Source organism: Martes martes (genome assembly GCF_963455335.1).
Source record: "Martes martes genome assembly, chromosome: 4".
Lineage (NCBI taxonomy): Eukaryota > Metazoa > Chordata > Mammalia > Carnivora > Mustelidae > Martes > Martes martes.
In genome coordinates, this window is record NC_137891.1 from 62188709 (window position 1) to 62260797 (window position 72089).

The 72089-nt window shown below is 44.7% G+C and overlaps 1 protein-coding gene across 1 annotated transcript; it reads left to right on the forward strand.

Moving 5' to 3' along the window:
• Positions 1–7873: 7873 nt before the first annotated feature.
• On the forward strand, positions 7874–25712 carry PRDM14 (PR/SET domain 14; the record flags this gene model as incomplete). Its single annotated transcript, XM_080802265.1, has 7 exons — positions 7874–8573; positions 9134–9187; positions 9271–9428; positions 10567–10837; positions 15590–15792; positions 21565–21666; positions 25485–25712. The coding sequence occupies 7 exons, from the start codon at positions 7874–7876 to the stop codon at positions 25710–25712; spliced, it is 1716 nt and encodes a 571-aa protein (XP_080658391.1).
• Between the last annotated feature and the right edge of the window lie 46377 nt (positions 25713–72089).

A 72089-nucleotide genomic window follows, 5' to 3' on the forward strand; every position in this document is an offset into this window, starting at 1 on the left:
AGCCCATGCTAAAAGGAATAATAGACATAGGAGTCATTTCACCTTGCACTAGTCCTTGTAACACTATCCTGAATATTAAGTAACTGGGTGTACAGATTTATTCACTATCTCAGGGTTAGCATTAATAAAATTACATCTCACATTCTACGGTGCTAATACCATACTACTCTTACCCTAACCCTACGCAAACCCATCAGGTTTAGGGTTGTGCGTCTATGATCTGGCTTCTTCAGAGCCTGTTCTCATACATTCAAATTAACACCTACTTACCTGTCTTTTGAAGAACCCACAGTATACCTGCATTGTCATGCCCCAGAGATTCACAAGTTCTTAATCAGGACCTCAAAGTTTCACTGTAGGATGAGCTTTCACCAAGCTTTAAAGCTTAGAGAAAGCATGAAAATAAATTCTATCGACTTTCTTGACTTTTAGCACAAAAGGACAAAAAAATTGCAATTTTCTCCAGCAAAAGGGTCATTACCTGGGCCATGGTTTGTCTCAGGCAAGTTGCTTATCTCCAATTGACTGACGACAGGCTGTGTAGAACTCGCCAAGACTCACTTCTTAAAAATTGTTCTAGGTCTCACAAGATATGGTAGACAGAGTTCCCAGCTTCCCTGAGGTTGCTTCTTCTCTAGGACCAGACTAAATCCTTGGTGACGGAGCCCCTCTCCTGGAAACGCAAGCATGAATATACTTTTTGCTGACTGGAGCCAGCTCTTCAACCATCCTCTGTCCTTGGTCAGTCTAATTTACCTGAAGTTCTAGAATCTTCCTTGAACCTAATCATCCCCCAAGCTGTACAAACTTTGTTACTTACTGAAATATACTATGATCCTAGCCGAGACACTTTATACCCTCTGCAATACCATTGCTTATCTCTATTCAGTACTGTCAGCCTTTGAACCTTGCTATGCTCCTTCCAGTCCCGAAGTAGGGAAAATGCATTTTCCTGGGCATTTTGTACAAGCATCATTCATACCCCATTGCAGACTTACTGGAAATGCTTTTGGACAGTCCACGTTCGACCCGGATAGTTGATGGGTCATAGCCACAGGCAGAAATGGTAAATGATCAGGCTGACTATACCATAAAGATCTCAAAATCATTTTTTAAAAAGATTTTATTTATTTGAGAGAGAAAGAGTGCAAGTGAGAGAGAAGCAGAAGGAGCAGCAGAGGCAGAGGCAGTGGGACAGAGGGCTCAATCCCAGGACCCCCAGATCATGACCCAAGTGGAAATCAAGAGTCGGACACCCAACCAACTGAGCCACGCAGGCGCTCCAGACACTGGTCCTCATTCTAAACTGTGAGGCTGTTGCTGGGAACTTCTCATCTGCCAATGATACACTCTAGGCAAAAGCAAACCATGAGAGGCAGGGCATGGACACGAGTCCAAACCTCAAGACCCATCTGAAGTCTTCTAAATGAGCTGCAGATAATCACTGCCTGCAGGGGAGCCTGAATGTGTTCTTGTTGCTTATGCTTTTTTCCAGGGTGCATCAAAACATTTCATGGTCACCAGATGGCCAACAGACACATGAAAAAATGCTCCACATCACTCGGCATCAGGGAAATACAAATCAAAACCACAATGAGATACCACCTCACACCAGTCAGAATGGCTAAAATTAACAAGTCAAGAAATGACAGATGCTGGCGAGGATGCGGAGAGAGGGGAACCCTCCTACACTGTTGGTGGGAATGCAAGCTGGTGCAACCACTCTGGAAAACAGTGTGGAGGTTCCTCAAAAAACTGAAAATAGAGCTACCCTACGACCCAGCAATTGCACTCCTGGGTATATATCCTAAAGATACAAACGTGGTGCTCCGAAGGGGCACGTGCACCCGAATGTTTATAGCAGCAATGTCCACAATAGCCAAACTGTGGAAAGCGCCTAGATGTCCATCAACAGATGAATGGATAATGAAGATGTGGTATATATACACAATGGAATACTATGCAGCCATCAAAAGACATGAAATCTTGCCATTTGCGACGACGTGGATGGAACTAGAGGGTATCATGCTTAGCGAAATAAGTCAATCGGAGAAATATAACTATCATATGATCTCTTTGATATGAGGAAGTGGAGATGCAAGGTGGGGGGGGTTTGGGGAGAGGTAGGAAAAGAAAAAATGAAAAGATGGGATTGGGAGGGAGACAAACCATAAAAGACTCAATCTCAAGAAACAGACTGAGGGTTGCGGGGCGGAAGGGGGACGGGAGAGGGTGGTGGGGAAATGGACATTGGGGTGGGTATGGGCTATGATGAGTGCTGTGAAATGTGTAAACCAGACGATTCACAGACCTGTACCCCTGGGGATAAAAATACATTATATGTTTATTAAAATAAAAAAATTAAAAAAAAAACAACAACAAAAAAAAACAAAACAAAACAAAAAAACATTTCATGGTCAGAGTGAAGGCTCTGAGAGTACACGGAACAACACATTCTATATGATTCCATTTATATGATGTTATAGAACAGACAAAACTTATCCGTGGGGAAAAGAAAGCTCAGAACAATTGTCTCTGGGGTAGTTAAATACAGGGATTACCAGGGAAGGGACCTGAATGGGTGATGCATTCCTCTTTTTTTTTTTTTTTTGAGAGAGAGATTGAGAGTACACTTGCATGTGGGAGCGCCGGGGCTGGGGATAGCAGAGGGGGAGGGAATCTGAAGCAGACTCTGCTGAGGTGGAACCAGACATGGGACTCGATCTCACCACCAGGAGGGAGATGGTGACCTGAACCAAAACCAAGAGTTGGATGTTCAACCGACTGAGCTCTCCAGGCACCCTGCATTCCATATTTTGAGAGGGACTAGGAATGCACTGATTTATGCAGCTGCCAAAACTCATGGTACACTGAAGATGTGTGCATTTTGTCACATGTAAATTTTACTTTAAAAACAAAGAACCATAGGGCGCCTGGATGGCTCAGTTGGTTAAGCATCTGCCTTCCACTCAGGTCATGATCTTAGGGTCCTGGGACAGAGCCCGCGTCGGGCTTCCTGCTTGCGGGACAGGGAGTCTCCTTCTTCCTCTCCTTCAGTCTGTCTCCCACGCTTGTGCTCTCTTTCTCTCTGAAATAAATAAAATCTTTAAACAGACACACACAAAGAACAACATATATTGAACTTCGGTTAATGATATTTATGCTGAAATTATTTAGGCATGAAGTGTACTGATAGCTGCAATAGCTTCCTACCCCTTTTATTTTATTTATTTATTTTTTAAAAGATTTTATTTATTTGACAGAGATCACAAGTACACAGAGAGGCAGGTGGGGGGCAGGGGGGGAAGCAGGTTCCCTGCTGAGCAGAGAGCAGAGTGAGGGGCTTGATCTCAGGACCCTGAGGTTGTGACCTGAGCCGAAGGCAGAGGCTTAACCCACTGAGGACCAAGGCACCCCTTCCTACCCCTTTTAAAGACTGCCTATTACTCCTTCAATAAACACTTGCAAGTAAGGAAGTAAGGACACTTACCAGTGTCCCTTGAAAGACCTGGCCTCAGCTGTCTCCACCATGCCAGGAGCCCTTCAGTCCTGTGAAGCAGCTGTGCTCCCTCCAGGCCTCAGGGCCTTGGCCCCAAGCGTGCCCTTGATATGGAAAACCACCTGCTCTCATCATCTAGTTAACTTCTGCATATCTTGCCAGTCTCATAGGGTAGGAACCTTTCCTGTTCTCCCTGCCTAGGTCAGGACATGCTCCTCTTCCCCTTCCCCTATATTTTCTTCTCTGGGCCCATCACAGTTCATAGCTGCACATCCATCAAGTAATCACACAAACACTTATCTTCCTCATAAGACTGTTACAGGGACCAAAGCTGGACGGGGCTGCTTTGCTCACAATTGTATTCCCCAGGTCAGGCTTGGTGCCCAGCACATCAATAGCTAAGACATTTGGGAAGCTTAATGGATAGATGATTAAAACCAAATTAAAATAAAATAACACTTTTCACATGCAAGATAGCTTTAAAGGATTGGCAATATTCAGTATTAGGTGAGGGTGTGGAGAAGCAAGGCACTTGGCCCTTGGTGGAGGTATAAATCGGCATGGTTTGAAGTCCTATCAAAATGTTCAACGTTAGGGCATGTGGGTGGCTCAGTCATTAAGCATCTGCCTTTGGGTCAGGTCGTGGTCCCAGTGTCCTGGGATCCAGCCCCACATTGGGCGCCTTGCTCAGCAGGAAGCCTGCTTCTCCCTCTCCCACTCCCCCTGCTTATGTTCCCTCTCTGCCCTGTCTCTCTCTGTCAAATAAATAAAATCTTAAAAAAAAAAAAAAAAGTCAATGTTGGTACCTGTGAAGCCAGCAGTTTCACACCTAGGTACTTATCCAGTAGGCACGGTAGTATAACAATGTTCCCAGAAGTTGCTTGAAGTGTTGAAAAACTGGCAACAACTTAAATACCTTTCCAGAAGAGGCTAAAAAACTAAGCCACACCCATAAAAATAATTTCTGTACTCTACAGCCATTATAAGGAATACAGTTAATCCTTCTGCAGTGATAGGAGCAATGATTAATAGTGAGAAAAAGCTGCACACAAGTATAATCCCATTTTGTGAAAAAAAAATCCCACATACATAAACGCAGTTTAAAAGTATGGTATTTTTTAAAAAGGCATGCGGGTAGGACTAAACCAAATAAACCAATGGGGGTAGGAATAAACCAAGCTATTAATCAGTATTGCCTCCGGAGAGTAGGGAGAGGAGGCAGTCAGCGACTTCTACTTTTACTTTATGATTATTCTAAGCCAGCAAGTCTTATAATTAATTTTTTAAAAATATCTGAAACTCTATTTCCATAACAAGGCTTGAAGATAAGGTTCCCGTTGCTTTTGTTAAAATAAAGCTACAACCAGTGAGTGACCGCTCTAGAAAATGGCTCCTAAGGACCTGACTGCCACAGACCACCCAAGTGTCAGCGCATGTCTTCAAATCCTACAGGTGAGGTCTGGGAGGAAGGAGGACAGAGTAATGGAAGTGGGTAGTGGAGTCCGAGGGTGGGCGTACCTCCTGGATAAGCCGGCAGCAGGACTTAACTGGGCTTTTCCAAGGAGAAGACCCTTTCTAGAGCTGCTGTGCCTTGAGAAAAGATTCGTCGGGAACTCTTTAGACTATTAGCCAAGTTCTCGTAAGCACTGGGTAGAGATCTAACACACGGAGAGAAAGAAACCCTGAGCTCCTTGTCACCCCATCCGGGATGAGCAAATAACGCTCTCATCTCACATGCTCGGTGCTGCTGGGAAACCGGTCTGCACGCGAGCAGCGCTGGCCCAGCGGACGGAGGCCGGGCGCGGTGACCTGGCCCCGCACGTGCGAGCGGGAGGCGGCCAGGCGCGCACTCCCGGGGCCCTCGAAGACCGCGGGCCCCCACGCCTTCCTTCCCTGCTCCCGCATCGCCGCGCCCGTGGCCTGGGCGCCCGCCCGGCTGCGGCGGCTCGCGAAGGTCGGTGCGGTCACGGAGGAAGCTGCGCCGGACCAAGGGTCTCTCTCCTCCGCCAGCTTTGGGACCTTTGCCCGCGTCTCTTAGTGGTCTGGATGCTTCCTCCTTTTCCCGCCCTCCTCCTTTAGTAACCAGCCAAGGTCAGGCCTGGCGTGAGGGTTTACGCCCCACTTTGCAAAGCAGCAGCGGCTGGGGTGGCAAGGAACCTAGCCAAGGTCACCCGGGATTACAAGGGTTTCTCCCCCACCCTAGATGCTTGCATGTGAATGTGAATGGCCCTAAGTGCTCCTTTCTTTCCCTCAATGGCCGGTACACAGAATAAAAATGCAGTCTTTGAGCGCCGAGTATGGGTCCGAACCTTGCTTTTCTGAGTCCCGCGCGTCCGGGGTCTGGCGCCTTCCCCGGGGGCAGCCGTGCGGCGCAAGAGTCGGGAGCTCTGACTTCGAAAGCGACTTGAGAAAACGTCCCGGGAAGGGCTAAACGACCCCCAGGAAACCTCGGAAGCGTTCCGGACGCCGAGCCCACCGCGTCCAGGTGCCCCCACCCGCGACCCGCGAGGCCCTACTTCCCAGCCCAAGGGGCGGTCGATGCCAGCCTCCCCTCGAGGTATCAGGGACAAACATCCACCCGGTCCTTGGGGCTTGACGCCGCCTTCGGCCAGGCTTGATTCTTGGGAACTCCAAGCCGAGAGGCAGGGGCGAGACCCCAGGACGCAAGTCCCAGCCTTACCCGGCGGGTTCGGGGTCGATGCATGAGCACCGGGCCTTATCCGGGACCCTTGGCAACTCGTGTCAGGCTTTCAAACCTGGAGGGGCAACAGTGCCAGCCGCAGAAGGCGGACGGCGAGCGCTCTCGGCAGGGTCCCGGGGAGGGGTTGGAGACCTGAGGAGTTAAGTGCACGACCCCCTGGGGACTGGAGGGCTAAAGGGAGCGTCGGCCAATGGCTGCGGTGGGCGGGGAGGAGACGGACTGAGGACCTGCGTGGGCCGCATCCCTTCCCCACCCTAGCCCTCTCTATGCCCCGCGGCCCCGCCCGCGCGCTGCCCTCTTAAACCCCCCGCTCGACCCTCCCCGCCCGCCCAAAGCCTGCCGGTGTGGAGCCCGCGCCACCGTCAGGGTCCTGGAGGCGCTCGCCCAGTGGCGGCGCTCTAGAAGGTGGGTGCCGGGCTGGGGCGCCGCGGTGGCCCGGGGCCGTCGTCCGCCTGGGCGGAGGGGGAGCGCAGGAAGCAGGCGCTGGCGGAGTTCGTCCTGGGTGGCCGTTTTGCCCGGTTGGGGCTTTCACTCCCTAAGTGGCTTGCAAGCCCCAAGTGGCATATCTTTGCGGTCAGGGGAGGGCAGGAGTCGAGTGCCTTTGGGGGCTCAGGAGGAGACGCAGATGCCTTCGTCGTGGCTGACCTCTTCTCCTGACCCCGTGTTCTTTAATTTCTGAGTCACGACCCCGCTGGGTTTCCTTATTGGGCTCATTGATTTTGCCCTCGAGACCCGCCGGCCCTGAAGGGGCTCCCTTCCTCGGCCTTAGTGAACTTGTGTCTATTAAAACGCTATCCTTTCGGGGTGGGGGCGGTGGCCGCCGAGGCTTCTCTCCCACCTGGCCTGAGGCTCGTCCTTGTCTGCGACCCCAGGCTCCCTAACCCCCCAGGTGGGGTGACCAGGGTTCCCGGAGGGACTTGGGGAATGTGGCGGGACTCGGCCCACGTGGCAAACCCGGCGCGGGCTGCGGAGCTCTGAGGAGAGCCCAAGGTGGCGCCCTCCTCGTCGCTGCAGCGGGGACCGTGGGTCCGCGGGGTCAAACCCTGCGCTCGAGGAGGGGCGGCGGCCTTCCGGACCTGCCCTTGGCTCCAGGAGCGCGTCCCTTTCTGCGCGAACCGCCCGGGGGTTCTTGGCCCTTCCCTCGCCTCTGGGTACCCAGGAGCTCCGGTAGCAGCCGCCTGCCCCAAAGCCCAGTAAGGCCTCGCGCTCGGCTCCAGTGCCCTGGAGTGGGAGGGCCCGGGGGCTCCGACCCACCCTGTAAAAGAGTTTTGTTGAGCAGAGGAGCGGGCGGAAGAGGGAACTTGAAAAGGATTTTGCAGGAGCCGGGTTTGGGTTCGGTAGTAGAGAATGGGTTGTTGGAAACCAGTTGTGCTTGGTCAAGGTGTGCTTGGGAAGGGAAGGCAAAAGCGACACTTACTGGGAACTTGGAGTCAAGCAAGATCCCGGAAGGTTTTTCGTTTGGGGTTTTGTGTGTTTGTTTGCATTGCAGTTTTGCTTTGCCTTGTTTGTGGGGGTAGGGCTTGCGGGATCGAATTGGGAGCTTTAGGCGATTCCCTTGGACCCGGGGCTAGCTTGGATGGTGGAGGGTGGGCAAGTGGCAGCGGGGCCGCCGCGCCCCGCGCCCCTCAGCTGCGCTTGCTTTCCCGCAGACGCGCGGCGCGCTGTTGCCGGGGATGGCTCTGCGGCCACCAGGTGAAGCTGGACCCCAGGACAAGGTGTGCTACGCGCCCGAGAGGCTCCAGCGCACCCCTCAACACCTGGACGCCTATTACATGCCTTTCCCGCCCTACGGCCACTATGGGAACATGCTAACCGCTGCGGAGGAAGACTTCCAACCTTTTCCGCAGCTGGAGGCCGCAGTGTCTGCACCCCACGCTTTGCCTGCCTTCGCCTTCCGGCCGGCGCCTCCCTTGCTGGGCTCCAGCCTGGCCCTGCAGAGGGAGCCGCTCTACGATCTGCCCTGGTACAGCAAGCTGCCTCCGTGGTACCCAGTCCCCCACCTCCCCAGAGAGGTGCCTCGCTTCAACAGCAGCCACGAGTATACAGGCGCCACCAGTGAAGACTTGGGACACATTGGTGGCCGAAGCGACAGCGGCCAGTGTTGTGGACCTGAGATTTTAATTCCACCGTCGGCTGCAAATGCTTCCTTGTTATCCGAGGGGCTGAAGACGCCCCAGTTATTACCTTGCTCCCCCAGCAAGCGGTCTGAGGAGGGTTCCAAACTCCCAAGCCAACAAGGAAAGTCGTCTCACCGTTACCACTTCACCCAGGAGGACCTGCACTTAGTTCTGTTCGGGGTCATTCCCAGCGTGGAGCACTCCGCCCCGCTGCACCATGCAATTTCTGGCTTCCTGGTCCCCACAGACAGCTCTGGTAAAGGTGGTCGTATTGGGAGGGAGTCAAATTGGCTGGGAATAGAGGTGGGAACAGGAGTGGAAAAGGGGGGCATCAGGGTGGATCTGAGACTGTCCCAAGTCTGGTGGCGAAGTGTATATATTTCCCATCAGAGTATGGAGCTTGGGGACGCTCGGCTCACTTCTGAGGCTCTACTTGCCTAAATGCATGATTCCTAAGATTGGTTTTAGCAGAAGCTGAGGGTCAGGAGACACATGGTTCACACAGTGGACTTGTCATTTGGGATCAGATTCTACCAGGATGTACCGGGAATCTCTTTGAGAGCCTCATGCAATTCCTGCTTGGAGTCCCAGCCTCACCATCTAGCTTGACCTTAGTCCCAGCATTATCTCTGATTCTCAAGTTATTTAAATTTGCAGAATGGGGTTAATTACATAACTTTGCAAGGGTTCTTCTCAGTCTCAAAGGAGAAATTTTATATGTAAAAGGAGCGGGAAAAATATAAAGGATAATGGTTACCTCCAAGAAGTAGGGAGGGAAACACCTTAAGAAAAATAAAATTTAACCCTTTTTTCTAGGATCCGATTCTCTCTGTCAAACTCTGGATAAAGACTCCCTTCAGCTACCAGAAGGTAGGCAGGGCTTCTTGCCTGGATTTCTGTCCCTGAAGGAATACAGTTTCCTCACTGGCTTTCCTACCTTGGCTTTCCGCTAGGTCTCTGCCTCAAGCAGACGACTTTCGGTGACCTGCGGCATTTTGGCGTGTTCTGCAGCAGCCTCATTGCTAAAGGAGTCAGGTTTGGGCCCTTTCAAGGTAAAGTGGTCAACGCCAGTGAAGTCAAGACGTATGGAGACAATTCTCTGATGTGGGAGGTAAATGAAATTATGTTTCTGGTGGGTCGACAAATTGGGAACTGACACTGGTGGGGAACAGTGTTGGCTTCTGGCACTCTGGGAGAATCCTAGCCTAGGAGAGGGCACACTCTTGCTGTCCAAGCTGTCCCAGCTGTCCATTTTACAAGATGAAGAGAAGGAAAGGCAGGTGCTCATTCCACCAAGATGACACCTCTGCACGCATTCTTGGTGTTTTGTTAAAGAGTAGCAATGGAATATACATTGAAAGAATTTGTCTATATTTATAGGCAACACCAGATGCTTTAGAGGTTATACACAGTGTGCTGAGAATAGGCCAAAGAGAATAAAAACACATTTTAAAATTTGTGATATCATTTGCCTATGAAATTAGCTGTGGATTTTGAAAAACTGATACTCTTGATTCTGTTTGGGACATGCTAGTAGGACTCCAGTTTGTCAATATACCCGATCCCTCCCCTTGACCTTGATTTTCTACTTCTAGGAATATGGTTTATTAAGGTAATCTGAAATTTGGGGTATGTGGAAGATGTTAATCACAAAGTTGCTTATAATAACAAAACACTGGAGCTGGTGTAATTGCCCACAGCAGAGAAAGAATTAAAATATGGCTCTGCTAATATGCATGACAACTAGGTGGGGGTAAAGCGCAAAACTAATTGGTTGTCTTTAAGTTGGGAATTAAATGCAACCTTCTCTTGTTCCCCTTTTCTCTGCTTATGGAATTAACATACTCGCTATAGAAGTTTGGAAATTAAGCAAGTGATGAGAGTAAGAATCTTTTAAAAATGCCACAGCAGGGGCGCCTGGGTGGCTCAGTCGTTAGGCGTCTGCCTTCCGCTCAGGTCATGATTCCAGGTGGCAGGAAGCCTGCTTCTCCCTCTCCCGCTTCCCCTGCTTGTGTTCCCTGTCTCGCTGTGTCTCTCTATCAAATAAGTAAAATCTTAAAAAAAAAAAAAAAGTCACAGCACCTATAGAGATATTTTTAAGCTAATAATTCTATTTGGGCTTAATGCTGATAAATAATAAATATACTCAGTGGACTCATGCACGAGATTTGAACTATAAATTTTTAGTAAGTAATTTTACTTTATAGATTGGGGGGAATACATTTTAAACTTTGTTTTATTTTATTTAGATCTTTGAAGATGGTCATTTGAGCCACTTTATAGATGGCAAAGGAGGTGCAGGGAACTGGATGTCCTATGTCAACTGTGCCCGTTTCCCCAAGGAGCAGAACCTAGTTGCAGTGCAATGTCAAGGGCAGATCTTTTATGAGAGCTGCAAGGAGATCTGCCCGAACCAAGAGCTCCTTGTGTGGTATGGAGACTGCTATGAAAAGTTTCTGGACATTCCTGTGAGCCTTCAACTCACAGAACAGGGGAAGCAGGCGCCTGGGCCCTCTGAAGGTGAGTGCACACCTTTGCCTTTCCCAGTGAGGCTCTTCTGGTAGAAGGACTTGGCTCTTTTCTGAACATGAAACACCACCCCCCACCCCACCCCACCCCACCCCCAACAGCATGTCTGCTAACCTGTAGAGCTCCTTCCCATCAGAGGCTAATGCTGCCCCGGGAGACTTAAGGGAGGGTGTCTCTAACCTGGGGGCACTACCCGACTGGAGGAAAATGCCTTCATCTTTCCAAAGCTGCTGAAGCTACTTCTGTTCACAAGGATACCTTTTCTTTTTCCCCCTTCACCTCCTTCCGTAGAAAAAGTAGAAGCAAAATAAATGGATGCAACCTCTTGCCTACGTGAGCCAGTTTCTGGTTCGTTTCTGCTCAGACTGATACAGCCGATGACTCCATCAAAGCTCTGTCCAGAGCAGGGCTTTCCAAATGGGGGTTGCAGTATCTTAATGTGGTGGGAAATCAATTTAGTGTTTTAGACCATCTTTAAAGGAAAAAAAAATAACGGAATTAGAATAAAGTAGAATAGAAATTGTCGATGAGAATCTGAAGTATGAGCAAGCATTGTTTTGGTGAAGTTTTTGTTTCAAATGGAGATGTGTGTGTGCTGAGTCTCAAATAGAAAATGTTTTTCTTACTGTGGATCTTAGTCGCCTTTGGGAAGCATTGAGCTACATTCTTGCTCTCAAATTTTAATGTGGATGTGAGAATCTGGGGATCTTGGAAAGATGCAGATTATCAGTCAGGGCTGGCACCTGAGATATCCTGCATTTCTATCAAGTTTCCAGGGGAGGCTGATGCGGTTCGCTCCTGGACCACACGTGAGCAGCACGAAGCTAGAGGACCAGAAACCCACTCCCTGGGAGTGAGCCTCTGGAATTTGCATTTTTTTTTTTTTGGAATTTGCATTTTTAAAACACTCTCTGACTGATTTTTGCATCCAAAAACCTGAACCCCTGATCTAGTAGGTTGTATGAGATAAATGCAAATTACTATATGTGTGTAATACTATGGAAGCCCACCTTATGTTATAATAAATGCACTAAGTAACAAGTTAAAAAGGAAAAGTGAATTGCTTTCGTCACACACTATGTGATTGTATGCATGCAAATCTCCCTTGTAAACCGAGACCCTTCAGAGCAGGAAATAATTCTAAATATCTTAATATCCCCGTCTCCTGGATCCCAATGTATATTGAATGAAAGCAGAAGACATCAGGACCAACACGGGAAAAGCTGCTTAGGGATGAGATGGTGTTGGGCTGGGAGAGGGAAGGCAACCCAAGTTTGGGGAATAGTGAAGCCAAAGAAAAGACATGCTCACAGGGATTAGGAAGTGAATGATGAACAGCCTCTTGTTTCAAGAGTCCAAATAATGAGGGCCTGACAGAATTGTTTTGGTAAACTATCTTCCTGCTACCCTCAACATATGAATGGCATGGGGATAAAGTCAGGGGGTGGTGCTGAGAGTGTAGGACTCTCTGAAGTCTGTGGACCTCACAGTTGTTTCTTACTTAGCACCAAACCAAGTAACCTTTTTGGTCACTTCCAAAGTGTACTGTTTTTGAAACAAAAGTGAAAAATGGATTTGAGAAAAATCCATGCTTGATAACTCACAAACTACAGTCAGCGATTACAATGATCATGACTTTTGATTTCTCAAGAATACTCTTCCCGAAATTTGTCTTCAGAAAATAGTCCAGAAGGGAAATCTTTTGTCCGTGAGGATTTTTATTACGGGACCATCCCTATTAGTGAAAAATAACAAACAACCTAAATGCTCAGTAGCGGAATAATTCTTATGCAAATGATGATATATGAACATATAGACTAATATGCAGAAATCAGAAATCCCCATCTGGTAACAAGGAACAGGGATGAAGGCTTAGGATAGTAAATGGAGTTGAATAATACGTATTTGGGACAACATGTGGAAGGAACTTGGTAAACAATTTAATTCGTTGGAAAGAATTATGGATGAATTCATTTGTTTTCTATTGTGAAGTGGTTTGGAATAAGTTTAAAAAGGAAAGAAAAATGAAAATTCCTCTCTCCTCTCAAAAGAACTGTTTTCCTCAAAGGCTTTTGGCGAGGATTGGTGGGAACTTCACCTTTTCAGGTCTTGAGTGGAAGGGAAGAGTCTGGACCCTATGTGGGCGGGTTATTTGAGTATGCAGGCCTGCAGAGTGTGTGTTTTGGGGGATGGAGGTGTGGAATGTGAAGAGGGCTCTTAATTGTTACGAAACTCTGAACTGTGTGTGGTGGGGCAGGAAGCATCATTGTCAATATTGGGAAACCCCTCAGCTAAAAAGAGTAGTTGACCAAGGTGGGGGACATGGGGCAGGGAGGGAGAGAAAGAAGAAAAGGGAACAGGATAAAAGCATTAGGTTAAGTTAAATTTCCAAAGACCTGAGCAGAAAATGTAGGCAGCGGAACCCTAATTAGTAAGGGTGGCTTGTCCTTTTTTTGCCTAAGCGGTTCTTCTGCATGCTCAATATTGAACCATGATTCTGAATTTTGCTGTGCTTTAGTGCTTTGAATTGTAATATTACTGATCCCTGTCTTGTAGACCCTCTCTTCCTACTGCTGGAACAGGAAGGCCCGGTATTTTTGACCAATGAAAATGCTAGCTCTGATCTAAAACCATCCCAGCAAGGGAATTCTGAGCGGATTAGCACCTCAATGAAAGTGATAGACATCCCAGGCAATGGATAGTCCTGGGGTTGGCAGTTGCCTTCCTGGTTATTTACTTAATGAATGGTTTATTTCCTTAGCCACCTGTTAAACGTGCCTGGGATGTAGTTATCAACTAACAAAGCCCCTGATGGATAGCTTCCCTGCAGTCCTGGTGCTAAGAAGATTTCCATCTACAGACTCCTGCATACACTTACTGCTGGCTCTTCTCTCCCGCCCTGGGGCCAGACAATGGGGTCTCAGTGATGCATTCACAGTCAAAGCCACTTGATCCTCCGGAATCCAGAGTGTCCTCAGCAGGGATGCTTTTGTAGGTGGCCCCAGTCCTCTCCCCTCCCCCAACAATAGACACCCCTGGACCTGGGGCCTCCCTGGCTAGAGTCGGCTGAACCCTCTCTAACCTCTCTCCCCCTCCCTCCTCCATTGATAAAAACAGATTTACCTTTCTGGGTCTTAAGTCTATCACTCAGCGATAGTATCACTCATATTGGTAAGAGCTCAATAAGTGATAGGATTAAATTAATCACCATGATAACCCTCTGAATACAAGGGAAGACAAGATAATGGTCATCCTTACTCCCTGCATTTTGGTTCTAGCTCTGGAATCCTTTCCAGAAGTTCAGGGAGGTAAACGGCAAGCTAAACAGGTACCTAAGACTTTGTGAATGGGGCCAATGGGAACAGCCTTTGTGAAGTCTAGGAAGTAAGCTGTTGGTGTCCATCATTGTCTGGTCGCCATTGACCAAGGTGAACTGCTCTGAACTTAGAGCTTAGCCTGATCAGAAAGGGACACAGTACGTATGTTTGGTATGTTAACCTAACCTCCCAACACGTGCCAGTCCAGTCAAGAGTGTGTTTAAGAACTGTAGGGTTGATGGGGTGCCTGGGTGGCTCAGTCGTTAAGCATCTGCCTTGAGCTCAGGTCATGATCCCAGAGTTCTGGGATTGAGCCCTGCATTATGCTCCCTGCTCAGTGGGAAGCCTGCTTCTCCCTCTCCCACTCTCCCTGCTTATGTTCCTTCTTTCTCTGCCAAATAAATAAAATATTTAAAAAAAAAGAAGAAGAAGAAGAAGAAGAACTGTAGGGTTGGGTGGGGCACCTGGGTGGCTCAGTCCATTAAGTGGGTTAAGTGTCTGCCTTCTAAGCATCTGCTCAGGTCATCTCAGGGTCCTGGGATTGCGCCAGCTTCATTGGGCTCCCTGCTTAGCAGGGGAATCTGCTTCTCCCTCTCCCCCTGCTTATGCTCTTGCTCTCTCTCGCTCACTCTCTCCTCTCAAATAAATAAATCTTAAAAAAAGAAAAAAAAGGAACTGTAAGGTTGAAGTGCTCTTAAATAGGGCTGGAGGCAGGGCTTCAGCAGATACATTTCAGGGAACAAAAGGGAAGGAGAACCTACATATTAAGAGATTGAACAAACATAGCAAACCATAGACAACAAAAAGACTTTGAATCCAAAATTGAACTGATTGGAAAATAATTAAACTTATGTGTACACATGTATTTCTTTAAGGAATAAGAGTTAATTGCTTAGGTATGACAACATGGTTACTACTTTTTTTAAAAGTATTATCTTTAAAAGATTGCAGTTTGAGGTACTTATGAACCAAAATGATTATTAGTGTTGAAATAGTCATGGAGGCAAGTGATAGAAATGAAAGCAAAATTAGCTCTGAGTTGGTCATTGTGAAAGCTTGGTGTTGAGCCCATGAGGGTTTATTATTCCATTATTTTGACTTTAGCGTATGTTTAAAATTGTCTGTCATGAAAGTTTTGTTTTTGTTTTTAAGATTTTATTTATTTATTTGACAGAGAGAGATCACAAGCAGGCAGAGAGTCAGGCAGAGAGAGAGGGGAAGCAGGCTCCCCACCGAGCAGAGAGCCCGATGTGGGGCTCGATCCCAGGACCCTGAGATCATGACCTGAGCCAAAGGCAGACGCTTAAACCACTGAGCCATCCAGGCGCCCTGTCATGAAAGTTTTTAAAAATCCTTTTGGAGGAAGTTAAGAATGAGGGACGGGAACTGACTAAGCCACGGGCCCTTATTCCCCTGTGTTTGACAGAGGCTGCAGAAGGCTACAGATGTGAAAGATGTGGAAAAGTATTTACCTACAAATATTACAGAGATAAGCATCTGAAGTACACCCCCTGTGTGGACAAGGGTGACAGGAAATTCCCCTGCAATCTCTGCAAACGATCCTTTGAGAAGCGGGACCGGCTCCGGATCCATGTCCTTCACGTCCATGAGAAGCACCGGCCTCACAAGGTAAGAAGGAGGGCGGGGAATGACAGGCGGCGCATGACTCCCTTGGCTTCCGTGCTCCTTCCTCAAACCCCTGAGTCCACACCGAGGGTCCCCTAGGTCTGAGCTGCTAGGACACAGTGCCTGATGACACAGGGTCTGTGAGGGAACAGTGCCCTGAAGGACAGACGTGAGCTAGTGCCGTGACAGAGTGCTGGGACAGATACACATGTAGAGAGGGGCACAGAGGAAGGGGGTGGTCTTGAGCTGAGTCTAGAAGGACAGCAGGTGTCTGATTTATATCCCAAGGCAGGGTTGGTTGGGGATGGGAGAGGGTTGAGGCATTCCAGGTGGGAAGGAGCCTATAAATGCTTTTAGGTAACTGCATTTTGTTCCATTATTTATGCAGGCATATTGACAATTATAGACAAACATGAAGCAAGGGCATGGCCCAGGGAATGGAAGGCCTTTTTGGCACGCCGAGGATTTTGTCAGGAAGAAAAGCAACAATGGCAATAGGGAGCCATCTTCTGCCATTCCAGATAGCTGGTCACGCTGCCAGGCTTGGTGCAAAAAAAGTACAAGTGACTGTTGGGCTTATCTGGAAGAAAGGATGGGACCTGGGTGCAGACAGATGTGGGTTTGACTCCCAGCCCTGTCAGGTCTAGCTGATGAGGCTACCACCTGAGTGACTCCAGAGTCCCAGTCTTGTTCTTTAGAAAACAGAGAGCGGTTTTCATAAAATTGCCCTTTTGCACCCCTACCATTCACAGCTACGCTTCCAGAAGAATCCCAAACAATCATGGCATTATTTATTCCTGTAAAGTTTGAGTATTTTTACAATAATCTAAGAATTCCTTTTTGCTCATTAAAAGACATGTAATACAATTAGTTTTATTTTTTTTAAGAGTTTATTTATTTATTTGACAGATCACAAGTAGGCAGAGAGGCAGGCAGAGAGAGATAGGGGGAAGCAGGCTCCCTGCTGAGCAGATGTGGGGCTCGATCCCAGGACCCTGAGATCATGACCTGAGCTATAGGAAGAGGCTTAACCCACTGAGCCACCCAGGTGCCTCTACAATTAGTTTTTAACAGCCCCGTGGTGGTCTAGATCTAGGAAGATATCCACGCCACCCCGGAACCCTCCAAATCCCACTTCCCACAGAAAAACACATACTTTTTTTTTTTTAAAGATTTTATTTATTTATTTGACAGACAGCGATCACAAGTAGGCAGAGAGGCAGGCAGAGAGAGAGGGGGAAGCAGGCTCCCTGCTGAGCAGAGAGCCCGACTCGGGGCTCGATCCCAGGACCCCGAGATCATGACCCGAGCCGAAGGCAGAGGCCTTAACCCACTGAGCCACCCAGGTGCCCCGAAAAACACATACTTAACCAGAATTCTGTGAACATTTGAAGTATTAAGACAGTGAAATTATTTCTCACCCATTGATAGGAAAAAGTTACACTCCAGTATTCTGACAGTAAAAAGTGAGATACCGTGTGTTCATCAATACAAATGGTTGTATAAATTATGGTTTGCTTATTAAGCCAAAACAAGTTGCAGAATATGTATATAGGGTGATACCATTTGAAATGGTTTATTATGGAGGCCACGCATGATGCTCACACACAAATGGAAAAACACCATGTAATGCCTCCAACCGCTGTCATTTTGGGAGTATGATTAAGAACAAAGTCAAGAGGGCACCTGGGTGGCTCAGAGGATTAAGTCTCTGCCTTCAGCTCGGGTCATGGTCTCAGGGTCTTGGGATTGAGTCCTGCATCGGCTCTCTGCTCAGCAGGGTACGTGCTTCCCCCTATCTCTCTCTGCCTGCCTCTCTGCCTACTTGTGATCATCTCTCTCTGTGTGTCAAATAAATAAATAAAATCTTAAAAAAAAAAAAAAAAAGAACAAAGTCAAGAGCAATTTTCACTTTCACTCAGTCAACGCTTAGTTTTTTATTTCCAGTTTTTGCTTTTTAACATGAGAAGAGAATGTATGCTTGGTAAATAGAATTTGGAGAGAACCCAGCAAGCCACCTGATAGGCCATGCCCCACATGAAGACATTTAAAGTGTAATTTTTTTTCCATGTGTTTATGTGAACATGCACGTATTTTTAATACACTTGGGGTTACGATGAGGCTCCTTTTCTGACTTAACACTACACCATGAGTAATTTATAAACTTAGGAATGACTGCATCAGTGTGTGACATAGATGGGCCTTCACTTATGTAACCAATCGCCGGATGTGCGGATTTCCCCCCAGTGTGTCTGCAGTGAACGATATTCCATAGAAATCATCACAGTTTTCCACGTTTGATAACTTCCTTGGGATAGATTCCTAGAAGTGGAAAAACTGGGTCATGGGCTGTGTATAATTTGAAGGCTCGGAATGGAGAGCTGAACAGCTTTCTGGGGAAGATGTGGGTTTATAATGCAGACAGTGAGCCTTGCCATGAAGGAGGCAACACGGGGTCTCCTACCGACTGTTGTCCTTCCGTGCCGCCATTTTGGTAGCTGAAATGGTATCTTGCTTTAATGTGCATCTTAATTAATAACGTGGATTAAACGTTTGAACTATATTTTATCGGCTCTCTGTATTTGTCCTGTGATCTGTCCACATGTGTCCTTGAAAAATAGGTCTATTGCTATGTGCTTTTGTAATACTATTTTACAAGCCATAGTTAATCAGTTCTAGGTTTTTATGTTTCTGAAGCGTATGTTTTCGGAAACCGAATGTGTTTAACAAGGGGTGGTATGCCATAATTTTCATTGGTAGCATTTTCCTTTCCAGTTAGCACAGCAAGTGATCCTAACCTGAGGGGATGTGCACCGCTGGGATATTTGTCAGACTTTCTACGGCTAGATCAAAGGGTGTTGGTTAGGAAAGTAGAAGCTGAAGGGCTTCTTGAAGCTCATCAGAGCTCCATCAAGATATTTCTGCTAAAATGTTGGCTGGGTCCTTCGCTTAAACTCCGGAGACAGTGGTGGTCTCGGGTCGGGGTTTGAGGGGAGAAGCTGTACTCAGCTGCTGCCATCTTTGAAACTGGGGGACCATAGACCAGACTGTCCGTACATGACAGGGATGACCAGGAAGGCGTGGAAGTTGGGAAGAGTGAAGCAAGGAGCCAGTTTTATGGTAGGGTGGGGGAATAATCATTTGTTTTTGTTTTTTTGTTTTTTTTTTAAGGGTTTGTTTTGTTTTGTTTTGACAGAGAGAGAGACAGCAAGAGAGTGAACACAAGCAGGGGGAGTGGGAGAGGGAGAAACAGGTTTTCTTCCTCTTTTTTTTTTTTTAAGATTTTATTTATTTATTTGACAGAGATCACAAGTAGGCAGAGAGGTGGGGGGGGCAGGCTCCCCGCTGAGCAGAGAGCCCAATGTGGGGCTCGATCCCAGGACCCTGAGATCACGACCTGAGCCAAAGGCAGAGGCTTAACCCACTGAGACACCCAGGTGCCCTGAAACAGGTTTTCTTCTAAGCAGAGAGCCCAATGCAGGGCTCAGGCCCAGGACTACGGGATCATGACCTGAGCCAGAGACAGATGCTTAATTACTGAGCCACCCAGGTGCCCCAGGAATTATCATTTTAAACTGGCAATACAAGAGGATGAGTCCCGTGTCCTTCGTGTTCCTTCGTGTTCTGGAGAGTTCTTAGTGATCTTCTCTTTGCAAACTCTCTCTGAGTGGTCTTGTCTTTTATCATGACTCGGCGGGAGGTGGCATTTGGGGGGTGGGGGGTGTTGGTTAGACATCTAGGTGGCTTGGTTGCTCAGGTGTCATGATCTCAGGGTCCTGGGATGGAGCCTCACATCGGGCTCCCTGGTTAGCGGGGAGTCTGCTTCTCCCTTTGACTCTCCCTCTGTTCTCTCTCTGTCTCAAATAAATAAATAAAACCTTTAAAATATATATATATCATGACTATAAATAGCATTTCACATGGGTATGGACCTCTATCCAAGAATTTCTGTCCTGAGCTCACGTAGCGTATGTCTAGTTGCATTCTGAGCATCTCAAGTGGAGTTTCTCACAGCGCTTCTGTTTCTTATTTTTACTGCCAAACACTTTTTATGCTCTTTTAGTTTTCTTCATTTTACACTAAGTTTGGTACTTAGCTTTTAAGGTGGTGAAATGTATTTAATTTGCAGAAGCTCGAAACAAAACATTTAACTTGAAAAAAAGGTTGGGGGGAAGTTTCCAGTGAAGCAGACATGCAGAAACTAAGATAAATCATTAAACAAAAAACAAAAACATTCAGTTTCTTCATGAAAGAGAAAAGGATCGATTGACAAAAATGTCAGAAGATGGTGGATGCATAACCAGCAGTGGAAAGCCCTGTATCATCACCCCTGTTTCCAGCATTTAAAACCTAAATGTACCTGCCTCCTTTTCAGATGACTGGTCAAGCAAAATTAACAAAGACCACAAAAATGTCAGAGGAAATCCCTGTAGTTCATAACAACGAGTCCCAAAAGTTTATCCAGGAATTTAGAAATGTCAGTCCTCTCCAACCTGAAATTCCTGACCAGTGGAGAGAAGCTTGTTTTTCCAAAAATCATTGTTTCTTATATTCCATCAATTGCTTAAAATATGCCAGACTTTTAACTTTCTTTGTATTTTGGTTTTGACTTCTAAGCTTTTTGTTTTTTCTAGGATTTCTAATTCCAAGTGGAAAATGTAGTTTCTTAATTGTGCAATGATACTGACATTCTCGTTGAAAGCGTTCTGCAGGGAAACTTACATTTGAACCTGTTGCCTTCTAGGCCTGTGAACTGCCAACTTTGGACAGCTATCATCACCTTCCTAAGTTAGTTCCACTGGTTTTTTTTTTAATCCACTCTTCCTCTTTCTTGATTTCCTTTTTGTAATACTGGGGTATATCTTCAAATAATTGTTTTTAAAGGTACATAGTGAGAAAATTTTGAGTCTCTTTTTTCTTTTCCGTGGGCTGCGTGCTCAGCATGGAGCTCAGTTCAGGACTTGAACTCAAAACCCTGAGATCAAGACCTGAGCTGAAATTAAGAGTCGGAAGTTTAACTTACTCAGCCACACAGACGCCCCTTCTTTGAGGACATTTTACTTGCATATGTTTTTGATAGTTTGACTAGATACAAAGTTTTAGGTAGAAAACTTTTCAAAAACCTTCAAGGCATCTTTCTGTTTTCTCTTATCATTTGATGGCAATTTGTTTCTTATCTGTTTATAAGTAACTGGTTTTCTTCTTTGTGGAAATTGTTCTTTATCTTTGGAATTCTGAAGTTTTAACAGAACATGTCAGGTTGGATGTCTTTTCCTTTTTTTCCTGTTTTGTAATCAGTGAAGTACAAAGTACTGTTTCCTTTTGAAGGCACAAGTCCTAAACTGACAGGAATTTTCTTGTTCATTCTTTGGTTATTATCTGTCTTCTAGATCTCTGTTCTCTCCTGGAACTCCTTTTGGCCAGATAATGAGGTTGAATCTACCTCCCTGTGCTTAACCTTTAATTTTTTTTGTCCTCGTTCTCAGAGTCAGTCCCCTAATCTTATTTTTCAAATCATGTATTTAGACTTGAGATTTGATCTGTTCTTTTTGCAGTATTAACTAAAGCATCTGAGCAGAACCCATACTTCCAGAATCGTCAGCGTAGCCCTGGGTAGTCTTTCTGCTACCCTAATTAGACCCGTCAGCCTGAGTTCTATAACCTCTGCCTACAGCCATACACTGGATAAATACAATATTTCACCTCTTACTCTCAGATAAACATAATGGCAAAACAAAGACGTGATTTTAACTGTATGTTTCTTTTACACCTTAGTGTTCTACGTGTGGGAAATGTTTCTCTCAGTCTTCCAGCCTGAACAAACATACGAGAGTCCACTCTGGAGACAGACCATACCAGTGTGTGTATTGTACAAAGGTAAATGGAACCTCCTTCCAAGGGATCTGCCTTGAGCCCTGTTTGGATGTTCATGGATTAGAACTTGAAGCATAAAGCCTGACTTATAAGGAGTTCTTGGTTAGTCCATTATCAGTCCCATCCCCATTTCTACCCCTAAAAAATGCTCCAGTTTGCTTAAGATGGTCAGATATGACCTCCTGTTACCAAATTGGCATTTAAGACGTGTCATGAAATACACCCCCGAGGTCGCTGGGATGGCTCAGTTGGTAGAGCCAACTCTGAGACTCAGTCTGAGTCGGGAAGTTCAAGCCCCACATTGGATGTAGAGAGTACTTAAATAAACAAACAAACCAAATTTTATTTTATTTTTTTTAAGATTTTATTTATTTATTTGACAGACAGAGATCACAAGTAGGGAGTGAAGGAGGCAGAGAGAGAGGAGGAAACAGGCTCCCTGCTGAGCAGAGAGCCCAATGCGGGACTCGATCCCAGGATGCTGGGATCATGACCTGAGCTAAAGGCAGAGGCTTTAACCCACTGAGCCACCCAGGCACCCCTATTTTTTTTTTAAGATTTTATTTATTTACTTTGAAAGAGACTACAAGAGGGAGAGAGAACACAGAAGGAGAAGGAGAAGCAAGCTCCCCACTGAGCAGGGAGCCCGATGCGGGGCTAAATCCCTGGACCCTGAGATCATGACCTGAGCCGAAGGTAGATGCTTAACGACTGAGCCACCCAGGTGCCCTGAACAAAATTAAAAAAAAAAAAAAAAAATACTCCCCTAATTTATAGGGAGATTTGATGATGGCAGACATGATTACATAGTATGTCAGAGCACAGGCTCTCAACGTTCTAGACCAACATTGCCCAAGTGGAATCTAATGTACATTATACAGAATACTGAGTGATAAAAATGAAGAGACAATTATGTGGTTAGGGGTTTCTGGAATAGAATTGTAGTTTGACCATGCTTTAGAAATCTTACCAAAATACCTCAAGTCTTTTTTTTTTTCCCTTTATTTATTTATTTGACACAGAGAGAGAGATCACAAGTAGGCAGAGAGGCAGGCAGAGAGAGAGGAGGAAACAGGCTCTCTGCCAAGGAGAGAGCCCAACGTGGGGCTTGATCCCAGGACCCTGAGACCGTGACCTGAGCTGAAGGCAGAGGCTTAACCCTCTGAGCCACCCAGGCGCCCCACTTCATGTCTTATTTTGAGGATAAGCATCTGAACTGTCCAGTGCTTAGTTAGCCATTAACCATATGTGGCTATTTAATAGGAATGAAATGAAATGGATAATTCTGTAGTTTGGTTTCATGCTCCACATGTGGCTAGTGACCACCAAGCTGGGTAGCATGGACATAGAATGTTTCCATCCCTGCAGAAAGCCCCTGTTTGACAGCACTGGAATAGACTGATCCTATCGTCAAGTTACTTAAATTTTTTATGATAAAGCCATAAAAGAAATGCAGGCCATGTTAGGGGGACATCTAAGCCTCCCAAAGAAGCATAAAACATTGAGTGTAACAGGCTTAGGGAAACAATACTGCTGAAGAAATTGCATGTCAATAGAATGGAAATAATCAACAGAGAAAAATGAGGCTGAGACACGAATAGACAAGATGGAACCAGCAGAGTGAAGGAGGTGACCGTGAATTAGTGTGAAAAAGGCAGGCTATCCTGGGGGATACATTCCGTTTAGCAGTATATTCAGAGCAAGGTCAAAATAGCCCCACAACACATCCTGTTTCTGGAGTTCTTACTCTGATCCCCACCTTGGACTTGTAGCTCAGCTGGGGTCGAGAGATGCTCTGAAGGGGAACTAAATCCACTTAGAACATGAACGAGTTATTTGGCATCCCGGGTTAGCCTCCAGTTACTTAAGCTGATGAAGACTGACATGTTCCAAACAAGGGTGGCTTGTGCCCTTCCTAGGTAGTGACCCGAGTCCAGACCCCTCAGGGTGTGCTGCTTCTCTCCCAGCCCCCCAAATCTGAAGCCACCAGTTCCACCTGGTGTTTTCTGTCAGTGGACCCCCAAACAGAGTCATTATATCTCTAATATACTGCGTGAAGGTGACAAAGGTCAAAGCATACTACTGAAATGAATGAGAAGAAAGGTTATAAATCGGGGAAAGAACAGAAGTGGCCAAGAAAAGATGTAAAAACAGCAAAGTACTAGTGTTTCAGCCATTCTGGAAAAGTTTGGCAGTTGCACTAAAAATGAAACTTCTTAACTGCCATACAACCCAGCCGTTGTCTTCCTGGGCAATTACCTCAGAAGTGAAGGCTTTACCTGTACACAAATGCTTGTTACAGCTTTATTCTTGAGAACCCAGACCAGAAACAACCCAGACGTCCTTCAAGGGGTAAGTGATTGAACAGACTGAGGCCCACCCTCACCAGGGAGTACTACTCAGCAATTAAACAGGCTCCCTGGGAGTGGAGTGCCTGGGGGGCTCAGTCAGTTAAGCCTCTGCCTTTGGCTCTGGTCATGATGCCAGGGTCCTGGTATCGAACCCCGCATTGGGCTCCCTGCTCAGCAGGAAGCCTGCTTCTTCCTCTCCCAGTCTCCCCGCTCATTCTTGCTCTCTCTCACTCTCCCTCTCAAATAAATAAATAAAACCTTTATAAAAGGGGAGGGGAGACTTGGATCCATGGAGACCTTCATGGATCTCCGGAGAATTATGCTGAGTGAGAAGAGTCAATCCCAAACGTAATATTCTTGAAGGGGTAAAACAGTAGAAATGGAGAACAAATAAGTGATGGCCACAGCTTAAGAAAAATGTGGGAGGTGGGTGGGGGGACATCAGTATGTAGCCTCTAAAAGGGCAACCTTAGGGTGCCTGGTGGCTCAGTAGGTTAAGCCATTGCCTTCAGCTGGGATCATGATCTCAGGGTCCTGGGATTGAGCCCCACATCGGGCTCTCTGCTCAGCAGGGAGCCTGCTTCCCCCTCTCTCTCTCTGCCTGCCTCTCTGCCTGCTTGTGATCTCTGTCTGTCAAATACATAAATAAAATCTTTAAAAAATAATAATAAAATTTAAAAAAATAAAAGGGCAACCTGAGGCATTGACAAATGGCCCACATCCCCGTGTCCTGGCTATGACACTGTACTATAGTCGTGTAAGAGGCAAACACTCAGGGACACTCCGTAAAGGGTACACAGAATCTCCAATAATAAAGTTTCAAGCTTTTGCTTGTTTTTTAGGGAGCCAGCACGTGTGAGCTAGGTGGAGGGGTGGATTGAAGAGGAACAGAGAACCCCAAGCAGGCTCCACGCCCAGTGCGGAGCCTGACATGGGGCTCGCTCCTACGATCCTGAGATCGTGACCTGAGCCAAAATCAAGAGTCGGATGCTTCACCAACTGAGCCACCCAGGTGCCCCTCAGAAAGTTTAAGTTAAAAAAAGAGGCGGGGGGGGGGAAGGAACCGGAGCTCCTGGCTGGCTCAGTCAGTGGAGCGTGCAACTCTTGATCTTGGAGTTGTAAGTTCAGGCCTTGTATAGGGTAGAAAGATTTACCTAAAAATAAAATCGTAGAAAAGAAAAAAATCAGTAAGATGCTGATTGATGCAGAGACGTTGGCCAAGAGTAGCTACTCCCCTAACACAAGTTCTCTTGGGCTGTGGTCCTAGATCCACCTACGCTGGGATTTCTGGTTGAAATGGAGGCTCCTGAGCCTCCTGTCAGTCAAACCCTTTTTTATGAAGGTGACTACTGTTGACCAGATTCATCCATCAGAGAACTAAGGCTCGGTAACGGTGAACTTAAGCCCTTGGTCTAGTTGGCTGTGCCGGTGAAGGAAGTTTACCTTTCTTCTGCTTTTCATTCTCTGCAGAGGTTCACAGCCTCCAGCATCCTCCGCACGCACATCAGGCAGCACTCCGGGGAAAAGCCCTTCAAGTGCAAGTACTGTGGTAAATCCTTTGCATCCCACGCTGCCCATGACAGCCATGTGCGACGCTCGCACAAGGAGGATGAGGGCTGGTCTTGCAGCATCTGTGGAAAAACCTTCCCAGATCAAGAAGCATTCTACTCCCACGTGAAGCTCCATGAAGGCTACTAGCCCTCAGAGTACGGGGACCACGGAAAACCAAAGGCTAGGATCCGGTCTGGGTTTTCCTTGCTTTTGGGGTGTGTCGTAGGGGCAGAGGGTAATTACACAGAAACGAGAAACAGAAAAGTGTTAACAGCCAATAAACTGAATTTATCAGATTGATTTTTGCCAGCTTGCACAGAAATGTGTTTCACAGGAATGGAGTTTTGGTGAATTTATCTAGAAATAGTGTGAGCTGGCTATTAATATTGAGCTTCCGGGTCTGGAAACTCAAGACAAATCCTGAGAGAGGGACTATATTTTACTTTGGGGACTGGGAGTAGAGTTTGATTTTGTGATGAAAAAGACCTTTTCTCTACTAGTTGCCTTAGGTCCCCAACTGTAATATGGCTATGGCTGTTACCTGGTCTATTCTTCATAAAATAAATTCTTTAAAAATTCGTTCAACCCTGAGCTTCATTAGTCTTGTAACTAAGTGTTCAGACATAAATTAATCTCCCATCTTTTTTGGATTGATTTTCAACCCCCTAGTACCCACTCCTCCCCCATCATGTGACAGAGGCCTGATAATTTGTTTAGCACTGTACAGAATTACTCCTAGGACACAGAAGCTACTTACTCACCTCATCTTGAGCTTTGTAATTGGGGAAGAAAAATTATTATTACCAAACTAAGAAAGACTTAAAAATTGCAGTCGACTAAAAAATAAATGTGTTTTTGTATTGCTCTAGTTTCAAACCCAACTTCATTGGGAGAGATAAGTGGAATCTTTTCAGGTCTGATTAGCCCGTTCATACTAGTATATAGAATGTCAAAAAAGGAGGCCCACTGAAGAGGAAAATGTGCCAAATCCATTATCAGGGGGCTGATGCAAACCTTGGGGGGATATCTGTGCTAACATGCGAGAGAGAAACTCATCTCATGTGCCTAACAGTAGCCAATGTTTGTAAATGAGCATGAGCCCTATGAGATGGTACCCTTGCTCTTGCCATCTGCAGAGATGGAAATCAAAGCTTAAGAGTCAGGAAGTGGTGCAGCCTTCACCTCCAAGGGACAAAGCCAGGTCTGCCCACTCTAGCGACCGACTTCCTAACAGAACAAACCAGTATGCTCAACTATGAATCCTGGTAAGGACATTGCCCTTTTCTGTAAGTTATCCCGATATCAAAGCAAACAATGACCTACTTTTAAATATTCACATGGGACATTTAAGACCAGAATGGGTGTTCCATGGTGACCCTAACTTCTAAGCTGTTATGTCCCATGCCTAGCCATGGTGATATTGACTGCTTAGGAGTTTTCTTCACCCTTTATCCATGGTCCATGGCTTTCAAAGTGGAGCAAATTCAATATGGAACAGATGCCCCATCCAGAGGGAGGCTCCCAGCTGTAGCAGAGTCCTTTGAGAAAGAGCCATAGTGCAGGTGGAAAGGCAGTGACAGATTTTCCTCTGGGGACTCCTCTGCTGGGTTGACCGGGGCTGAGTAATTTATCCTAATGGGAATGTGCCCTGTTGTTTTAGGACTGTTTTAGTTCATGTTAATTAAGTCAGAACAATGGTCTTTTGAAAAAATCCGGGCTCATCCTGTAATTAGGCAGCCTTTCTTTGACTGCTAGTTCATTCTACAATCAAACAGGAAAGCAAGACATCAGGAACTCTGTAATGCCGATTTTTTCACTAGTTGAATCCTTCAAAATAAGTACTTTGTTCTTCCAACTAACATAGTAGCAAAGGAAGGTAATAATGGTTTGGTTTTGTTTGGGGGCTTTTTTGTTTTTGTTTTTGGGGTTTTTTTTGCCCTTTTCGGACAGTCACTCCAAAATGCCCGCATGCCAGATAGCACTTAACGTGGACCAAGCAGGCCGCAAGGTTTGGATCATCCTAATCAGGTTCCAGAGCTCAATTTTTGGTTTGGAAAATGGAATCAATTTACAACATCCTTCTTTAGTAATTCCCTTAAGCTCTCTTGTATTTATTGAAAACATGTATCTCATCTATTTTTTTTTTTAAGTAAGCTTTACATCTAATATGATGCTTGAACTCAAGACCGGAAGATCAAGAATCACATGCTCCGGGGCACCTGAGTAGCTCGGTGGGTTAAAGCCTCTGCCTTCGGCTGAGGCCATGATCCCAGGGTCCTGGAATCGAGCCCCGAATCGGGCTCTCTGCTCAGGGGGGAGCCTGCTTCCACCTCTCTCTCTGCCTACCTTTCTGCCTACTTGTGATCTCTGCCCGTCAAATAAATAAATAAAATCTTAAAAAAAAAAAAAAATCACATGCTCTACCAACTGAGCCAGTCAGATGCCTCTTAAATATGTATTTTAAATATTCTTAAAGATAATTTGAGTCGCTTATAACAATAATTTTAAAAAGACTAAGGCAGGGGCGCCTGGGTGGCTCAGTGGATTAAGCCTCTGCCTTCGGCTCAGGTCATGATCCCAGGGTCCTGGGATCGAGCCCCGCATCGGGCTCTCTGCTCCGTGGAGAGCCTGCTTTCTCTTCTCTCTCTGCCTGCCTCTCTGCCTGCTTGTGATCTCTGTCTGTCAAATAAATAAATAAAATCTTTAAAAAAAAAAATTTAAAAAAAAGTAGGATGAAATTAAAGCTCTGGGCTGATACAATTACACTGGCTGGACATTGCTTGAACATAACACCTATAATACAGATTTTGGAGTTGGACAAACTTGTTTTGTCTGCCATTTCCTCATTTGCATAATGTCGGGCAAGTCATTTCATGTCTAAGATTTAACATTCTCATCCGTGAAATAATGTCATAATTATGTTGTAGGGTGTGATGAGGATTAAATAAAATGAGATGACTTCCATTCTGGGTGATACTTACAAAAGCCATTTCCTTTCTCTTGTCAGTCAGGCAAAGGGAGACAGAATTATGTTGGGTTTTATTGTTGCTATCTATCCTTTCAAGGTTCTCAAGAAGTGTGATTCCTGTATCAGCAGTGTCAATATCACCTGGGGACTTGTTAGGAAGGCGACTTCTCCAGCCCTACCCAGTATCTCCTGAATTAGAGATTCTGGGGGGAGGGGCCCCACGATCCATATTAAAGTTTGAGAAATGTGGCTGTATTGGATTTCTCTAACTAGGCCCTACAGCGTAGCAATAGGTGAAACTGAGTAAGTAGCTGGGTGACTGGGCAAAATCCCAAAAGCTGTCCGTTAGAAGGAACCATTAGAATGCTGACTACAGGCACACTAGAGCTCTTCCTTGGAACAGTGGATATCAACAGAACCCAGTTTTGTCATTTTACAGAACTCCTTCTGCAGCTCGTACTGGATGGATGGAATTTAGAAGCCTTCTATGAGTTAGTTCCTCTGGTTATATTTCTTTTCCCAATCTGAGTCTAAGTCTGATGATAAATATCATCTGTTCAATCATTAGAGGTTTTTAAGTTGTTTTTTGTTTTGTTTTCTTCGGTTTTAATGTATAAATAGGGACATCTGAACCCTGGAAAAATAACTAGGCTCAAAGTAAAGTGGTCTTCCTGATATTGATGGAGCTCTTAATGGGCCCTCGGGGCGTCCTTCTAGGACTGGGGGAAGTTGCTATTTGTAATGAACAAAGCTATCAAAGCAGACAGATGCTCGGGACTTATATGACGCTTGCACTGGGTTCAGCCTCAGGGCCATAAAGTCATGGTACTCTTTGTACCCGAGCAGTGCAGGGCAGGGTAGGCCTGGGAGGAGCTGCCTTCACTACGTGATAGAGATAAGGTCACAAACACTGTCCTAGACCACCGATTATCTGCGAACCTCATTTGGACATCATGGGTTATATAGTATTTCTTTCAAAGATTTTAAGTACTTTGAGAGTTATTTATGACTTCTTAGGGGCAGTAATTATACCCAACTGTGATTTCTTGAACCCTATCCAAAGTTCAGAAGAACAAATTTCTATACTGAATTCTTTCCATAGAACCAGTTAACTAGAACATAGTATCACAGCACTTTTTTTGTTGACTGACATACGTCAAAAGGGAATAACCAAAACCTTTAAGGAAGAAGAGTGTTAAAATAGAGATAAACTACCTCATCGAAAGTCTCTTCATAGAGTATGGCAATCTCATAGAAAACGATAGCTTTCTGGATTACCCTAAGAAGTTATACAAAAGATACAAAGGACATGAAGCTTTCCATTATTGTTGCAAAGAATTCTTTATTTTTTTGCTGACTTAAAGTAACACTGCAGTATTTTGAAATGACATATTTAGCTCTAATCGCAGCAAAAGTAGAGAAGGTGGGATGCGTGGGTGGCTCAGTGGGTTAAAGCCTCTGCCTTCAGCTCAGGTCATGATCCCAGGGTCCTGGGATCGAGCCCTTCATCGGGCTCTCTGTTCAGCAAGGAGCCTGCTTCCCCCTGTCTCTCTGCCTGCTTCTCTGCCTACTTGTGACCTCTGTCTGTCAAATAAATAGATTAAATCTTAAAAAAAAAATAAAGAAGGCTCAGGGAGATTATGTAGTTTTATGTTTCCATACGTTCTCGGGATGAAGTATGCTTTCACTGTCACTTTTTTGTCTTACCTATCTCAAGATTTTTGTAATCTCATATATTAAAAAGTGGGATAAATTGTGTATATCTTCATGTATAAATTCTATCTATACACTCGTGAAATTTTATTTGGATTCATTTCTAGCACGGTACTTTGGGTTGAAAGCAGTTTGCTATCAAGAAAATATGTATCAGGGGCACCTGGGTGGCTCAGTGGGTTAAAGCCTCTGCCTTCAGCTCAGGTCATGATCTCAGGGTCCTGGGATCGAGCCCTGCATCGGGCTTTCTGCTCAGCAAGGAGCCTGCTTCTCCCTCTCTTTCTGCCTGCCTCTCTGCCTACTTATGATCACTCTCTCTCTCTCTCTCTCTCTGTCAAATAAATAAATAAATAAATCTTTAAAAAAAAAAAAAAGAAAAAGAAAATATATATCAGGGACGCCTGGGTGGCTCAGTCCATTAATCAGCTGCCTTCCGCTTGGGTCGTGGTCCTAGGGTTCTGGGATTGAGTCCCACATCGGGCTCCCTGCTAAGTTGGGAGTCTATTTCTCCCTTTGCCCCTCTCTCTTTCTCTCTCATGAATAAATAAATAAAATCTTAAAATATATATATGTAGATATATATCAAAAGCATTGAAATGCCATTCTTGATTTTTACAAATGGTTTAAGAATGCCACGTGCTGGGACGCCTGGGTGGCTCAGTTGGTTAAGCGGCTGCCTTCGGCTCAGGTCATGATCCTGGCGTCCTGGGATCGAGTCCCACATCGGGCTCCTTGCTCCGCAGGGAACCTGCTTCTCCCTCTGCCACTCTGTCTGCCTGTGCTCACTCTCTCTCTCTCTCTCTCTCTCTGACAAATAAATAAATAAAATCTTTAAAAAAAAAAAAAAAGAATGCCACGTGCTCTTGCACTCACTCTCACAGTAGGTCCTAGTCTACATATATCTACAGGCATTCTTTGTAAAATGCTAATAAAAATAACAGGTAAGATTTTAGAACCAAGTATGTGCTCTTTCCTCATTGTTAACCAGTTAGACGCAGCAAGACAACTAAGAAGGCAACACAGTCCACCCACATCCCTTTGAGCTTGTTTTCGACAATAGCAGCATTTTTCCTTGGCAAATCTTTTCTCAACCTCTGACTCTGGAAGACTGGGAGTACCTGAATGAGGGAAGGGGGGCAGGAGACCTCTTGGTGAATTCCACTCTTGTGGATTATCTGATTTAAAGGTGACAGAGCCAAATTCTTCAATTTGATTTTGAAACTCTTCCACTAAAAATGGGCAAGGTGGGGCAGGGAGTCTGCTTCTCCCTCTTCCTCTCCCCACCTGCCACTCTTGCTCTCTCTCTCTTTCTCTCAAATAAATAAGGAAATCTTAAAAGGAAAAGGTGGGGGGGGAGGGGCAAGGTAGCTCCTAAAGTTGTTCCAGTTTCTTCTTTAGAGGAAGGCTGCTCTCCCTGTTTCCCATTTAATTTAAATTTAATTAACTAACATATAATGTATTATTAGTTTCAGTGGTAGAGGTCAGTGATTCATCAGTCTTATATAATACTCAGTGCTCATCACATCCTGTGCTCTACTTAATGTCCCTCACCCAGGTATCCCATCCCCTCATCTCCCCTCCAACAGCCCTTAGTTTGCTCCTATGACTGAGAGTCTCTTATGGATTGTCTTCCTCTCTGGTTTCGTCTTGTTTTATTTTTCCCTCTCTCCCCTATGATCCTCTGTTTTGTTTCTTAAATTCCACACATGAATGAGATCATATGATAATTGTCTTTCTCTGATTGACTTCTTTCACTTAGCATAATACCCTCTAGTTCCATCCACATTGTTGCAAATGGCAATATTTCATTTTGATGGCTGCATAATATTCCACTGTATATATGTACCAAATCTTCTTTATCCATGCTTCTGTCAATAGACATCTAGGCTCTTTCCATAGTTTGACTATTATGGACATTGCTGCTATAAACATTGGGGTGCAGGTGCCCCTTTGGATCACTACATTTGTATCTTTGGAGTAAATACTCAGTAGTACAATTGCTGAGTCATAAGGTAGCTCTATTTTTAACTTCTTGAGGAACCTCCATACTGTTTTCCAGAGTGGCTCTTCTGCTGGCATTCCCACCGACCATGTAAGAGGATTCCCTTTCTCTGCATCCTCGCCAACATCTGTTGTTTCTTGACTTGTTAATTTTCCTCATTCTGACTGGTGTGAGGTGGTATCTCATTGCTTTGATTTGTATTTCCCTGATGCCGAGTGATGTGGAGCATTTTCTCATGTGTCTGTTGGCCATTTTTATGTCTTCTTTGAGAAAGACCTGTTCATGTCTTCTGGCCATTCCCATTCTTAAATACCAAACCCCCTCAGCTACAAATACACCTCTGGACAAGCCCAAGGCAAGTTTATTCCCCTAGCAGGAGGGCCTGAAATTTTCCCAGGTGACTGGAAGCCTAGGGCTGGCAGTCAAGAGCAGGCTTGAGATGGGATTCCAGCCTTTTCCGTTTGCCAGATGGGAAGGCTGCAGGTCCTGGAAGTGCTGAAGACAGTGCACAAATACAAAAACCAGGGCCCCTTTTGGCTGTCCCCAGCTCTGGGAGCTTGCCGGTGAAGTTTGAAAGAAGACCTTTGTGCGTGGCTGCCAGGAACTTTGATACAAATTGCAAAGGCCTCAGAGGCAACTAGCTGGTTCAGTCAGTAGAGCATGCGACTCTTGATCTTGGGGTTGTGAGTTCAACCCCCGTGTTAGGTGTTAGACATTACAAAAAAAATTAATAAACTTTAAAAAAGGAAAGAAAATGAATTGCAAAGGCCTCTCCTGGTTCACTAGTTGCCAAGGTATTTACATGCAATTTTTTTTCCCCAAGGAGTGGCAGGATTTGAGTGAAGAGAAACACAAATGAAGAAATGGGTGTTCAGGGGTGCCTGGGTTACTCAGTCAGTTAAGTGTCTGCCTTCGGCTCAGGTATGATCCCGGGTCCTAGGATCGAGCACCACATTGGGCTCCTTGCTCAGTGGGGAGCTTGCTTCTCCCTCTGGCTTCTGCTCTCCCTGCTTGTGCTCTCTCTCTTTCTCTATCAAAAAAAAAAAAAAAAGAAAGAAAGAAAGAAAGAAAAAGAAAAAAGAAAGAAAAGAGAAGAGAAGAAAAGAAATGGGTGTTCATAATCTGTATCACTTGAATAACAAATACAAAATGTCAAGAGACACTAAAAAATGGGAGTCTGTATGTGAATCATATTAATTGCAGAAACACTTCAGCGCAGAATAGGGGAATTCTGAGAAAGGTAATCCCACAACCAAGGTCGGTCGTCCATGGGTCTATCAGTCTGACTTAAAGACTACTTTCAGATGTAAAATGAGACGGGTGGGTTTGCGGCTACTGATGTCCACTTACTCATCCTGTGCCTGGCCCCTAACTTTCTAATAATAGATGACAAACTCCAAGAACAGATAGCAAAGATCACAAAGACCAAGAATCCATATTTTGAAAGAAATACAACCAGCCATTCATTTATCAAGTTTGATGTTTGGGGCGCCTGGGTAGCTCAGTGGGTTAAAGCCTCTGCTTTCGGCTCAGGACATGATCGCAGGGTCCTGGGATTGAGCCCCACATCGGGCTCTCTGCTCGGCGGGGAGCCTGCTTCCTCCTCTCTCTCTCTCTCTCTGCCTACTTGTGATCTCTCTCTCTCTCTCTCTCTCTCTGTCAAATAAATAAATAAATAAAAATCTTAAAAAAAAAAAAAAAAGTTTGATGTTTTTAACTCCCGAAGAGAAAGAGTTTGTTGGTAGTGAAGGGGTCCGTATCAAGCTAACGCCTGAGTTTCTCTAACTTGCCTAAAGATCCCTAATAGGGATGCTTATTAAACCTCGGTCCCCTGAACCCTCCTCCGAAACACTGACTCCCAGTCCTGGGTGAGGTGAGGATCTAGGAATCTGAAATTTTTATGAACACCCAGATGGTTCTTACCAGAAGTTTGGGAAATGTCTGTCATCTTTAAAAACATTTTGTGCCATTGTTGTAGTATATACTCTGAATAGTAAATGCTGAGGGGCACGGGTGGGGAGGGCAGGAGGGATGCTCCCAACCAGGCATTATTTTTCAAAGTATCTCAGGAAGGCTTTCTGGGTCTCAGAGGCTTTTAAAACTGCCATGTAGGAATGAGAAGTGGCGGGGCCACTGGGTGGCTCAGTGGTTTAAAGCCTCTGCCTTCAGCTCAGGTCATGATCTCAGGGTCCTGGGATCGAGCCAGGTATTGGGCTTTTTGATCAGCAGGGAGCCTGCTTCCCCCTCTCTCTCTGCCTGCCTCTCTGCCTACTTGTGACCTCTGTCTGTCAAATAAATAAACTCTTTTAAAAAGGGAGGGGAGAGGGGCGCCTGGGTGGCTCAGTGGGTTAAAGCCTCTGCCTTCGGCTCAGGTCATGATCCCAGGGTCCTGGGATCGAGCCCCGCATCGGGCTCTCTGCTCAGCGGGGAGCCTGCTTCCTCCTCTCTCTCTCTCTGCCTGCATCTCTGCCTACTTGTGATCTCTGTCTGTCAAGTAAATAAATAAAATCTTTAAAAAAAAAAAAAAAAGGGAGGGGAGGATGAAAAATGAAAAGTGGCATGTTCTCCCAATTGAGCCAGCCAGGTGCCCCTATTTTACCACAACTTTAAAAAAAAAATTTTTTTTAAAGGCACCTTCCTCTCTTAATGTCAGGGTTGTGAGTTCAAGCCCCACATTGGGTGTAGATATTACTTAAAAAATAAAATTTGAGGGTGCCTGGGTAGCTCAGGCAGTTAAGTGTCTGCCTTCAGCTCAGTTTGTGATCCCAGTGTCCTGGGATGGAGCCCTGCATCTGGCTCCCTGCTCAGCGGGAAGCCGGCTTCTCCCTCTCCTTCTGCCTGCAGCTCCCCCTGCTTGTGCTCTCTCTCTGTCAAGTGAATAAATAAAATCTTAAAAAAAAGAAAAAAAGGCTTTTTAAAGAAACTGAGACATTGGCAGATACTACAAATGGACAAACCATCTGAATTCTGGGGTTCTAGAAGTACCATCCACTCCCAAAAGAAAAAAGTACCACCCAGATGGAAGGCCTTTCCTGAACTCCAAATGGCTACTCCCCTGTTATCTCGTCTTTGTTCCTAATCTCTTCCTATGGGATCCCAGCGTTAACTGTAATGTGAGGGCCGGACGCTCCCTCACTCCCGAGAGAAGCTTCACTTTCAGTGTTTACCCCATACCCCCTCTCTAAGTGGCTACCTGTCAGTTTCCATTTCAGCTCTACCTTTCTACTCCCAGGGCTGCTGACCACCAGCTGACATATTACCTATATTGATTGTCTAAGAGCTGTCAAGGTGGAGGGAAAGACTATTCTAAGGCAGCCCCAAGCTCTTAGCTGAGTGGGATCATAAATGCCCCCATTAAAGGTTTCATTCAATAACAATCTTTGCTAAAGTAAATGGACATCAGTCTCCCACCCCCACAACGAATACAGAGCCCATTATCAATGGGCAGAGAGCGCTGAACGGCGGTGGTATCAGTTTCCACGTTTTCAAATGATTCCTTTAATGAAAAGCTGCGTTCTTTTCAGGCCATAAAACACCCAGGAAAAGTCTATTCATTTAGCTATGGTACATATTAGCTTATTTATTTATGGCTAATGCTGCCATCAGCATTCCCTGGATGTGGAGTTAACTCGCTTAATGATTGCTTGATAAACTGCTAAAAAGCAAATATGCTGAAACCGGCTCTCATGCAGGGTGCACTGCCTAGAGCCATCATGCAGAGTGATTTAAGTTGATTTTTTCATTTCAAACACAAATCCACTGGTCTCTACACTCTATGTAAAACTATTCGTCTCCCGTAGAGCATTTTATATTCGCATGCTTATTTGATCCAGAGCTCACAGAAATTTATTTTCCACCAATTTCATAGGAAATAAGCATAGTGCCATAATTTAACCAAATATCTTTAAAGAAAATCTTTAAAAAATAAAATCTTTACCACCAAATTGTGGTCTCTGTTTGTCAAGAATGCCTTCCAGGGGCGCCTGGGTGGCTCAGTGGGTTAAAGCCTCTGCCTTCAGCTCAGGTCAGGATCCCAGGGTTCTGGGATCGAGCCCCACATCGGGCTCTCTGCTCGGCGGGGAGCCTGCTTCCCCCTCTCTCTCTGTCTGCCTCTCTGCCTACTTGTGATCTCTGTCCGTCAAATAAATAAATTAAAAAAAAAAAAAAAAAGATCTTTCCTACAAACCTGACTGCCCACCACACATCCCTGTTTTAGGAATGGTCCCGCCACCTGCCATCCTAGGAACCTGGTTGTCACGGCTGACATGCAGCTCATACAATTCATTTCCAAACCAAGGGCCCATCGTCTCAACCTGGGCCCACAGGGTAGCTATCACATCTACTCCTGCCCTCCTCCAATCATTTGCTTCCTGGCCAGGCCAGAGGCATCTTTTCAAATCACATATCTGTTATCATTTCTTTGCTTGAGCACCTTTAATTAACTTCACATTCATAATTCAAAACCTTTCACCCTGGGGCTTCTGGGTGGTGCAGTGGTTGGCGTCTGACTTTGGCTCAGGTCATAATCTCGGGGTCCTGGGATGAGCCCCCCCGCACTGCCTCTGTTGGGCTCCCTCAGCCAGGAGCCTGCTTCTTCTCCCTCTCCTCTACAGCTCCCCCTGCTCTGCTCGTACTCTCTCTCTTTCTCAACTAAATAAATAAAATCTTTGAAAAAGGGGAAAAACAAAAACAAAAACAAAAACCTTTCACCCTCGCCAGAAGGCCTCCAGTTTCTTTCTGAGACACACTCCTCTTGGAACTCTGAGCTCTGGCCAATGAGCCAAACTGTTCGCTGCCCCAGGGCCTTTACTAATTATATCCCTTCAACCTGGAACATTCCCCACTCTTCTGGAATCTAGCTTTAAATGCCGCCTGCTTGGATTTGGGTCTAGGCTCCACCATTTAACCTGCCGTGTGAACTTTAACTTCTGTAGGCATCAGTTCCCTTATCTGCAAAATGGGGGAAATAAAAGTACTTACCTAAATGAGCTATGATAAGGTTAAGTAAAACCATGTTCTCAACACAGTGCGTGGCATTTAGTACCTGTTCAATAAATGTTAGATACTAAAATCTGTAATTATTTCCTTCTACGTTTCCAGCAGGCATATTGCCCTGGATATAGTAAGTGGCTCAATAAATATTTGTGGAATGAATAAATGAATGGACAAGTGTATGAAAGAAAGACAAGATTTGGCCTTCCCTTTATTGTCATTACTGTGGAACTAAAATATCCCTATGTAAGAGTGACAGCAGCTACCCAGGATATCTGACAGCCCAGGGAGGGAAGACAAGGACACCAAGCAAAAGAACAAACAGGAAAGCACAGCATGTGTGAAGACAAGGAAGGGAAAGACAGTACAGTGATGAGTTTATTATACCTTGTGCTAGCAGACAGCAATGACAGCCCTGAGATCCACCGGAGGACCAGTGAGACGTGGGAGGCAAAGTGGGAACGCATTTACTCAGTCAACAGTATGCAAAGTCCTAGGTGCTAGAGATGCCAAGTACAGTGGGTTCAAGATGCAGTAAAGAAAAAAAAAAAAAAAAGATGCAGTAAAGAAGGTACCCCACTGGGGCGCCTGGGTGGCTCAGTTGGTGAAGCATCTGACTGCTGATTTCAGCTCAGGTCATGATCTCAGGGTCCTGAGATCAGGCTCTGCACTAGGCTTGGAGCCTACTTAAGATTTTCTCTGTCTCTCCCTCTCTCTCCCTCTCCTTCTGCCCCTTCCGTCCCCACTTGTGCCCTCTCTCTCTCTCTCAAAAGAAAAAAAAAAAAAGAAAGTACATTACCCTATAATGCCTCTGGAAAATCCCATATGGCCACCATCTAGCTGCTTCTAGACCTTGTTATTTTCATGCACTCAGTAAGTTCTCAACATCACCAGTAATCAAAGGAAGTGGGCACACTCATTCTACCAGGAACAATATAAAACTGACACAATCCTTTTTTTTAAAAAATAATTTTAAAGATTTTATTTATTTATTTGAGAGAGAGAGAGACAGACAGAGTGAGAGAGCATGAGGGGGGAGGTCAGAGAGAGAAGCAGACTCCCAATGGAGCCGGGAGCCTGGTACAGGACTCGATTCCAGGACTCCAGGATCATGACCTGAGTGGAAGGCAGTCGCTTAACCAACTAAGCCACCCAAGTGCCCCAGCACAACCTTTTAGAAAGCAGTTACACGCTGTGCATCCAAAGCCTGGAGAAGGTCTGTAGTCTGTAACCTGGTAGCTCCAGTTCAAGGAATCCTTTCTACAGACTCAGATGTGCAGAGGTTTGTGAACAAACACATTCTTGACCGCACTGCACCATTGTTAGTAACAAAAATGGATAACAAGGTAAGACATAGCACGACGATAGGATGGGGTACTGGGTGGCTCTTGAAGTTTTTCAAAGACTGTTTGACATTCTTTCTACAAACCAGTGTGACATTGGGAAAAGCTTACAATATAGTGCTAAGCCAAAGAGAGTCCAAACTCTCACTAGCAGTGTATGTCTATACAGAGATTGGTAGATGTAGCTCTTCATTTAAAACAGATAAAAATGACAGTTTTCCAGGCATTAGCCCCTAGGCGGAGGGAAATTACATAGGAAACCCTTCTAACAAGCTTCCTCAGGTCTAACTCGAATTCTTTCAAGACTCTCTCTAAGCAAGAAAGGGATCACACCATCCAGGGCTGGCCTGTCCCTCCACTGGCTTCAGTTTGCTTTTCTGTCAAATGAGGAGATGGGACTCTATTATTATCACTAAGGCTTCTGTGAACAAATAAATATTGCAAGGTAGCCAGCATCTCCGTTAACATCTGCCATTGTCAGGACTTCCTCTTTCTTGGTCCCATTTGGAAAGGCTCCATTGGGGTGCAAAGCTAATAAGCATTTGAATTGGAAAACTCCAGAAATAGCTAGCAGCCTCCAACAGGGGAATTGAGGCAGAAAGAGAAAAGAACAGAATAGGGCGTCCAGTATGTTGGGGGATGGGGTGGGTAACAGGGCAGGTTGTGAAGAATACAATCACCGCTCCTAGGGACCCGCAAGCAGTTGCCTCGGGGTCAGCAGATGGCCGGGACACCCTCTCCTGGCTGCGTCCCGGGGGGCCCAGCGACCGCCCCGGATTCCACCCCCTCCGTGCTCTATGGTCTCGAGTGGGCGTGGGTCTGGTGAGTGTTCTGAGTCGCTAAGACCTTCCCTTCCCGCCGGCATGAGGGGTGAGGGTAAGGGCCGCGGGGGGAGGCGCGGCGCTGCCTCCTCCCTCCTGCAGTGATTGCCCTCGGCAGATTTCGGGGTGAGGGGAGGCCAAAGGTCACCGCGGCGGCGGAGACCTCCGAGGGACTGAGGGGCTGTTTGAAGCCTCTCGGGTCTAACCAGAACTCTAAATCGGAGAGCATTTAATTGGCCTTGTAATTTCCGATCGATTCCCGAAATCAACACTCGGGGCGAGAAGGGCGGAGACGCCACGACCCCGGCCCGCGGCCCACCCCACCCCCCCGAAGAAGGCGGGGGTCCCGCCGGCCCCCACCCCTCGCTCTCTCGGCCCCGGCTTCTAGCGCACCTTGGAAGCGTGGGCTCCCCGCACGTGGCGGGGCCCGGGGCAGGGGGGAGGGGGACGCGGAGGGTATGCGAGCGAACACCCTTCTTCCCCACCGACAGCGCGAGGAGGCAAGAGGGAGAGAGGATTCCCAGAGGAGCAGAGACGAAATTCTAAAATAACTCTTTTCCTTCTTGCCCTTAGGGAAAGTTGATGCTTAACATCCGGCCACCTAGAGATCATTATCTTCCAGTCTCTGCCCATTCAAATTATGTCGATACGTCTTCTTTATTAAACAGAAATGATTTTGTAAACTGTCCCCCCCTTACTACGTAGTGAGCGTTTTCTGTTTCTCATTAAGTATTCTTCCATAAAACGACTTTAAATGTGCGCATTAAATTCCACTAGAAGGATGTCCTATGATTTAGAATCAATGGCGTACCGTTGGCTATTTAGGTAGCTTCCAATTTTTCAATATTACGAGGAGCTGTGCTAAACATCTGTGTAGATAAATATTTGCCTGCATCCCGGAGTGTTCCTCATTCGAATCGATTTCTAGACACAAACTAATGGGACCAAACGTAGGGAAGGAATGGGAAGAGTTAAGGTGGGCCCAGGTGTGCTGGTGGCCGACAGCACCGCGGAGAGACTGAGGCAGTGGCTGAGCCCTCCACAGTGGCTATTGTTATTTCTTCCTGACTTACCCTCTGGCTTTCTCCCCTCCCCCCTTAATTATTATTCAGAGCTTTCTTGGAGAAAGCAGGGCCCTGATTTCACCGGGACTGCCCGAGGTTTCCCAGGTAGGGAGGACTGCCCTCGCCTAGAGGGTCCTCATCCGGAGTGCCGGCGGGAGTGCTGGAGGGGATAGAGGCACACACAGGGTCCAGATCCAGTTTGTGGATGGATGTCCCTCCCAGGTGACATCCAGGGCCCGGCACATCCCTCCCCCCGCCCCGTGCGTGGGCGTGGCGGGCGGGGGTGTCCGTGACAATGGCCAGGACGACTGGTGACCCTCCTCTGAGCTGCTGTCCATGGGACCCCACAGTCTTCCCCTTCCCCCTTTTTCCTCTCCCTCCCTAATCCTGCACCTTCGGACCTCCTCCACCCCTCCACCCTCGGCTGCCGCAGCCCCCACGCCCGGGTGAGTGGTAAGCCCCGCCGCCACCAAGTCTGGCCTCGAGCTAGAGAGCGCGCGGAAGAGCGCAGCGGCAGAGAGAGCCCTGCAGCGGGAGAGAATTGAGGCAGGGACTCGCGCCCTCCCTCCCAAGCCCGCGCCAGCCCCAGGAGAAGCCCGGGGCTGGAGCTCCTCCTAGACCCGCCCCAGACTGAACCCCGGCCCACCCAGCTCACCGCCCTAAACCGGGAGGCTGGGCGGGCTCGCGTCTGACTTTTCGAAGCCGCCCAGGTTGCTGCTAGAGACCGGGCAATTGAGGACAGGGTCTAACTCGGGGCTGTCTACCTGCGCGCCCAAATGGGGCGGACTGGTGTCTCTTGGTGACCTTTTTCTTTTTAGTGGCACGTGTCCCGAACCTCAGAAAGAGCTTCTTGGTGGGGGCGGGGCTGAAGCAAGACCTCAAAGGGCAGGCAGCCTTTTCCCTCCGTCCTTACCTTCTCGTTTTGAGAGCTGGTCAGGGAGTGAAGGGCTGAAGCCTTGAGTGCAAGCTTGGGGCAGACCACGCACCTAACATTTTGTGAGTGTTTCCATTATTCACTCTCCCGAAGGCTGACGCTTTGAATGCCCTTCACTGCTGTGTATACTTCTTGAATGCAAGGGCCTACCTCTTACACTTCTTAAGTTGTTCCTTGATAGATGAATAGGCATATGATACGTACTTTCATATACTGAACATATATTTTTAATATATAACCCACCTGTCTGTATACAACCCTTCGGGCAAGAGCTAAAGCTCAGTGCAAAACAGCAATCAGGTGCACGAAGATAGGCAGCCTCTCCTGCTTCCTGCCTGTGAACCATAGTTAATGGGAATGTCCTCTGACGAGGGTGGGCATGGAGACCTGTGCGTGGATCATTTTCTCTACCTGGGTCACCGTTTCCCTAGCTAAATTCCACATCCTTATGTTTCCACATCCTATCTGTCTCTGATCATCTCCAGCCCACTGAAAGTGGAGGAGTATGAATCGTGAGAGGTATACAGTGTTTACTTCTGGGTGTAAAAGTAAGCATGAGGGGCGCCTGAATGGCTCAGTGGGTTAAAGCCTCTGCCTTTGGCTCAGGTCATGATCTCAGGGTCCTGGAATCAAGCCCCACATCAGGTTCTCTGCCTGGCAGGGAGCCTGCTTCCCCCTCTCTCTCTGCCTGCCTCTCTACCTACTTGTGATCTCTGTCTGTCAAATAAATAAAAAATCTTAAAAAAAAAAAAAAAGTAAGCATGAACGTGAAATATGCACCCAATGTACCCCTAGTGAGTTACAGTGAACCAGAAGGGTTGGACACAATGAAATTGGAATGAAGGGAAAGCTTTATGGAAGGCGAACCTTGGGAACAGAAGGTTCAGAGAAATGGAGGGACCACATTCAAGAAGAGGGATGAAGTCTCATTAGACTGTCATACTAGAAAGATTGACTCAAGCTGTGGGAAATCATAAAAGAAGTCAAGCAGTTTGAAAAATCTAAAGGTTTATTTTGTCCTCGTTGTTGTATTTCTGGGAGCAAGTGTGATAAAAACAGTAAGATTGGTTAAGTCTGTAAGCTTGCACAAAAATGTAAATTAGGAAAAAAGTGTCGACTTTATTTTGCTTGCTTGGTTTGGAAAGTTCAGGGGTAACATTGCAGTTTGAACCCAGATGCTTATATCCACTCCCTCATAAAACTCTACTGAAACGATACTAAAAGGCTAAAAAGGGCACCTGGGTGGCTCAGTGGGTTGAGCCTCTGCCTTCGGTTCAGGGCATGATCTCAGGGTCCTGGGATTGAGCCCCACATCGGGCTCTCTGCTCAGCAGGGAGCCTGCTTCTCCCCCTCTGTGCCTGCCTTTCTGTCTACTTGTGATCTCTCTCTCTGTCAAATAAACAAATAAAATCTTAAAAAAAAAAAGACTAAAAAAGGGGAGCTGAAAAAGTATAAGGACAAAGGGAAAATAAATAACAGAGGATGAGATATTCCGACAAAATTTTGGAAGCTGGAAAGCAGATGGTCAAGTGTTAGCCAAAGCCTACCTGAGAGAGCTGATTCCTAAGACTGACAAGAACCAAGGAGAGCCCTCCACAGATCCCAGGAAGGTTCAGGAAATGAGACAACCAGTTCTTCTGCCAGGGGGAGTGTGGGTGGGGATGAAGTTAAGAAAATTGGTTGAAGGTTTTACAAGGACTGGTTAGATCCTCAGATCGTATCCCAGCCTGTGTGTCCTCACCTTATGCCAAAGTGTACATCTACATCCTGAACGAGGATTGCTGACATTGAAAAAGCCTTCAATATGCCAGACAGAGATCAAAGTAAGAAACAAACAAACAGGGGCGCCTGGGTGGCTCAGTGGGTTAAAGCCTCTGCCTTCGGCTCAGGTCATGGTACCAGGGTCTTGGGATCAGGCCCCACATCGGGCTCTCTGCTCGGCGGGGAGCCTGCTTCCTCCTCTCTCTCTGCCTGCTTCTCTGCGTACTTGTGATCTCTGTCTGTCAAATAAATAAATAAAGAATCTTTAAAAAAAAAAAAACAACAAAACTCAGACCTCTAGTAGAGAGACATACTAGACGATCTTGTATTCATGGAACAAAAGCAGGGCCTAGTAAGCAGGAACCCAGAGGACAAGAACCTCTTGGTAATTAAAAATGTTAGCAAAACAAAAAACAAAAAAAAAACCCAGAAGAGTTGGAAAAGCAGAAGCTGAAATTGAGGAAATTACCTAGAAAGTAGAACAAAGAGGTTAAAAAAAAAAAAAAAAGGAGGGACGCCTGGGTGGCTCAGTTGGTTAAGCAGCTGCCTTCGGCTCGGGTCATGATCCCAGGGTCCTGGGATCGAGTCCCACGTCGGGCTCCTTGCTCAGCGGGGAGCCTGCTTCTCCCTCTGCCTCTGCCTGCCTCTCTGTCTGCCTGTGCTCACTCTCTCTGACAAGTAAATAAATAAAATCTTTAAAAAAAAAAAAAAAAAAAAAAAGGAAAATAGGGAAGGAAAAATTAAAAGTTCAATTCAGAAGACCCCAAATCCAAATAGAAATGACAGGTTCCCCTTTACCCCAGAAGCACCCTTTCCGAGAAAGCTCAGAAGGGTGTTCTACTAAAAAAAAGGCCACAACCGAGAAAAAAGAAGTCATAGGATCCAGGAAACAGAGGGCACAACACAGATGTGTTGTATCCCAGGATAATGGCAAAAGAAGTCACAGGATGCCATGTCACAGAGTGGTCCCAAACAGAAAAAGATGGAGGCCACCAGGAGCGACAGCTCCAAAGGGATGGGGAAGAGAGTGAGAAAACCCCACGGAAACCAAGCAAGCACACAACCAAAAAAGGCAGACAGCTATTAACTTGGGGGATTAAAAAAAATGACACAAAAAAGGAAAAGTACACTGTAACCAGTCCATAATTTGCTCTGTTGGGAATAATATTTACATCCATAATGACAAGGAATAATATATATAACTCTGAACATATTGTGAGAGTAGACAGAAGGAATGAAAAGAAATGGCAATATATACATGTTATATAGAAATTTGGGGATAGCTACTGCTTATAGCTTTATTTGGAAGAATAGATATCACAGCCTAGAGAGCTAGAGTGAGGACATGCTATAACTTTGTAAAACTGCGTGAGTCTCCGAAGTTTTCATTTGAAATATTTTAAGCCTAAAAGGAAGTTGCAAAAAATACTACAGAGAGTTCCCGTGTACTTACATCCCATTTCCTGCACTGATAACATCCTATGTAACTGTAGAACATAGCAGAACGAGGAGATAACTTTTATTACTCATTTCTTTTTCCTACATAAGTTTTACAATTGTGTTTAGGTTATTATTTTGTTTTGGATAAGCATTTTCAAAAGTCTGGGGCCTACTTCATCCTTAAATGTATTGATATAATGTTGTATAAACCATTCTCATAATTTAAGAACCTCCTTGGTGTCTGGATTATGTCTGTTTTCTGTTCCTAATGTTATTCCTATTTCTCCCTCATTCTCATTCTCTTGTCCTCTTTGTTTTTTCAATACCACACAAAGTTTTCTCTTTTGTTGGTCATTTGTTTTGTTGATCAACTCTAGTAGCCTTTTTTTTTTTAAAGATTTTATTTATTTATTTATTTGACAGACAGAGATCACAAGTAGGCAGAGAGGCAGGCAGAGACAGTGAGAGGGGGAAGCGGACTCCCCACTGAGCAGAGAGTCCTATTTGGGGCTCAATCCCAGGACCCTGGGATCATAACCTGAGCCAAAGGCAGAGGCTTTAACCCACTGAGCCACCCAGGCGCACCGCCTTTTTTTTTTTTTTTTTTTTTTTAAAGATTTTATTTATTTATTTGTTTGAGGGAGAGCAAGAGCACAAGCAGGGAGAGCAGCAGGCAGAGGCAGAAGCGTCAGCTGGCTCCCCGCTGAGCAGGGAGCCAGATGCGAGGATCCGCCCAGGACACTGGGATCCTGACCTGAGCCAACCGCAGACGCTTAACTGACAGGGCCACCCAGGTGGCCCTACTCTAGTAGCTTTTACGCTTCCTATATAAACAATTTTTGTTTTTATCTTTTTCTTTTCTTTTCTTTTAAGATTTTATTTATTTGTCAGAGAGAGAGAGAGAGAGCCGGCGCACAAGCAGGCATTGCGGCAGGCAGAGGCAGAGAGAGAAGCAGGCTCCCCACTGAGCAAGAAGTCTGATGCGGGACTCAATCCCAGGACCCTAGGATCACGACCTGAGCTGAAGGCAGTGGTTTAACCGACTGAGCCACCCAGGGGTCCCTCTCAAGCAATCTCTCTCTCTCTCTTTTTTTAAAGAGCCGGTGGGAGAGAGAGACTGTGCGCGTGCGCGCACATGCAAGCAAAGGAGGGAAGGGGAAGAGAGAAAGGGAGACAGCCAATGTTAAGCAGGCTCCATGCCCAGGCGAGCCAGGTGCAGGGCTGGATCCCACCACCCTGAGATCATGACCAGAGGCAAAATCAAGAGGCGGAGGCTTAACCGAGGGAGCCACCCAGGTGCCCCTGTTTGTATCTTTATCCATCACTGTTCCTGCTTTCTTAGAGGTATCTTGTGTCTCATCTTCCTATTTCTTGAGTTGACACTATTTGTTTCCAGTCTTGTATCAGGCAAATTCTAGCAGGAAACAGGGTTGCTTCAAGAAAGTTGAATAAAGGCACTAGTTATAAAAGTGTGATCACCTCTACCTTCTGTAGACTAAGTGCCCCCACAGTGGGAGTCTGGGGGGGTAGAGACCTGACCTTATGCCCTTCTCTGACATCTGCCAGTGTTGAAGACCCCAGAGGGTAGGGAGCTCTTTGATGCGATCCATAGGGTCATTTTCTCCAGGTCCAAACAGTATGTAGAACGGGAAGAGTGAATATGAAAGACCAGTAGAAGATATTCAGAACACCTTTTCTTAATAAAGTCATTGAAGGCAGTAATTCCTTTGAGTATTACTTTGGCCACATTCTTGATTTCTGACTAGTTTGAGATTTCCTCCTTAAACCAATAATTTTTTGGAACAGTAAGGTTAAAATTCCAAAGAGAGAAGGGTCATACCTTTTGGTTAACTTAAAGTTTTAGTACATTATAGCCAATGAATGTGGCTTCTGTAATTTCTAATTTGAGGAATTCATTGAACTTTTTTACTGGCCTCATGAATATACAGCTAATATTTGCAAGTATTCAGTGGATGTTTGAAACAGATGTGTATTTGTTGTTGTTGGGTAAGAAAATCTGTACCTGTTTAATGTATTATTTAATCCCTCCATCTACATTTTTGCATAAATTTGATCTGTTGATAATTTTGAGTGCTAGGTTAATATCTCCCACTTTCTTTTGGGTTTGTCAATAGCTTTTTGTTCTGCTATCAGGTTTTGCTGTATATATTTTGAATCTGCTATTAGGTATGTAAAGTTACCTGGCTATTTTATATTTTTGGTGGTCGTAACTGTTATGAATTTAAAATATTCCTCTTGTCTCCTTTAAGACTTTCAGCCTTGATTTCAAATTTGTCTGATATTATTTTTATTGGCATCTACCTCATAGACCAATTTTTTTTTTCAATTCCTTTCTTTCCTTTTTTTTTTTTTTTTTTTTGGTCTTCTATGATTTTGCTTTTGTCTCTTATTATACTCAGTTAAAGGGAGAAAACACTGAATCTAATAGTGATTTCTACCATTTTTGTGATCATTTTCCAAATTGTGTCAATATAGTTTTTTTTTAAAGATTTTAATTATTTTTTTGATAGAGATCACAAGTAGGCAGAGAGGCAGGCAGAGAGAGAGAGGGGAAGCAGGCTCCCTGCAGAGCAGAGAGCCTGATGCCGGGCTCGATCCCAGGACCCTGAGACCACAACCTGAGCCAAAGGCAGAGGCCTTAACCCACCGAGACACCCAGGTGCCTCTGTCAATATAGTTTTGTTCTTTATTTCTTTCTGTTCAGCTAGCTCTGTTCTGGATTTCACTAAAAACCTTCATCCGCCAAGGGAGGAGCAATGAGGAGGTCTCAGAGGCTGGACAGTGCACTGGTGGCTGATGTCTTTCAGGAGGACTAGGAGTTTCTGCACCCGTAATTCTAGAACAGCTTAACTATACTGAACCATGCTCATTTTGATAAGCTCAGTTTTATATGTTTGTTACCATTTTTAGTTTTGAATCCCATACTGGTTTGAGTTGTCTCGAGTAAAAATTATACATGAAAAATCCATATTCAGGTGGTCTTTATGATTTTATGATATGCAATATGGATATTGAGTGAAGTCTAGATGAGAGTAGTTAAATTGTTTGGACGGTGTGTGTAAACAGGGTAAAAAAATTCTATTCCCATCTATTCAAGTTATACATAAAGTAAAATCACCTACCTCCTTCCAATTCAGTTAATGGGTATTTATTTTCATTGTGTTATTAGAAGAGCTGTTAACTGATCTATTTCTTTAGGCTGAGTTTTCATACTCAGAAAGCATTGCCTAATCTACTTGCCTGCAAGAGACAAAAATACCAAAATATAAAATACAAAAATACAAAAATTATACAAAAATACCAAAGGTATTTTGGTTTTATTATATGACTTTGAATAACTTTCTGTGATTTGTCCTGCAGCATTTTTTGCACATTCTGTGAAATTCCAAATTTGTGTTTCCTATTTGTTTGGGGAAATGTCCTGTTGTTCTAGACATTTTCCTTTTTTCTTTTTCCTTTGTAAAGTCACAACCTCTTTACTGAAATGTATTCGGTCTTGAGTCTTACTGAGCAATTTATCTTCCTGAACAAGAAATTCCAAATCATCGAAAATATTTTGTCTAAGAATTTCAGATAGAGAGTTGCTGATCGATCTTTTGACATAGTTTGGTGGAGATCATAACTAAATCTTTTTTTTTTTTTTTTGGCTTGCGGCATGAATTTGAGAGAACATGTAGTCTTGACCATTTTTTCATTAATCATCTGGCACGTATTTCTGGTTGTGTACACACTGGGCAAACACTGGGAACTGATTGAACATTTGCTCTAACTCACGCAAAAGGCTTCTTCCTAGAAATTGATTTGTTGATTTTTAAAATGCCTGTTAGAATAAGAATCCCCATTAAATGTCATATTGGAAAAAGAAGCAAAATGCATGATGGACATCACTAGGAATGTCTGTGTGCTGCATGTGTACACTTTTTTGCAGTCATTATATTGAACATGCCTCATTTTGAAGATATGACCTTGAGTTGTCATTGCTTTAGAAAACGCGGACTGGTTAGGACATCCATTACTGTCCTCGAACAAACGCTAGAGCAGAATCCCCGGGGAGACAGAGATTTTACTGGGCTCCGGACAAAGGAATCCATTTCTCGGAGCATATGCTGGGTGTGACGAGCTGTAAAATGAAGCTAATTTCTGGGTCAGTCCAAACGAGGTGAAAGACTGAGTAACGGAACAGGAGGGAGGGAGACTGCATATTCTTCAGACGGAAGAATAACTACATCTTTTCAGATAGTGTCACCCACATTTGTGGTCTATTTGACAAGGTCCCTATAGAGCAATAAAGAGGAGCGTAATCTCACAGCTCTGTGTTGGTGTCTAGGAAGCTTTCACTGTGAAATCTTTTATTTCAGATTGTACTTCATGCAGAGTAGAAGACAAGAGGACAGTACCTCATCGCTAAGAGCATCTTGTAAGTGGAAAAGCTATTCGTATTCTCCTGAGTTCTTGTAGCTGAAGTTTTTTTTTTTTTAATTTTATTCATTTATTTGACAGAGATCACAAGTAAACAGAGAGGCAGGCAGGGGGCGGGGGGAGCAGGCTCCCCACCAAGCAGCGAGCCCGATGCAGGGCTTGATTCGGGGCTCAATTCGGGGCTCGATCCCAGGACGCTGGGATCATGACCCGAGCCAAAGGCAGAGGCTTTAACCCACTGAGCCACCAAGGAACCCCTGTAGCTGAAGTTTTAAAACAGAAGAGTTGGAATTTTCTGTCTTCCATTTGGGTTACTTGATTATCAAAGCAGGAACAAGATAACATTTTTGTTTTATATTTATTACTAGGGGTTAATTTTGGTGAAGTTTCAGGGTATTTTTCTAGACGAGATTCTCTTTAAGTTAGTGATGGTTATTCTATTATTTTCCATGCAAAGCTTTTCCCCTGCTATTTACAGCTGCCCTGATATACACTTTTTTTTTTAAACGTTTTTGTCTTTTTTTTTTTTTTTAGTGGTTTCTACACCCACTGTGGGGCTTGAACTTACAACCAGAATAGAGATCAAGAGTCACCTGTTCTTCTGACTGAGACAGCCCGGAGCCCCTGCCCTGTTTATATTTTTAAATATAATATACACTATATTGGAAGCAAAGCTCACTTTTTGTGTGTGTGTTTTTTTAAAGATTTTATTTATTTACTTGAGAGAGAGAGAGCGAGCGAGAGAGCATAACAGGGGAGAGGGTCAGAGGGAGAAGCAGACTCCCTGCTGAGCAGGGAGCCCGATGTAGGACTCATCCCGGGACTCCAGGATCATGACCTGAGCCCAAGGCAGTCACTCAACCAACTGAGCCACCCAGGCACCCAAAGCTCATGTTTTTACTCTCTTTCTCACTCTTCCCTACTCAGTCATAATTGCTTTGTAAGCAGAGTATTAGCCTTACAGTAACTGCCAAGCATAATAATTAGTTTGGAGATTTTTAAAACTGTTTTATTTATTTATTTATATTTATTTTTAAAATTTTTAAATAAATCTTATGTCTTTTTTTTAATTAATTAATTAATTTATTTGACAGACAGAGATCACAAGTAGGCAGAGAGGCAGGCAGAGAGAGAGGAAGGGAAGCAGGCTCCCTGCTGAGCAGAGAGCCCGATGTGGGGCTCGATCCCAGGACCCTGGGATCATGACCTGAGCCGAAGGCAGAGGCTTCAACCCACTGAGCCACCCAGGCGCCCCTCTTTTTAATTTTTTTAAGATTTTATTTTGTTTGAGAGAGAACACGAGCTGGGGGAGAGGCAGAAAGAGAATAGGGATATGCAAACTCCCTGCTGAGTGCAGACCCCCCCTCCCCCCAATACAGGGCTTGATCCCAGGATCCTGAGATCATGACCTGAGCTGCAGTCAGGTGCTTAACCAACTGAGCCACCCAGGCACACCAAACCCTGTATATTTTATGTTTTTTTCCAATGAATATATGCCTATAATAAAGTTTAATTTATAAATTAGGCACAGTAAGCAATTAACAACAACATAATAAAACAGAACAATTATAACAATATGTTGTAATGAATGTTTTTTGAATGTGGTCTCTCTTTCCATTGACTAGACAACTATAAACCAGCCATTTCGAAATAAAGATCAGCCCTGAAGCTGGACATCAGGGTCCCAATCACACCTAGAGGTCAGTCAGCCTTCTCCTATTCCCCACAGTGGCTGTTCTGAACCCTTACCTCTCTCAGGTTCCATACTCCATTTCTAGTTCTATCTCCTGGGACAGAGCACTTCACCCCCTTTCTATTCCTGGGAAAAAAGAATTCACCAGTTTCTACCATCATACTTCCTATACACCTTATATTAGGGAGTCGTGAGAAGCAGCACTGTCATACAGTAGGTGGTCAATAAAGTAGATTTTGAATGATGGGAAGAGCATAGGCTTTGGATTTGGGTCTAGAATGTTAGCCCATTATCTATTCTAGGTTCCCTAGAAAATAGAGCCTGAGGGGGCGCCTGGGTGGCTCAGTGGGTTAAAGCCGCTGCCTTCGGCTCAGGTCATGATCCAAGCGTCCTGGGATCGAGCCTCGCATTGGGCTCTCTGCTCAGCAGGGAGCCTGCTTCCTCCCTTCTCTCTCTGCCTGCCTCTCTGCCTACTTGTGATCTGTCTGTCAAATAAATAAATAAATAAATCTTTAAAAAAAAAAAAAAGAAAATAGAGCCTGAGGCAAGGCTTCCATGCTGGACCTTTATTGGGAGGTGGGACTCCAGGCAACAAGAGGGAAGGAAAATGAAACAGGAAAGAATGGGAAGAAAATATAAGGTGGGGTGCCTGGTACAGTGTGTGACTCTTTTTTTTCTTAAATTTTTAAAAAATATTTTATTTATTTGACAGAGAGACAGCGAGAGAGGGAACACAAGCAGGGCGAGTGGGACAGGAAGAAGTAGATTCTCCATGGATCAGGAAGCCTGATGTGAGGCTCAACCCCATCGCCCTGGGATCATGACCTGAGCCGAAGGCAGATGCTTAACAACTGAGCCACCCAGGCACCTCAAGTGTGTGACTCTGATCTCAGGGCTATGTGTTCTAGCCTCATGTTGGGTGTAGAGATTACTTAAGAAAGAAAGAAAGGAAGGAAGGAGGAAGGGAGGAATGGAGGGAGGGAGGGAGGGAAGGAGGAAGAAAGAAAAGAAAGGGGGGCAGGCAGCACCTGGATGGCTCAGTCAGTTGTGTCTGACTCGAACTCTTGATTTTGGCTCAGGTCATGATCTCAGGGTTGGGCTCAGCCCTCAGCGGGGAGTCTGCTTGAGATTCTCTCTCCTTTCTCCCTCTGCCCACCCCCTCCAAAAAAGAAAGGAAGAAAATAAAAAGTAGTGTGTATCGAGATCCCTGCTTTATGAAGGCCCACAGTCTCATCCACAGACACTCTTCTAGGAAGACTTTACAGCAATAATATTTTCTACAAAATATTTCAGAAGGCAAAATGGAGAGGGACTTAATCTTCTGGCCATGGGGAGTTAACTTCTGCATCCCTTGGGCGGCCACTGGAGAAGCTCTGCTGTCTGATGAAATAGATGAGTCTGGAAACTGTAGGAGGAGCCAGTGAGTTTGGTGGCCAAGGACTCCAGGGTCAGGCAGGAAACAGGTGAACCGAGGAGGCATGAAAAGAGGTGTTCTGCAGACTAGTTGGGAGACTAAGCTCTGATGATGAAGAAGTTATTTAACCTCTTTTTGCTCACTTTCCTTATCTTTATTTTTAAAAATTTTTAGGATTTTATTTTTTAAGTAATCTTTACCCAACGTGCGCCTCAAACTCACAACTCCAAGGTCAAGAATCTCTTACTCTACCAATGAAATCAACCAAGTGCCCCTCCTTATCTTTAAAGTAGGGATAAGGGGCATCTGGGTGGCTCCGTGGGTTAAATGTCCAGCTCTTGATTTTGGCTTAGGTCATGATCTCGGGGTCATGAGATGACCGTGGACCCCACTGCTCTGCACTCAGCAGGGAGTCTGTTTCTCTCCTCCTCCCTCTTCGTCTCCCTCTGCCCCTTACCCCACTTCCCCTCATTTACACGCTCTCTCTCCAATAAATAAATCTTTAAAAAATAATAAAATAGGGGCACCTGGGTGGCTCAGTAGTTAAGGGTCTGCTTTTGGCTCAGGTCATGATCCCAGCATCCTGGGATGGAGTCCCATATCAGGTTCCCTGCGGAGCAGGAGCCTGCTTCCCCCCTCTGCCTGCTGCTCCCCCTGCTTGTGTTCCCTCTCTCGCTCTCTCTGTCATAAATAAATAAAATCTTTAAAAATAAATAAGTAAATAATAATAAATAAAATAAAATAGGGATAATAACAACCTTTTAGGATTAGTGTGGAAATTAAATAAAACAATGATTACAGTAATGATAAATGAAAGATAGCCTCTAACATTTCCTGAGCAAATACTGTGTATGCTCTGAGCATGGTGCTAAGCACTGTACTTTAATTGCCTTCTATAATCTAAACAGTAATCCTGTGAGGTGATATTTTTTTTTTTACATCAACAGGTGAGGAAATGAAGGTTGAAAAAGGTTACACAGCTGGTGAGCAGCAGGGCCCAGATGTGAATTCTAAGTGTGAGTGACACGTGTAAACACGTAATTAGTACGCTCTTTCTCATGTGTGGATTCGTTCATTCATTCTTTCGCCAAATATTTCTGAGAACCTATGCTGTGTCAGGTATGTTCCAGGTGGGTGGGACACATAGATATCAAAAACCAGACCCCTGAGCTCATGGAGCTTAAATTCTAGTGGTAGTTCTAGTCGGGGAGACAGTCACTGGAGAACAGATGCAATGATAAAAGACGCTTAGTATGTCTGAAAGCACGTGCCTTGGAGAACAAGCCAGGTCTGGGAGACTATATTTGCCCAAGGGGAGTCAGGCCAGGCCTCACCACCAAGGTAAGGGAGTCGTGGGCGGTTATCTAGGGAGGGTCCTACCAGTCTGAGGAGCAGGCACATGAGGTCTTAGGGGCAAGGTGTGTCTGTGATGAAGGGACAGCATGGCAGCCAGGCTGCCTGGAGCATGGGCAGGGAGAATGATAGGATAGAGGAGTGGGAGGTGGGGGTGGGGGGAAGGTTGCAGACCACAGGGTCTTGAAGGACCTTGGAGGCCATCGGAAGAGTTTAGCTTGTACTCAGAGGAGCATGTGGCATGCTATGATGCTATATAATGTAAAAGCACTTATTACATCAAAGCGTTTATGACCATTGCAATCTTTTCATTGTCTTCTGTCCTCAGCACAGCACTGAATCTACTCTTGTTAAGATCATTAATAAACTCCTAACTGGCAAATGCATATACACTTTTTTTTTTTTAGGATTTTATTTATTTATTTGACAGAGAGAGAGATCACAAGTAGGCAGAGAGGCAGGCCGGGAGAGAGGGGGAAGCAGGCTTCCTGCTGACGCGGGGCTCCATTCCAAGACCCTGAGACCATGACCTGAGCTGAACACAGATGCTTAACCCACTGAGCCACCCATGCACCCCTGCACGTACACTTTTAAAATCTTAGCAGCTCTCTGTTGCACTTGGCTTCTACTTGACCTTCAAATGAAGCATATTTCTTTATATTTAAGATGCTATATGTAATATCTTAAATGCAAACTGATCATAAGCTTCATTCCTGTGTTGAAAATTTTAAAACGTGTGATAAGAGTCAAACTGAGGAAATGTGTAGGTGGAGACTTTGCAGCTGGAAGCAGCATTCTTTTTTTTTTTTTTTTTAAAGATTTTATTTATTTATTTGACAGAGAGAGATCACAAGTAGGCAGAGAGGCAGGCAGAGAGTGAGAGGGGGAAGCAGGGTCCCCGTGGAGCAGAGAGCCCGATGCGGGGCTCAATCCCAGGACCCTGAGATCATGACCTGAGCCGAAGGCAGAGGCTTCACCCGCTGAGCCACCCAGGCGCCCCTAGAAGCAGCGTTCTTGACCCAAGATGTAGCTCCTTCCAACTTTGTATTCACTGTGTGGCTTTAGGCAAATTAGTAAATATTTTCGAGCTTTATTTTTCTTATCTTCAGAGTCTTCAAAAGATTACTGTGAGTAGCTTATTGTTATACCCATTCTGCAGATGGGCAAACAAATCGAGTGAGATTGAGGAGCCAATTTCATATTCCCCTTCTGAACAAGGACAAAACTTCATCTGCACCTGTGAAAACTGGGCAGCCTAGTGATCACCAGTGCTTCCATAAAGCACAATCCCAGCTCAGCAGAGGTGGTCTAAGGCAGCAACAGCTCACAGGACCAGAATTCTCTTTTAAATAATTTTAGATCCACACTTAACTTGCAGATAAAAGGACACTTGGAGCCCTGAGGTCTACAACTCTACAAGATCATGGCTATAGTAATTCTAGTATGGCCTAGAATATTTAAAACCAGATAACCAGATGTAACCAATTAAAAAAAAAAAAGAATGCAATTATCACACACACACAAAAAAAACCCAAAGCAGATGTAATCAAAGATTAATCTTAGAGCTATATAGACATATGAATATCTATAAGGCTTCTAGTATTGACCAATACATCTTTCTGTGCCTTCTTAAAATTAGTTCTTGGTGCATTGTTAAGACTGGTAAAATTTATATTAACGTAAAGGTAACTGGAGTGACAGATTATAAATTTTGAAGGTATTATGAATTGGTGGAAAGCAGAAATTAATGGAGAAAATGAAAGCTGACATATAAATAAAATCAAGATCTAGTTATTTGGGGGGAAAAACAGCAAATAGAGAAATCTGACCAAGATAAAAATAAAGAGCGGAACCTGGGTGGCTCAGTGGGTTAAGGCCTCTGCCTTCGGCTCAGGTTGTGATCCCAGGGTCCTGGGATCGAGCCCCACATCGAGCTCTCTGCGTAGCGGGGAGCCTGCTTCCCTTCCTCTCTCTCTGGCTGCCTCTCTGCCTATTTGTGATCTCTGTCAAGTGGATAAATAAAATCTTTAAAAATAAATAAATAAATAAATAAAAATAAATAAATAAATAAATAAAATTTTAAAAAGAGAAAAATAAAGAGAAAATGCCAATAAAAAAATATTAGGAGTAGGGGCGCCTGGGTGGCTCAGTGGGTTAAAGCCTCTGCCTTCAGCTCAGGTCATGATCTCAGGGGCCTGGGATTGAGCCCCACATCAGGCTCTCTGCTCAGCGGGGAGCCTGCTTCCCCCTCTCTCTCTGCCTGCCTCTGCCTCCTTATGATCTCTGTCTGTCAAATAAATAAATAAAATCTTAAAAAAAAAATATTAGGAGTAAGAAATAAATCCTGAAAAGGATTTTTTCCCACAAACCGTTGGAAGATGAAAAACTAGGACAGTATTACTTAAAATATTAATAAACTTGAAACTATGTATCATTGAATGTAAAAATATTCTTTCAGTATATCCTATGAATATATATATGAACTAGCAAAGTTGTTTCAAAAATCTTTTTTTTTTTTAAAGATTTTATTTATTTGAGAGAGAGACAGAGCATGAGGCGAGAGGTCAGCGGGAGAACCAGACTCCCTGCTGAGCAGGGAGCCTGATGTGGGACTCAATTCGGGGACTCCAGGATCATGACCTGAGCCAAAGGGAGTGGCTTAGCCAACTGAGCCATCCAGCCGCCCACAAAGTTGTTTTAAAAAAGAGGTTGAAAAATTGATTAGGACAAAAACCTTAGAAAGAACTGAACATGTTGCCGAAGATCTATTTCTTAAAAGGGTATGAGGACCCAAGGGTTTTTATACGTTATGTGAATCTGTGCAACCTTTAAGAAACAGATGAGTCTTCTCATTTAAATGGTTCCACATTATAAAAAAGGTTGGAAAAGCTCCCAAAATCCTGAGGGAAAAGACATAAATGGTAGTCTAGAAGTTTGACATTGTCCAGATCTGGTTAGAAAATAATATTATCTATCCACATCACTGAGTTTCATGAGGAACCAGAGCTGGCATGAGCGAAAATGTGGTAGAGAGCTCAGTTTGCACCACCCATGTGAAAAGCAGTCCTTAGGGGCGCCTGGGTGGCTCAGTATGCCTTCAGCTCAGCTCATGATCCTGGGGTCCTGTGTTAGAGACCTGCATTGGGCTCCGGGCTCAGTGGGTAGTCTGCTTCTCCCTCTGACTTTCTCCCCTCTCATGCTCTCTCTCACTGTCTCTCTCAAATAAGCAAATAAAATATTTAAAAATAAAATGAAAAAGTGTAAATTGCCTTGGCGGTAATGGAAATGGCTATTTTCAGTCCTCATCTTTGGGCTGGTTATTTCCCATTCCTGCTCCTTGAAACATTCTCTGTCCTTGACTTCTCGACAGGATGGCTTCTGGGGAGTCCTCTTGTCCTGGCGGCCCTTGTTTTCAATGTTGAATGGTCCCCAAGCTTCTGGGTTGGACTCTCTTCTCTGTCTCCCTACGGATCTCATTCACGCCCTTGACTTCAAATACCGCATTTACACATTTGGTTCCTGAACCTAACTTTCCAGTCCAGACGTCCCACTAGCCCTTTCCATCTGCATGTCCCACAGGCACATCAAGCGAGCAGTGCCCCCTCAATAACTGTCACCCCATCTCGAGACACCAGATGCCGAGTCAGAAATAAAGGGCTTGTCCTTGATCCCTACCTTCCTCTCCCTTGGACACGATGTCTGGTCCCCTTGGTTCTATTTTCTCATATCCTTTACTCTTGCCAGCTTCTCTCCGTCCATACTGCCATGGGTAGTCTGAGCCACTCTGCATTTGCCTGCTGTTGGTGGTGCTCTCAGGCCTTTTGGGGGATCAGGGTCTGGCTTGGGGCTGGCTATGTAGATTTGGGAACCCTCAGCATGTGGGTGAAAGTAAAAATCCGAAGAAAGCTGAGATTGCCAAGGAGATGTGGAGCGGTGTGAGGCAGAGAGGTTGGGGACGGCCCCTGGGGAGCCTCAGCACCTACACACTGGGCCCCCAGCTCCCCCTGGTACACAGCAGGCACCCAGGACACCCCATATGTAGATCTGTGGGTGAAATGGCTGGCTTCTTCTCATGGAATTTTGGTCCTTCTCACTTTTCTCCCCAAATTCTGGCCTTTCGGTGAAATATTTCCAGTAGCCCAGCAAATGGGAGACTGGGTCTTTCTTGAAGCGGTCAGTGATTCTCTGGACTGATAAGCTTATCTCTGGATGGAATCCTAGCCCGGGGCAGGAGTAGGGGGAGAGCTCAAATATGTAGCTTTCCTTCTGTTACTCCACTGGGAGCAGGTTTTCTCAGGCTGTTACTCCTGACTGAGCTGGGTCCAGGATGCCAGGTTCTTGAGTTCAGGGACTCCTCCAGTGGTGTGCTGGTGAAAGGCAATGTTAGGATTTCCATTACAAAGAAAAAGGGAGGGCACAGTTTTCACTTGTTTCCTGTATATTTTTTTAAAGATTTCATTTATTTATTTAGAGACCTGTTCATGGGCGAGCAGGGAGGGGAAGGGTGGAGGGAGAGAGCATCTCAAGTAGACTCCAGGCTGAGCATGGAACCCCACATGGGACTCGATCTCATGTCCCTGAGATCATGACCGGAGCTGAAATCAAGAGTCAGACAGTTAACCAAGTGAGCCACCCAGGCGCGCCTGTTTCTTTTATTTTAAATTATGATTCGGGCTAGCCCGGTCTTGATAGAATTTGCCGGAACCTCTATAACCCTGGTGACCATGGTCGTGGTAAGAACATGGGGTGTCCCCACCCCAGGTTTGCTGTGTTCAGCCTCGATTGAGTTGCTGGGTGACCAGACACTGCCCCAGTGCCCAGGAGGCACACCACACATCACAAGTCAGAGCACCCCACTGGGCTAGAGCAGCTTCCCCTCAAGCTGACCTTTCCCCCACCCCTCACCATGCCTGCAAGGATGGGGCCCAGCCCACACGGAGACCCAGTACCAACAACGAAGGTGCTCCCCCACTGCTTTGGCTCACCTACCCCCTAAAATAATCTTGGAACACCATGGATTAAACTTAACATCTAAATGTGTTTAATGTAAGTTTAAATAACTGTAGAGGATGACTTTTAAAAATAAATAGGTTGTCAAAAGACAACTGACAGAATGGGAGAATATATTTGCAAACAACATATCGGATAAAGGGCTAGTATCCAAAATCTATAAAGAGCTTAGCAAACTCAACACCCAAAGAACAAATAATCCAATCAAGAAATGGGCAGAGGACATGAAAAGACATTTTGGCAAAGAAGACATCCAGATGGTCAACAGACACATGAAAAAGTGCTCCACATCACTCAGCATCAGGGAAATACAAATCAAAACCACAATGAGATACTACCTCACCCCAGTCAGAATGGCTAAAATTAACAAGTCAGGAAATGACAGATGCTGGTGAGGATGCAGAGAAAGGGGAATCCTCCTACACTGTTGGTGGGAATGTAAGCTGGTACAACCACTCTGGAAAACAGCATGGAGGTTCCTCAAAAAGTTGAAAATAGAGCTACCCTATGACCCAGCAATCGCACTACTGGGTATATACCCTAAAGATACAAACGTAGTGATTCAAAGAGGCACGTGTACCCAAATGTTTATAGCAGCAATGTCCACAATAGCTAAACTATGGAAAGAACCTAGATGTCCATCAACAGATGAATGGATAAAGAAGAGGTGGTATATATATACAATGGAATACTATGCAGCCACCAAAAAATGAAATCTTGCCATTTGCAACGACGTGGTTGGAACTAGAGGGTATTATGCTTAGTGAAATAAGTCAATTGGAGAAAGACAACTATCATATGATCTCCCTGATATGAGGAAGTGGAGAAGCAACGTGGGGGGTTTGGGGGGTAGGAAAAGAATAAATGAAACAAGATGGGATCGGGAGGCAGACAAACCATAAGAAACTCTTAATCTCACAAAACAAACTGAGGGGGGCCAGGGAGAGGGGGGGTAGAGAGAGGGTGGTGGGGTTATGGACATTGGGGAGGGCATGTGCAATGGTGAGTGCTATGAAGTGTGTAAACCTGGTGATTCACAGACCTGTACCCCTGGGGCTAATAATACATTATATGTTTCTTAAAAATTAATAAAAAATAAAAATAAAATAAAAAACAAAAATAAAATAAAATGAAATAAAATAAAAATAAAAATAAAAAATAAATAGGTTGTGGGATGCCTGGGTAGCTCAGCCAGTAGAGCACATTACTTGTAATCTTGGAGTCGTGTGTTCAAGCCCCACAATGGCATGGAGCCTACTTTAAAAAATAAATAAAAATAAAAAGGTTGTACATTAAAAAAAAGATTTTATGTATTCATTTGAGAGAGAAAAAAAGAGCACATGGGGGGAGGGGTAGAGCAGAAGGAATAAGCAGACTCCACGCTGAGCAGGATGCCCATGGCAGGGCTCCATCCCAGGACTCTGGTATCATTACCTGAGTCAAAGGCAGACACTTAACTGACTGAGCCACCCAGGCACCCCAAGGTTGTACATTCTTTAAAAAGTATATAGTAGAGGGGTGCCTGGGTGGCTCATCAGGTTAGGCCTCTGCCTTCAGCTCAGGTCATGATCCCAGGTCCTGGCTTTCTCCTCTCTCCCCTCTCTCTGCCTGCCTCTCTGCCTACTTGTGATCTCTTGTCTGTCAAATAAATAAATAAAATCTTTAAAAAAATAATAATAAAAAATAAAAATAAATTTAAAAAAAAAAGAATCAAATGGGGGAACCTGGGTGGCTCAGTCATTAAGCATCTGCCTTCGGCTCAGGGTCCTGGGATCGAGCCCCATATCGGGCTCTCTGCTCAGCGGGGAGCCTGCTTCTCCCTCTCCCATTCCCCCTGCTTGTGCTCCCTCTGCCGCTCTGTCTCTCTCTGTTAAACAAATAAAATCTTAAAAAAAAAAAAAAAGAATCAAAGAATGGTCTAAAAGGGAGGGAGGGAGAGAGAGAAAGACAGAAAGAAAGAGAGAGAGAAAGAAAGAAAGAGAGAGAAAGAAAGAGGAAAAGAACTGAGGGGGCACCTGGCTGGCTCAGACTGTAGAGTGTGCAACTCTTCGTGTCAGGGTCCTGAGTTCAAGCCTCATGCTGGGGGGGAGCCTACCTAATGCAAAAATTAATAAAAATAAGGGCGCCTGGGTGGTTCAGTCAGTTAATCTTCTGCCTTAGGCTCAGGTCATAATCCTGGTGTCCTGGGATCAAGTTCCCACATCCAGTTCCCTGCTCAGCAGGGAGTCTTCTTCTCCCTCTGCCTCTCCCCCTCACTGGCTTGTGTGCTCTCTCTCCCTCACTCTCTCTCAAATAATAAAATCTTTTAAAAAATAAATTAATTAAAAAAATCAAAACTAAAGAATCAAATAACATTCAAAAAAGAGAACAAAATCAAACAATATTCAACTTTTCAAAAAGAATAAGATTTATAGCCAAGAAATACTTCGATATCATTGAATTGCTAGCAAAGAAATATGCACATAAGCATGCTTCATAAATACTTCTTCAGTGACTGGACTGTGGCTTCTCCAGATAGCCAAGAAACCACACTTCTTCTAAATCTCAAAAGGAAATTTCAGAAGCTTAAGCTCTTTCTTCATATTCTGAAGATTGCAAAAAGAATATTGGGTTTTGGGGCACCTGGGTGGCTCAGTAGGTTAAGCCTCTGCCTTTGGCTCAGGTCATGATCTCAGGGTCCTGGGATGGAGCCCCACATTGGGCTCCCTGCTCAGCAGAGTCTGCTTTTCCCTCTCTCTGCCTGCCTCTCTGCCTACTTGGGATCCCTCTCTCTGTCAAATAAAAAAATAAAATCTTTTAAAAAACAAAACAAACAAACAAAAAAGAATATTGTGTTTCATTAAACAATCTTTTAACTTTGAAAAAGCAACACAAAAGACGTTCGTAAAGGATTGGAGAAGCAAGGTGGGGAGGGGGGTAATTAGATTTCAACCAAGAGCTCTGTGTTGTTCTCTTCAGCACTGTGACCATTGTTTTAGGTGAAGATGGCCATTGTTAGAGTAATTCAGAAATATGACCTGCCCACTCATATACTCACACTGCCTCCAAATGTTCTCCCCGCTCTCCAGCCTTCTGGCCACCTCTGCCCATTGTCCACAGTGCCTTCGGAAAAGTCTACAGCAGCAGTCTGGGGTCATTCTCGAAACTCTCCAGTGACCTCCCACTCTGGCATTCATGGCTTACAAGTCCCCTGCCTGATTCTGATTGTCATGTCTTTCCATTCCCAGCCTCCCACTTCACCCTCCATCTATGGGACTGCTTCTACCTCCTTGTCTTCATCGGGATGTCTTCATTTTTGCTCTGCCTTCCAGCATCCTGTTCCCTCCACCTGGATAGTTCTCCCCTTCTTCGTTTGGCTAACACTTGCTTTCCTTTTAAGACTCAGTGTAAGCACCACTTTCTCCAGAAAGTTTTCCCCGACCACCACTGCCCCACTGTAATAAGTAACAACCTACTAAATGGAGGTTATACCTCCTGACCTGACAACATTGTCATGGGGATGAAAGGAAGTAATGATCATAGAAGAGCGCTGAAAATAATTAAGACTTTAAGATTATTGGGCAGCAGATTTTAGATTATTGGCAAAATAACAGCAGAGTGGAGATGGGGGTGGAGGTGTGCTTGCAGAGGCAGACCATCTCAAATATTGGCTCTGCCATTAGCAACTGTGTGACCTTAGACAAGTCCTAGCACTTCTCTTAACACCTTGGTTATTATATCTCTAACATGCATGAGAGTCAGCCTTTTCCTCTGTGGCCTCCAAGCAAGTAGAGATGGAGGGCCCTAGGGGTGTTGAAAACTCTGCCTTTCACAGACCACTCCCAAGGTCAAGACGTCAAACTGGAGTACACGTACCCTGGGGTAGACACTTTCCAGAGATCATACGACCTTGGATGGTCTTAAAGAAATTATTTTCCAGTCCCTTTACTTCTGTAGTTACTCAGCTTTGCAACGGCTTGATAAAAGAAAAGTGCAACTCTCACCCATCCCAACCGAACTGTGGTCCATTGCTCCAGGGTATACAGACCTCCTGGGGCCCCAAATGACCACACCCGTCACCTTTGATAAATCCTTGGGACTTGCATTTCCCTGTATAATCACAACTCTATTAAAGGAAAAGCATGGCCTTAGAAATGTGGTATTTTGGGGTGCCTGGGTGGCTCAGTGGGTTAAGCCACTGCCTTCGGCTCAGGTCATGATCTCAGGGTCCTGGGATGGAGCCCCACATCAGGGACTCTGCTCAGCAGGGGGCCTGCTTCCCCCCCACCCCCGCCTGCCTCTCTGCCTACCTGTGATCTCTCTCTGTCAAATAAATAAATAAAATCTTTAAAATAAAAAAAAAGAAATTGGGTATTTTGGTTTTAAATATATGATAGAGTAAATGATGGGATAAGGAGAATTTTCCTCTTTCCCTGATCTTTTTTTTTTTTTTAAAGATTTTATTTATTTATTTATCACAGAGAGAGATCACAGGTAGGCAGAGAGGCAGGCAGAGAGAGAGAGGAGGAAGCAGGCTCCCTCCTGAGCAGAGAGCCTGATGCGGGGCCCGATCCCAGGACCCTGGGATCATGACCTGAGCTGAAGGCAGAGGCTTAACCCACTGAGCCACCCAGGTGCCCCTTTCCCTGATCATTTGTCAAAGAATGCTTCATTCCTGAGAGCTGGTGCCAAGAAAAAAAGTAAAGAGCATCAGTAAGGCATGTTGAATGCTAAAAAAGACAATTCTTTTTCAGTTTTTCTCAACACTCAATCCTGGGACTCCGTACTGTGGGGGGTACTTTTAAACAGGCAAAGAATGTGGATCAGTAAAACATTTATTTAATAAAATGTTTAATATCTTCTACATTGTAGTAACTCAAAATGAAACTATATGTAGCTGCTGGATCAATTTGAGAATTTTAGGAGCATTTTAACTTTCTCTTTCATTAAACACATGGAAAAATGTAATCACAATTCATGTCAATAAAAGATGCGTTTTCAGTAAGTTTGCTTTTTACGATACTTGTCAAAATATGTAGCATACTTATACCAATTATGAACAAATAATTATAATGATAACTGAATGCAGAATACATTTGTTGACAGCTGCCTCATGGTCACAGAAAATAAAACATTTAAATTCTATAAAAAATTATTTCTGTGTTCCATTGTGAGAGAGACATATTCTATATGAAAGAGATATTAATAGTTCAAGCAAGAAAATATATAATAATCCATGGAGTAAGTGGAATACAATGTTCAGAGAGAAAGATATAATTTTTCCAAATGCTAAAGAATTAGCTTATTTTTAAATGGATAATGGTGGCTATTAAGTCATCAATATGCTGGGATTCTAACAGATACATTTTTTTAGATTTTATTTTATTTGCGAGAGAACAAGCAGGGGAGCGGCAGGCAGAGAAGCAGGCTCCCCGCTGAGCAAGGAGCCTGTTGTGGAACTTGATCTCAGGACTCCGGGATCAGGACCTTAATCGAAGGCAGATGCTTAACTGACTGAGCCACCCAGGAGTCCCTCTACTAGATACTTTTTTTTTTTAATAATATATTTTTTAAAGATTTTATTTATTTATTTGACAGACAGAGATCACAAGCAGGCAGAGAGTCAGGCAGAGAGAGAGGAGGAAGCAGGTTCCCTGCTGAACAGAGAGCCCGATGTGGGGCTCGATCCCAGGACCCCGGGATCATGACCTGAGCTGAAGGCAGAGGCTTTAACCCACTGAGCCACCCAGGCGCCCCACCCCTATTTGATTCTTAATATCAGATTTTATTGTAGTTAATTTGTGCTTTCCTAACCCTCAATGCCAATTTTTTAAATTGAGTATTAGAGTGGATTTTTCTTTTCTTTTCTTTTTTTTTTTTTAAGCTTTCTGGAATGAAAATGTAAAGATTGCTCAGTCATCAAGTTACTCTGCCTAAACCTTAGGGCTGTTAGCTGGTTGCAGTTCACCTTTCTCTATTTCCCCATCTTTCACGTGAAAAGATCCGTCTGTTGTATCCAATTTTGTGGGAGCCGTGTACTGTCTTTATTGGCTCTGGAACTGTGCTTGTGATATGATTTATTACGATTGTTTTACATCTTCGCGATAAAGTAGGGCTGAAACCGCAAAGTAGCTGCCTGGTTTCTCTCACGTAAAAGAAAAGTGCGTGTGTGTGTGTGTGTGTGTGCGTGTAAAAGCGTATATATACATTTATGGGTAGATTATCTCTGAAAAGGCACACAGACCAGTCAGAACACCTTAAGTTCCTAGGAGGGCAATTAGATGGAGAAAACCAGGACAAGGGGGAAGGAGGCACTACCCAACTGGTTCCTTTGCGCATGCGTTGCTTTATTAGCGAAAAGAACTGGAGACGAAAGTAAGAAACTGCTCATTCGGTGGTGATTTTCTTAAGCTGACAGTAAAGGGAAAAGCAGCCTGAGATGGTGGGGGAGGGACTGGTTGAGAGAATGAGCCAGAAGCTGGCCCTGCCCCTGCTGCTCAGAGCCTTGGTGTCTGGTGAGTAAAAAGCCTTCCTCAGAGGCTCCTGCAAGGTAGAGAGAGCCCTTGGCAGGGGAACGGGTGTCTGCAGACACAGATCATGAAGACACAAAGCTGTTTCAGTTTTGTACATGCATAGTGCTGACCTGATTTCAGGGTTCAAAACAAAATCTAGTCAATTCCTTAAACTTTCGAATTTCATGTGATTTGGGAGGAAATTGGAGGGTTGAAGCTAAATCAGATTTTGATTGAAAGTGATGGAGGAGGAAAAGAAGAAAGAAAAGAAAAGAAAAAAAGAAAAGTGATGGAGGGAAACAGAACCAAGACCAAGTCATGACCCTAACTGGATGGAAGGGGATGTCGCTTTTGTACCTGTAGAAGATGGGTTGAAATCAGTCCTATTTTTAAAGCAATGGTTTTCAAAGTAGGGTTTCAGGACCAGTACTATAAACATCACCTGGGAGTTTATTAGAAATGTAAATTATCGGGCGCCTGGGTGGCTCAGTCGGTAAGTGTCTGCCTTTGGCTCAGGTCATGATCCCAGGGTCCTGGGATTGAGGGCCCCCCCCAACCGTTAGGGCTCCGTGCTCAGCAGGGACAAGTCCACTTGTCCCTCTCCAACTCCCCCTACCTGTGTTCTCTCTCTCTGTGTCTCTGTCAAATAAATAAAAATCTTTGGGAAAAAAAAAAAGAAATGTAAATTCTCAGGTATCTGAGTGGCTCAAGTGGTTAAGCCTCTGCCTTCCACTATGGTCATGATCCCAGTGTCCTGGAAGTATCCTGGGATCCAGCCTCCTCTGGCTCCAAAGGCAGTGGGGAGTCTGCTTCTCTCTCTTCCTCTGCCTCTCCCCCTGGCTCATGCTTTCTCGCCCTCTCCTTCTCTCTCTCAAATAAATAAAATCTTTAAATCTTTCAAAATCTTTAAAAAAAAAAGCACAATATCTTGTCCATTGGTGGATGAATGGATAAAGAAAATGTGGGGGAGTATATATGGCCTCCCTACACAAAACAATTTTTCAGACATAAAGAGAAGAAAGTCTTGCCATTTGCAACAATATGGAAGGACCTTGAGGGCATGATGCTGAGAGAAACTAGTGAGACATAGAAAGTCAAATACTTTATGATCTCACTTATATGTGAAATCTAATGAAGCTAAACTCATAGAAACAGAGGAGAACAGTGGCTGACCCGGGGCTTGGGGGAGGAAATGGAAAGATGTCAGTCAAGGATACAAACTTGCACTTACAACATGAATAAATTCTGGTAATCTAACATACAGCCTGATGAGTAGTTGACACTGTTGGATTTTATGTTTGAGAATTGTTAAGAAAACATATCTTACTTGTTCTCAATACACACACACAAAGATGAGGTGGTGGAAGTTTTAACTAACATTATTGTAATCATTTCACAATAATACATGTATCAAATCATCACACTCTACACCATAAACTTACACAATGTTGTATGTCAATTATATTTCAATAAACCTGGGGGCTGCAAAGCACAATATTTTATATATATATATGTGTGTGTGTGTGTGTGTGTATACATTTTTTTTTTTTTTTTTTTTTTTGGTAAAGGAGAGAGAGAGAGGAGGAGGGGAGAGACAGAGAGAGAATCCCACACAGGCTCCACACATAGCACAGAGCCATATGTGGGCTCAATCTCACAACCCTGAGATCATGACCTGAGCCAAAATTGAGTCAGACACTACCCAGGCGCCCCTCTCATTAATAATTCTATATGGCTTACATGTTGCAATGATATTTTTGATGTTTTGGATTATAAAATATGTGCTTTCAAAATTAATCTCACTTGTTAATTTTTACCTTTTTGAATGTGGCTACTGGAAAATTTAAAATATTTCCATTGGATAATGCTGGTTTAGAATACTGAACAATTCTGTAGGTGGTAGGGAACTCCCTTTTTGGGTTTAGAGGGGAGGAGTTTCTTGTTACCTGGTTTGGTTTGTCAGTTTCCTGCAGAGAAGGTCGTCATCGTCATCATCATCATCATCATCACCATCATCACATTCTTTCTCTGGCTATGGGTAACACCTACCTGATTCCCAGAAAAACAGAGGTCTTGTGTTGTTAATGCAAGGTCCCCAAATAGTGCAATTTAATAGGACTGTTGCAGCAAGTAAAACGGTTCTCTGTCTTGAAATAAAATTGCCTCCTTAGTTTGCCCTTGCACAGTTTAGCATCAGTGCCTTATTGATCCGAATTAGGAAGTTAATAAGGTTTGGGCTAATTAATCAGATGGGTAGGGACTGGAACTGCACTGCAAGGCTTAATCAAGTCATCAAAGCTCTCAAGCCATGAAGAAGGTAATTAAAGGAAAAAGATGCCTGTTATATAGTAACAGGAGACCAGGAGAGGACAAGAGCAAGATAGAGAACCTCCATTTTCTTTTGTACATTTTCCTGATATAAATCAGACCCAATGACCAGAGCACGTTGCTCAGCTTCCTATCAGAGAATTAAGTTGAATGAATTTATAAATCACCTCGTTGGGTAATTTACTTGCCCTAGACCAAATGTCAATGAAACTATACTTATTTATAACAAATTTTATCTTTGTCAAGTTCCACAGGAATGAGTTCTTTAGGATAACCTACAGTTGTCACTAAGGACTGCAGCCATTTTGATTTATAAGCAACAGATAATTTGGTAGTTGATTATTCAACAGATAGTGAGTACCTCTGCTTCCAGACATTGTACTAGACACTACTGTGGACTCTGTAAACTGGAGAGAGCTATGTATTTGGGTAAATTATGCTGTATGGCAAATGGTGGAGATGCTTGGGGAATCTTTTCTAACCTCTGGGTCTCCGTCTGTCCCCAGACACATCCTCCCTCAAAATACTTAGGAACTCAAGTGGGACAAGAATAAGGACTGTGTTTTGGGGGGAGGCTGCGAGGTGGGGAATGAGGTGGAGGGGAGGAGGAAACCTGGAAATAAACAGAGATTTCTGTGTGTGATCCAGATGTTACTGTGTGGGGATTGGACTGTCTCCAACTGGAAAGACAAATTCTAAAGGAGCTGAGGTTTGCAGCCATTTAAACTGCATCTGGTCTCACAGCTTCCTGAAGGTACCAGCAAAGTACTGCTATATTTTGGAGACTAGCCACAGGATCCTAAGAGAAGAATCCATGTATTTAGGAACTAGAAAACCGAGTGTCCTTGTCCAGAGCCGGACAGTGGAGTGGAGAGAGCAGAAGCCAGATGGAAGTGAGGGGGGGGGGGGGAGGCAGAGGGAGCAGTGCCAGCTTCATCTATCCTCTTCCCTTCCTCTGTAGAAATTCTTCCCCCTTCTCTTTCTTTCAGGAAAGGTGTCTGTGTGGGCTAGCTGAGCTAATTAACATCTGAATATTCCCTCTTTTTCCAGCCCCAGTTAAATCTCTGATTCTTTGAGTTTCTCTAGTATATACTTTATTAAAGTGGAAATGAGAAGTATCTCTAAATTAATTCCTCTCTTCGAAGTAATGCGATTTCTTCATATTAGCTGTGAAAACTCGGAAAATCAGCAAATAAAAGGAACGAGGGAGTTCTTAGCAGATTTCAAACTGTTTTGTAAAATGTCAGTCAGTGAAACAATTTAATATTGCCACACGAATATACGGATCAAGAATATTTAGATCAATGAAACACGACAGGAAGTATGGAAATATAGGAAATTCACTTGAGACGTTAGTATGGTATAGGATAAAGGTGACATTTCAAGTCGCTGAGGTAAAATACCATTTAGTCAGTAAGTGATGTAGAGGTAATTAGCTTTCTCACCTCAAAATGAAATTCCAGATGGAGACAAACATATGCAAAGGTGATAATTACTAATTTAGTTGTAATAGAAAGTGATGGGAAATAACCTGAAATCTGTTGTAGGGTTAAATAATTTCTGGTAACTCGGGAATATTGGGCTGTCTGAAAAGGAAAAAGGTGTGTTGTAGCAAATAATTCCAATATCTATCGCTATATGGAAAGGAGGGCAAAAAACCACATGTAACTGTGTATATACACATATACACATCTATGTGTGTGTGCAAGGAAATATTCTAATAGGATATTGAAGAAACTAAGAGTGGTGGAGATACATTCTACTGCACCAGCCTCACTTGAAGGCTTTCATTATACATGTCCATCTTTATGGGTTAAATTTTTGAATAATCTTTAAATTAATTAAATTTAACAAATTATTTTTTTAAAGATTTTATTTATTTATTTGACAGACAGAGATCACAAGCAGGCAGAGAGGCAGGCAGAGAGAGGGGAAGGGAAGGAGGCTCCCTGCTGAGCAGAGAGCCCCATGTGGGGCTCAATCCCAGGACCCTGGGATCAGGGCCTGAGCGGAAGGCAGAGGCTTTAACCCACTGAGCCACCCAGGCGCTCCAACAAATTATTTTTATTATTTCTTTTAATTCAATAAGCTCTGCACCCAACGTGGGGCTTGAACTCATGACCCCAAGAGTTGGATGCTCTACCCACTGAGCCAGCCAGGTACCCCTCCTTCACATCTTTTTTAAACTAGTTTTTTTTTTTTTTTAAGATTTTATTTATTAATTTGACAGACAGAGATCACAAGCAGGCAAAGAGGCAGGCAGAGAGAGGAGGAAGCAGGCTCCCTGCTGAGCAGAGAGCCCGGGGGCTCAGTCCCAGGACCCTGGGATCATGACCTGAGCTGAAGGCAGAGGCTTTAACCCACTGAGCCACCCAGGCACCCCTAAACTAGTTTTTAAAAATTAATTAATTTGGGGGCACCTGGCTGGCATGGTCGGTAGAGCATGAGCCTCTTTTTTGTTGTTGTTGTTTTAAGATTTTATTTATTTATTTGAGAGAGAGAGTGAGAGAGAAAGAGAGAACACAAGCTGGGGGAGGAGGGGAAGAGCAGAGGGAGAGGGAGAAGCAGACTCCCCACTGAACAGGGAGCCTAATGTGGGGACTCGGAGATCATGGCCTGAGCCAAAGGCAGACACTTAATCGACTGAGCCACCCAGGCACCCCCAGAGCATGGGACTCTTGAAATCAAAGCAGTGAATTTGAACCCCACATTGGGTATAGAGATCAGTTAAATAAATAAAGTAATGTAAAAATAATAATAAAAATGAAAAAATAAAAATTTATTTATTTATTTATTTATTTATTTATTTATTTATTTGACAGACAGAGATAACAAGCAGGCAGAGAGGCAGGCAGAGAGAGGCGGGTTGTGGGGGTGGTTGGGAAGCAGGCTCTCCACTGAGCAGAGAGCCCGACAAGGTGCTCGATCCCAGGACCCTGGGATCATGACCCGAGTGGAAGGCAGACGCTTTAACCCACTGAGCCACCCAGGCGCCCCGAAAAAATAAAAATAAATTTAAAAAGATGTGAAAGAAAGGTGCCTGCATGGCTCAGTAGGTTAAGCCTCTGCCTTTGGCTCTGGTCATGATCTCAAGGTCCTGGGATTGAGCCCTGCATGGGGCTCTCTGCATGGTGGGGAGCCTGCTTCTCCTTCTCTCTCTGCCTGCCTCTCTGCCTACTTATGATCTCTCTCTCTGTGTCAAATAAATAAATAAAGTCTTAAAAAGAAAAACAAAAAACCGGGGCACCTGGGTGGCTCAGTGGGTTAAGCCTCTGCCTTCGGCTCAGGTCATGATCTCAGGGTCCTGAGTTTGAGCCCCACATCAGGATCTCTGTTCGTCGGGGAGCCTGCTTCCTCCTCTCTCTCTGCCTGCCTCTCTGCCTACTTGTGATCTCTCTCTCTCTCTCTGTCAAATAAATAAATAAAATCTTAAAAAAAAACACACAAAAAAACCAGGAAGAATAATCCCTGACTTTTAGTTTTATTTTGAAGGTCAAATGAATTAATCCATGTGTGCAATTCATAGCATAATGCCTGACTTCATATGCACTGATGAAGTGCATATTCTCTTCATTTTATTACATATGTATGTATGTATTTTTAAGATTGATTTATTTACTTCGGGGAGAGAGAGAGAGAAAGAGAGAGAGGGGAGAGAGAGAGGGGGAGAGGGAGGGGGAGGGGCAGAGGACTAAAATCCCCAAGCTGACTCCCCACTGAGCTTGGATCCCTCCAGGCAGATCCCACCACCCATGAGATCACAACCCCAGCCAAAACCAAGAGTTGAATGACCAACTGACTAAGCCACCCAGGTGTCCCAAATTCCCTCTATTTTAAATAACTCCTTATGTTAGGGAACTACCTTCCTCCCTATGCCCTTTCAGAGATTTCTGTCTGACATGGTTGTGAACTTAAGCTTCTGACATCAGAAAATAAAATACCTTGGTGGCCTAGTTACTTTTTCTTAATCTTATGCCCCTCTCCTGTCTTTACTTCCTTTCTGGTTCAGCTCAGATGTCCTGTCCTGGGGACTCTAATCACTCTCCTGCCATAGCCTTTCGCCCTTTGCCCTTTGTCCTTTCGTCACCTTCACTGGGCAAAACCCAAACACTGGGACATTTCGGTGCTGCCTTCTTGAAGCCTCTGTCTCCAACCTCTGGTGAACTCTCAACACCGCCTGGCAAGTCTTTCTTTGCCCCAGTGAGCTTGCTTTTCCACTCATTGCAATTTCTGTTTCATACCTCTCCTCTCCTAAAACCCCTGGGCCTTCTAATGCCGTTAGCAAATGTGCCCAGTCTCTAATTTCACAGAAAAAAATGGGAGCCATCAGAAGAGAATGCCTTTATGTTCTGACCTGTTCTGTACTTAAATTACATCGTGCGCTCACTCTGCTTTCCTTCCCTCAGGACAAAAGGGGAAAAGTGCCCTTTATTCCATCAAAAACCAGTCCCAAACTCTGGATTAGATTTCTCCACGTGTTCCTCTGTCCTCAGAATCAAGGACTGGGCTCTCCCTTCTTCCCTTCATTCAAATCACTCCAGTGTCCCTATCTCAAGCAATAGCAAGGACAGTAACATTATCACCATTACTATCTATACCCTCCCCACCAGCACCCACTCTAAATCCTTCTTCTAAAACACAACAAAAAAACAGACAAAAGCTCTCCCTAGAATATCTCCAGTTACCACTGCCACCTCTCCCTTCCCTTTTACAACCAAAATTCTGCAAGAATTTTGCACACTCACTGTCTCTACCTC